Source organism: Amblyomma americanum, chromosome 1 (assembly GCF_052857255.1).
Source record: "Amblyomma americanum isolate KBUSLIRL-KWMA chromosome 1, ASM5285725v1, whole genome shotgun sequence".
Taxonomy (NCBI): Eukaryota; Metazoa; Arthropoda; class Arachnida; order Ixodida; family Ixodidae; genus Amblyomma; species Amblyomma americanum.
The window spans coordinates 250282808-250353660 of NC_135497.1; the positions used below are offsets into that span (position 1 = coordinate 250282808).

General features: G+C 50.4%; 1 protein-coding gene across 1 annotated transcript; it reads right to left on the reverse strand.

Moving 5' to 3' along the window:
* Positions 1 to 250: 250 nt before the first annotated feature.
* Col4a1 (Collagen type IV alpha 1) lies at positions 251 to 56178 on the reverse strand. The gene is made up of 38 exons (XM_077648935.1): positions 55831 to 56178; positions 55460 to 55520; positions 31219 to 31386; positions 30196 to 30330; positions 29104 to 29148; positions 28919 to 28981; positions 28309 to 28431; positions 27947 to 27982; positions 27776 to 27838; positions 27524 to 27601; positions 27306 to 27422; positions 26426 to 26479; positions 25801 to 25863; positions 25664 to 25708; positions 25088 to 25207; positions 24458 to 24548; positions 23550 to 23843; positions 21214 to 21336; positions 17292 to 17470; positions 16678 to 16768; positions 14755 to 14870; positions 14031 to 14208; positions 13463 to 13645; positions 12833 to 13054; positions 12088 to 12249; positions 11282 to 11452; positions 10416 to 10694; positions 9742 to 9917; positions 8895 to 9138; positions 8332 to 8439; positions 7047 to 7118; positions 6784 to 6906; positions 6412 to 6654; positions 6018 to 6152; positions 4803 to 4940; positions 3314 to 3622; positions 2349 to 2638; positions 251 to 1483 (listed from the first exon to the last, which is right to left on the reverse strand). The coding sequence occupies exons 1-38, from the start codon at positions 55854 to 55856 to the stop codon at positions 1214 to 1216; spliced, it is 5394 nt and encodes a 1797-aa protein (XP_077505061.1). The 5' UTR covers positions 55857 to 56178; the 3' UTR covers positions 251 to 1213.
* Positions 56179 to 70853: the final 14675 nt, after the last annotated feature.

A 70853-nucleotide genomic window follows, 5' to 3' on the forward strand; every position in this document is an offset into this window, starting at 1 on the left:
AGTGACCCCCCCCTGAATATTTTCTCAATGCCTGCAGGCGCATTGAAGGTTGCACTGCTCAGGCCGCGCAGGGAAGTGCAGAACGCGCGGTTCAGTTCGCGGCTTCATTCTTAGGTTGCCAGGTTATGAAGCTTCTTCGTGGTTTCCGTGCTCCAAATCATTGCTGAGATTTCTGCCCGAGGAGAATATGAAAGTAAATTTCTCGAGGCTGCGTGCAGCTTCGCGCCGGCAGTGAAAGAAAACAGACCGGTTAGGAACATAAAAATGCTTAGCATTGTTTTATTTTATGCAACATAATTTTTTACACAGAGCGACTAGTTTAAGTTCAATGGCAGTGTTCCCCGACCCCAGAAGCCTCAAACATGATGCTCTAAGAAAACAATTCTAGACTGCGCTGCTCAAGTAAACAACACATTTGACGTCACACAGTGAGGTTGCACAGCCAACAAAATTGGTCTGATAATATAAAAATGGCAGTGTTACAGGAGAAAATGCAGCACATTATTGAAGAGAAAAAGGGAACTGCTTGCATACTCTGCGTAAGCAAAAGTGGTGCAGATGTGTGTAGTGACGATGTATGTCTGTTTCAGCTCTTGACCAACTCGCTGGTTGCAGCAAAATAAGAAGAAATGCTGAGCCGAAAGAAAGGTTATTAAATAGAGTGACACGTTCTTTGCTGTTGCCTATGTGGCACCTTTGTTGCTGTCGAATTTGTGAGACAACACCAGCTGAATCACGCAGGCCTTTCTGGTTGGCCCATTAGAACAGTCACTCGTCAAATGCTTTCGCGAATCGGTAAATGTGTGTGCGATTTTGACTTGGCAGTTCGCTGCTAGGGCAGTTTTACATACTAGCATCGAGTCTAGACAAAACAAAACAAGAAAGCACCGTTTAAGTTCAAGAGCTTTGATGAAAACATGTACAAATGCGCCCTTTACTATCCTGCAACAAAACGGCAAGAAGACAAGCTGGGTTCCACCAGTGCTGATGAAAAGAAAACAAAAAAGGAGTAGAAAACAGTAACAACAACAACAATAAAATTTTCCTAATTAAGTGCGAAAAAAAAGAGAAGAACCCACATGCATCGTGTCGCACTTTAGGACCGGATTCCATTCTGTTATTAGAGCAGAGTGGATCCTTAGCTCTCCTGTTGGGCACTGACCGTCGTTCTGCATTTTCTTGCCATCTCTCTCTTTTTTTTTCACTTTTGCGCCTAGAAGCCGATGTTTGAGTCCTTGATGCATACAGCACAGCGACTAACACGGTTGCGAAGCTTGCCAGCTTTAAGCGTTTCGCTGACGGGCCGCTCGAACTGGAAGTCCTGCTCGATGGTGGACAGCCAGAAGCTGAGCTTGTTGGCGAAGTAGTGGCACGTGCCGCGGGCGCCATTGCACTCGATGAACGGCGTGGCCCGGAAGTCCTCGAGGCACGAGCCGGGACTGGACAGCGACTGGCCGCCTCCCTCGGCGCCGGCAGCCGTGTGCTGCGCGTGTGAAGGACAAGGACCGCTTCAGATAAGAGCCTAAGAAGGGCGCGCTGCATGGTGCCCAAGGACTAAGATTTGTTAAGTGGTTCAGCAGGCCATAGGCGCGACAAAAGCTCACTTATGCAACTCCCGTCGTAAAAGAAAGCGGCCAGGTACCGTCGCAAACGGGTCGTATGCTATGAAAGTATGCTGCTCCAATGCTGAAATAAGTTTGGCAGGCTTTTCCATGCCTATTCGGGGACGTTGCTAGAAATAAAGCAAACGAGTTCTTGCAGGTGAGAGTTAATTGTTCTCCTGGTTGTTTTACGCTTCCTGGTTTCTGTTACACGTTATGATCACGGACATTGGTTTTGCGCTTTTCGTGACAAGTATGCTCATAAGCACTGCCACCTTATGCATTCGCCATAAAAGGCTGGGCAGTCACTAATGTCGCCAAGTGTAGATTTCGTGCTTCATTTTGAGCAAGGGTGCAACTTTTCATGTTTTCTTGATTAAGATTCAGCAGGTAATGCAGTAGACGAGGGAAAAGGTTTCTCTGCAGAGGGGGAGCCTGAGGCTCACGTACAGTTTAGCCGGAATGTTTTTCCCCCTTGGTACAAAAAAAAAAGACAAGCATGAACAACCTCACGTAAACTTCAAGGGCTTTCAGGATACATTTCTCAAGGGCTTATTCGTTCCACTTAGATGTGCAAGGAAGTAAATATTGGCTACGCCTGTTAGCCTTTTATTGCTCACGTTCGTGAAAACTCAGGAAATAAAATAACTAAAAATTACGAGAAAATCACTTTTGCGAACATTTAAAACATGAAAAAAACCGCTGTGGATGTAACATTATAGCAAAACAGTGTCGCTTCACACTCACCATGGCAAAACTGTAACCGATCCACAGTTGATTCCATCCTCCAGACGGGCACTCGGGAATAGACATGGACTGGCTATGGACGGCTATGACGTTGGCCGGAGCTTCGCAGACCACACAGCGACTGATATACTGCCTGATGGTGTCCTCTCCCACAGGCATCATTGGTATTGGAGCGTTCGTCGAAAGCCAGTAAGATTTGTCGTTTCGGCTGGCGTAGTTGCACACGCTGTTGAAGTCGCAAAACAGGAACGGCATAGTGCTAAACCTCCTGAGACAGGAGCCGGCATAACCTGTGAGAAGCAGGACGAAAATAAGTGAGGGTGGGGAGTCTCCAAAGGGCTGATGGGTTCTTTAACACAACTGAAAGCTCTCTTTAGCCGGAAACAGCTTTGTGCGTGTTTTCCTCGCCATAACCAGAAAAATAAAAAAGTATGTCACCGCTTGCAAAAATTTTTAGAAAGCAACCTAATTTGCCAGCACATACGACTTACGAGCGTATTCAGTCTCCTAGCCAATCCTGGTACCCGCATACGAGTTGCTCTTCTTGAATTTCTCGAGCTGCATGCGGAAACCCCGTGTCATTCTCCCCTCACGTTTCGCCTTGTACTAAGCAGCCACTTGAACTCAGGAAGGTGTCACTTGAGTTGTGTGTTTAGCCACACGGCTGTAGAAGGCGAGTTGCTAATGATCCGTTTTTCACAAAACGGCGCAAAACACGAAGGCAGAAAATAGGCTCTCTCAGAGGTGTAGCCAGGGGGCGGGGAGTTGGGCTTCAGCCCCCCCCCCCACGAAATGTTTTCGAACTGTCACGCACCGCTGACCAAAACAACCACCGGCGCCGGAAGTCATCCTGGATTTTGCCACCTACATTTTGCCACCTAAACTCGTCTTCGTACGATAATAGTGCTATGACCGCTTTCGGTACAGCGAGGCCCACTGCATGCGGGCAGGCGCGGACTACTTACCGAGATCCTGGTTGTGGGACTTTTCGTTGCCTTCGATGTAAAGAAGCGAGTAGCCGTCCCAAAGCTTGGTCATGCCGTTGAAGCAGCGAGGCACTTCCGGCGACTGGCTGTGGCGTACCAGCAGGATTCCCATGAGGTAGTCGCCGCCGGGCAGGCCCGGGGCACCCGGGTTGCCTGGCTGGCCCTGGGAGCCCGGCAGACCAGGAAGGCCAGCGGGGCCCTGAAGGCCGCGATCGCCTTTGGGTCCCACGGGGCCCACAGGACCCGGAGGACCCTGTGGTCCAGGCCGGCCGGCGTCGCCCTTCAGACCTGCACCGGAGACACCGGCACATGCTCATCACGGCTTCATAGACGAGCTCAAAACATAATTCTAGGAATGCGACTGGATAAATAGCCTCTTAGTGAACAAAATTTAACCTTTGCTGGAATGCTTACATCGATACAACTTTGAGGTGAAGACCTTCCAGAAGAATCACAGGATTCCATAACCTGCTCGGCTATATCGCATTCCTTACTGTAGTATGACGTCGGCGTATTAGTACCAGGTTGGTGTCGCCCGTGAAGGGGCTAGACGGTAAGGGCACGTTGAAAGGAAGTGTCTCCCACTTTTCAAAGCAGTTTTCTACTTTTCAGCGCAGATGCTTTCCTTTATTCTAGAGGAACAAAAATTCTATCCCTTACTTTGCATCCTTTTTTATTTCGACAATAATCGATAATAATTAGCAGTAAAAGAGTCTAAGCTTATTAAACAGCTACACGTCTCAATATATTTGCGTGTGTACAGCTTTAACCTTTAATTTCAGCTTTAACCTTTAATGTTTCAGCTTTAACTCTAGCTTTTAGCTTTAACAGCTTTAACGTTTCAGCTTTTTTCAGTAATGAACCGTGTAAGCATGCACACAATTACTTATTTTACTCATTTTTTCATGTGCATGCTTCACAAGTCAAACGAAGTTGCCCAAATTCGAGGTAAATGCACAAAGTCAAGCGAAAGAGATAAAAGTATTCACGGCAAACTTGCACAAAACAACTTTAATCTACACAGTAACACAGATTTATTTGCGGCTAAAGAAAGGTCAGGCAAACCGATTTTCGCCGAGCTTTTTTCGACAGAACTAATTTGTACTGAAGTCACAAAAAGCGCGAGCAGCCGTATTTACGTAGGACATGTGTTCTGAAACTATATTAAGGGTTATAGTCAAATGATTGTTGGTTATATATTGAACATTCGTATTATAACATTGAAGGTCATGAACGTCGCGTTGCAGAAAGTTGACATCGTTTCTAGCGCCACCCTTACTACAATTCCTTTGTTAGTGAACTATACTGTCACTATAGAGCAGTTTGTTCTGAGATCATTTAAGCGTCCTTTAGAGCATACCAATCGGTAACCATTCTCCCCATGAATGCAAGCCCTATATCTGCAAGCGCTTATAATGGGGAATCAGCACAAACGCAAGCACAAAGAACAGTAAGCTCCTGCTCAAACCTGGGAAGCCCGGTGCGCCAGGGCTGCCCTTGGGTCCGGGCAGGCCTGAAGGTCCTGGTAATCCGCGTTCTCCCTTCTCTCCCTTCACCAAGTTGGCTGGTCCCGGTTCTCCCTTTTCTCCCGAAAGGCCGGGAAGTCCTGTACACAGCCGACAGCGTCAGAAGTCGCATATGCACAGTATGCCTGCACGATCTTCATTTTAAATAAAGCGACATTACTTAAGAGGAAGCATGTGGTGCGAGAGGAAAACACTGATGGATTTTTAGGCGCCAAAGTTGCACTCGGGCTATGGTTACACTGTAGTGAATTACTCCGTGATAATCTCGACCATATAACGTTTTTGCGTGCACCAAAATGTTGATGCCCGAGAGTTTCATAAATGTGTCCTCCATCGACATGTAATATTTGTAAGCGGGAATCTAAGGCGCGAGCTTAAAGGGACACTGGGGACAAAATGGAGTTGACCCGTATCGATAGACTACGGCATTCTCACCGCCGAGACGAATTTTACCAAAAGTTTATAAATAAAAAACCGAAAAATTATAGGGGAACCTAAGCAATTCTTATGATGTGTAAATGCGAGAACAGGCGTAACTGACTCCCTGGGTCTGTGGACACCTCAATCGCGCTTTCAGGTACGTGGCGGTGGGGCGCCGGTGGCCTATTGCTCCAGGAGGGGTATGAAATTTGACTGCCGCGTTTCGGTCGCGGGTTTCTGATGACGGTCTCAGATTAAAACGAAATGCAGGTGTCGCCAGCACTGGCCGAGTTCGCAATGAACTGTTTGCGCCGACACCGAACTTTGTCTGGGATCCCATAGACTATGCTACACAGCCATTCCCTTCAAAAAGGCCGCAACCACTCCTTCTCGGTGTGGACTTGACGAGTTTGAATGGAGTGGCGAGAAATTTTTAATTTAAATTGTTCATCCATAAATTTGTAATTTTTTTTTCTTCCGAAAATCGTTAATATATTCATAAAGAGCCAGATAATCAATTTTTACTGAGAACAATAACTAAACAGAGTTGTGTTCAGTGTCCCTAAGCTCAGCATCAAAAAGCCGAGTCACCGCGATGAATGCTGCGTGAGATGTATGCATACAAAGCCTTCGTGCGTGGTAATGGCGTTATTTAGACCACATGCAAGCAGTAAGTTCACTCCCGACTTTCTAGCTTTTTTTGGCGCTAAGTGGCAAAAGTACTCGTAGTACCGTACCAGGGAAGCCGTCCAAGCCAGCGAATCCAGGAAGGCCAGGTTCTCCCTTGAGGCCAACCAAACCAGGAAGACCAGGGAAGCCAGCGTCTCCTTTGTCACCCTTCATACCTGGTAGCCCAGGGAATCCGTCTTGACCTGCGTCACGTGAACAGTGCATCCGTCCAGGTAAGTCGATGAGGACAAGTTTTCCTAGTGTCCTGTTTTTCTGTTGTGTGTATTTGAGCCAAGGTGTTCTCAAAGTCCTCATCATAGGTAGAAATGCGAAGGTAGCGAAACTTAACGCCAGCAAATAGAATTGAAAACTTCATAGGTTTAACTGACAACGCGAAATTTTAATTAAGACAGCTGACCTATGACTGTGATCAGCCCAGCTGATTTATGTTACGAAGCGTACCGGGAAGTCCTGGCTGTCCAGGTGCTCCCGCGATTCCAGGAGGGCCTGGGTAACCGGGTTCACCCTTCTCGCCATCCAGGCCTGGGAAGCCGTCCTGCCCCTTCGGTCCTGGGTAGCCGTTCTGACCAGGTGGACCTGGCGGGCCGGGGTAACCGCGCTCGCCCTTTTGTCCTGGGATACCTTCGAGGGGAGATTCTCCAGGGGGTCCTCTTTGGCCGGGCAGGCCAGGGAAACCCGCGTCACCTGCGAGGGAAATCCGCATACGAGACGTTGGGGCAGGCTGTGTTGGTTCGGCGGCGATTGTTAGGTGGGACTGTGATCGCAAGAAATGGTTCGCATTAATGAGCGGATCGCAATTCCAAACTCTCGAACCTTTCAAACCAGGCAAGCCAGGGAAACCATCAAGGCCCGGTCGACCGACGTCACCCTTCTCTCCCTGAGGACCGATTCCACCTATTCCGGGAAGGCCAGGGAGGCCCTGGGGTCCGGGCGGGCCTGCAGGAAAAAATAGAGGCTCAGTTGTAAAATAATAAGCGAAAGGCAGTTCTGCATGGATGTTGAAAACGTACCAGAAAAAGACACACATAAATGCCAGCTCATGCGAGGTTGGTTGAAAATGTCGAGAGGAAACGTACCTGGTAAACCTCGCTCTCCGTCGAGACCAGAGAGACCTGGAACTCCTGGTATTCCCCTGTCTCCCTTGTCGCCTGTAAAGGAGCATGGAGCGGTGCGTAGAAAACAGTGAAGAGAAAGGTCGTAATTCAGAAGCGACTTCCACAACTGAGGATACCCATGCAGAATAACTTCGGACAGAAATAAAAAGCACGGGCAAACATGGAAACATTGCAGACGATTGTTTCGCGTTACAAGAATTTTCGACTTGATATGGTGGTGGTAAAACTTTATTGGATGCACTGGGGTGGGTTTTAGAGGAGAGTGGAGGGTTTCACCGCTCCCTTGCCTGGGTGGTAGTCCTCATTCCGGGACACATTTGGCGGTAGCCGCTGCCCACGCTCTCTGGAGCAGAGTCCTCTGGGACTCCAGGTTCAAGAAGCTGGACAAGGTCGCCTCCCAGCCCTTTCTCGTTGGCTGATTTACTCCCTTTATTTGCGGATTTTTCTGGCAGGCCCATACCATATGATATGCGTCTGCCCACATCTCACAAAATTTGCAGTACCCCAAAAAAGTTGGGTCTATGTGTTTTAGAATCGCAGGGCTTAGAAACGACCCCGTTTGCAGCCTTCTGAGGTGTCGTTCTTCAGTTCTATTCAGGCCCTTGGCAGGCTCTGGGAACGTCTGCCTACTGAGGCGCAGATATGCTGTAATTTCCGCATATGTGGTAAGCGAATACGGTACAGGAGTCCCGACAGAGTCTGGGAATTCAGTGGAACTCCGGGCGAGAGACGCTCGGGTGGCTTGTGAGCAGCCTCATTCCCTTCTATTCCCTGGTGTCCGGGCACCTATAACAATAGTTTTGTTCGCTGCATATGTTGCGCGTTTGCTAAAAATTTGGTGGCAAGCGGCGCTATTCTTCCCTTATATAATTTCGACAGGCGTGTTGAGGGTAATAACAGGATTATTGCTAACACGAGTGGTTCTTAAGGCTCCATCATCTGTGTTACTTGAGGCTGAATTTCTGCAACGATTTAGGGTTGGGCAGGCAAGAACGTGATGGAATGTGCAGGCTTGTGAAAATAATTCTTTGTTCTTCAATTAGCACAGTCATCACAAGTTGAGCGCATGTGCGTGCATGCTTGACAAGAACGAAACAAGACATAGTTTGCTCGGAATGTCCTCTACAATCCGGACACACATACAGGTGGCAATAATCTCCTGAAATAAAAGCAACCGCCTTCGACATGTTTTCATGTTTTGCAAAGAATTGCGAAACATAAGCAAGAATGCCTGGTGTGATCTTACCTGCCAGCCCAGGAGTTCCGTCATATCCTCGGTTTCCTTTTTCGCCAGGAATGCCCGGGAACCCAGGCGCTCCTTCGTCTCCCTTGACACCCTTTTCTCCCTTTTCACCTGCATAGAACAAGCATTTAGTTAAGCTCACACCCTGAATGGACTTTCCCTTTTCACCAGCCTTACTTCAACACTAGAGGCACACCACGAAGTAACATGTTAGGCTTGTTCTGTTGAGGACATATAGATGTGAACAATAGATGACGTTGCAGACTGGATCGGGGAAGAAAAAACAACAATACGCAGACGCTTCTATCCTGCTCAGACAGCCAGTATGGGGCTCAATTTAGGTCCATACGTGGAAAGGAGAGGATGAAGGAAGGGCTGACACTAGAAGTCTGTCCCGCTGTACGCTTTGCGCAGAGGGGCATTTGTAGCTTGCGTCAAGGGTACCGGAACAGTCCGGGTGCTTTTGTTCCTTTCCGAGATTCAGAGTGACTACTTTAGAGTGCATTGCGGAGCACCACGTGCAATCATTTCCAATTATCGTGAGGCCTGGTTTCAAGCTAGTGTACCTGGGAGTCCGGGGTAGCCACGGTCTCCCTTGAAGCCTGGCAGTCCATCTTGTCCTGGGAAGCCGGGTGAGCCAGTGGGTCCCGGGGGCCCAACGGGGCCCGGAACGCCGGGGAAGCCGTCTTGACCACGATCTCCCTTGATACCTGGCAAGCCAGGTGCACCATCTAGGCCTTTCGGTCCTGGGATGCCTGGAGCTCCGTCGCGTCCGGGCTGGCCAGGAGGTCCAGGGATGCCAGGGAAGCCCTACGTCCACCACGTGACGGCCATCACGCCGATTTTTATAGTTTGTGCGCTCGGCGTTCAAAAAGCACAATAAACAGGTTGAAGTTGTCACCGCGATGTTGCAGTTAAAAAAGGAAAACGCATTGACCCAGGTATTTTTACTCACTAGAGGGGTCTTCAATGACGTTCGTTGAAGAAGGTGCATTAATCGATAACGCTAAGTCAGGTGAGTGACTAAATCACATATCGGGAGATTGCAGCCAGAACGGACGTAGCGAAAAATGACTGAAATGCAGGGATTAATTATATGATCAAAATAAATTATGGGAGACAATTTTCGCGGCTTACACCGACCCTTGAGACATAAGCGGAACGGACAAACCACGTGCAGTGAGAGCTATGATTCCTTTAGCCGTAGCTATTAACTCAGCGCCTGTGAGGTTAGGCCTGGAGCTGTCGATTCCGGCATCAAGGCGTTATGTATAAATCAGCTCACACAGACGGACAAGCAGGCTGGCTTTTGTGCCTGGGAAAAAGAGCTGCTGCTCGTGACAGCTACCGAATGGCGCAGTCATCGCTCGCTGAATGCAGCTCGGCACGTCGAACTCCCTGGTGAGTCCTTACCCTGTCTCCCTTGACACCTGGGAATCCGGGCGCTCCCTCAGCACCCTTCTCTCCTGGAGTTCCGGGCACGCCCGGGAAACCATCAGCTCCTTTCGGTCCAGGCGCTCCCTGGAGACCGGGCAGGCCTTGGCCGGGTGCTCCAGGCTCGCCCTTTGGACCCATGACACCGTCGTAGCCTGCGAATAAAGTAGCATGTGTACACTGAGGGTACGGCCATGCTAGGGCTTCGTCTGCTTTTATGAGTTGTGGCAGTGCGTGAAAGCTTTTTTCAAGTACACTTTCCGCTGCGCGAGGTTCGAGCTTTATGCTGTTTTGGTGTCGGCCCGCTCGCTGCCACGAGTATAAGAGCTCTGAAAAATTTCCGCCTCTAGAATACACGTTTTTGCCATATTGGCCCGTATAGTTGGCCTAAATTGGCAAATATCAAGTCGCTGCGGTGGAGAGGGCGACAGCTACTAAACGAACCTCCTGTGTTAGTTTCGGACAAAACGCTAGGATAATTCAGACGAAACGGCTGCTTTCTGTCAATGAGTCGGATGACTTGGCTTAAGGGGAGCTGCTGCCATGCATCGCTACCGGAAATGGCTTTTACGAAGAAGCACGATTACATGCTTTCTATGGGTTTTGTTTTAGTTACGCGCTATTTAACTAAGATATTTGTTTTCTGGACTCACCAGGAGATCCAGGGGGACCAACAAGGCCAGGAGGTCCGGGAAGACCCGGGTAGCCTCTGTCTCCCTTCTCGGAAACGTCACCAGGCACACCCTTTTGTCCCTGTAGCCCTGGCAGACCCGGCTCGCCCTTGGCTCCGGGTGCTCCCGGAGGACCATCGAAGCCTGGAGCTCCTGGGTAACCGGCATCGCCCTTCTCACCGAGAGCGCCGGGCAATCCGTCCGTTCCACGCTGTCCCGGAATTCCAGGGAAGCCGGCGCCACCCTTGTCGCCCTTTTCGCCTGCCGAAAGAGTAGCATGCTGCCGTGAGTGGGTGTAGTTGCGATCACTCAGTCTTGAGTATACGCCCTTGCCTGGATGTTTGAGAGATTGACATCCCGTACAGACCATTTTCGTGTAAAGAGTACCTCAAGTTTGGCGAGAGCCGGCGCGGAAAAACTGATGCGTCGCAGAGTCTTATTCTCATGGCTGGAAGAAGCAGTGCACTACGTCTGCAACCTACATATGTAAAATTCTTATTTAGATGTTTGAGGGTTATGGACCTACTGATAAAGTGTTGTAGTACATACCCGTGCATATCCTGTGCAAGCGAGAAATAACACTGCTGTGGTATTTACTAGAGGTGGGCTACATTGCTGGATGGTACGAAGAGCATAGTTTGTATTCAGACGAAATATGTCGTGATATCTTACTAAAATGATGTTTGCAATGGGTTTTCGGTGTTGCGGTACACTTCGTTTGGAATATGCAAACCCAAGCTGCCCTTAGAAAAAGATTGCGAAACAGCATTGGCCCGCACGATGCCAGCATTAGTAGAGCACTACAGAGAAATATGGCATGCGTGCCAGCAGGCGAGTAAGCGCGGCACCTGGTAGTCCTGGGAATCCGACCGTTCCGTCTCGGCCGGGCTCTCCGGGCGGCCCTGGTGGTCCATCAAAACCTGGCAGACCCGGCATGCCAGGGAAGCCACTTTCTCCCTTTAGTCCTTGAAGTCCTGGTGTGCCAGGTGATCCTGACAGACCTGGGTAGCCTGGCTCGCCTGCAAAGGTTAAAACACGCTTGGCGTCAGCCTCGAGATTACGCGAGAATGCAATAGCGCTCTTTTTGAACGCTCATTAAACGTCTGAACGGAAGAATGTAACTTGTCTCAAGAAAGGCCAGAAATATTTTAAGGAGCAGTATTAGTGTAACCAATAATTGTCTTTGGCAGTGGGCGGGCAACACGTCTACGGCTTGAGTGATGTAAACGAAAGCGTCGCAGTGCCACACGGATATAAAAGTTGTAGCGCAAACCCTTACTTTCAGTTTGACGACTTACAAATGCGGCAAGTTTAAGTAGGACGCGTCAACTTGTGCTATGCTCATTTATTCCTTTAAATGATACTCAAAGGCTGTTTTTAACTACATGCTACCTCGGAGAAAACAGCAAAATATAAGCAGCAAGAGTGTGACGCCTACAGCCGCCTGCAGGTCGACGGCGAAGACACATTCGCAGTCGCGACGATTACGTAAAATTAGGAATTAAAACAACATTACAGTTTTCGACGGCATGGGAGGCAGTACCTGAAGGATCCACCCAGAGTTCAGGTGATCAAGTGAAACATATATGATGAAGAGGGTTCCAAGCGAGGTTCCCAGATGAAACCTGTAAGACCGTCCAGGGGATTTGCGTACCTTTCTCTCCGGGCAGTCCAGGCAAGCCTGGAGACCCTGGAGGTCCGGGAGTGCCTTCTCTGGCTGCTTCACCTTTGCTTCCCTTTTCACCCATGAGGCCGGGCAAGCCGGGCAAGCCAGTGTCTCCCTTCGCACCCGGTAGGCCTGGCAGTCCAAGTTCACCTGCAGCACAGTTGGCTCTTGTCATCCTTTGTGCAACGGAGTCTGTCGTCCGCGTCAGGAACTACATTAATGCTTTTGTGCAAAGAGCGTGCGACTAATAAATGCAGTGGCAGGAAATTGCGTCTGGCATATCCGACTCTCCTAGTGACACGCAATTGTGAGTATTTCCTTAGTTGAGTTCTGATGAAACCAGGATTAGTACATCTATTGCGATGTCTTCCTTGGTATTGTTTTAATAACAGATAGAAGCAGAAGCTCCATTACTGTGCTGTTAGTTTTTTGTTACCGTGTCTTAAGACCTGTGTCGACAGCCATCCAACAAAACTGGTGTGCTTTGTTTTTCTTCTCGCTTCAATTTTTTTAGCATCGGCACGCTAAAGGCAGCTCAACTGTGACAAACTCATGTGCGCAACAAGGTGAAATCCGGCTTCTGTTTACGATCGCTTAACCTGGAAGGTGCAATATGTTCGAAGTGATCAGCAAAAAGGCATTTCACACGACAACTCGCGAGGGACCATTATGTGCTTCGTTTATGTCTCTCGGCAGGCCGCAGTGAGGCGTAGCGACCGATGGGATGGCTTACCTGGAAGGCCAGGTGCTCCGGGGTACCCCCTGTCTCCCTTCAGACCCTGGAATCCGGGTAGACCGGGTGGTCCGGGCTGACCAGCACCGGGGAAGCCAGGCTCACCGATCGGGCCCGGGGGTCCTTCGAGACCCGGAGGTCCAGGGTTGCCTTTGGTTCCAGCCTCACCGGGGAAGCCCGGCGGACCCATCTCACCCTTCTCACCACGAGGTCCCGGAAGACCTGGAGATGATGCATTGATTCCGCCTTCGCATAGCTGCTCGTGCATAAATTCCCAGACTGTTCTTGTATGCAGTGTTCCTGTACTTAAGATTATGTAAGCCAACAGCTTCAGGTCAGTTCAATTTTGCCTTCTTATCCTATTCGCTAGGCCTGCTTTCTAATGTGTACTCTGCTTGTTCACTCGTCCTTAGGGAAAAAAAAACGTTTTTATGATGCAAAAACAGAAGAATTTTTTGTGCACGAATCAGTTAAACGAAAAAAAAAAATAAAACGTAGACTTGGGAACAAAAGTGATAAAAAATAAAAGCGCAACACAATTATCATCATCAGTGCCGGGATGCACCTAAATAAGCGCTCACTGTGTAGTCACGTATAGAATCTGGAACGGAACAGGAAAAAATGTCTGACCTCTTGGACCAGGCTGTCCTGGGTATCCACTGTCTCCTTTTTCTCCTTTCACTCCCGAGTATCCATCACGGCCAGGGATACCGGCATCACCCTTGGGGCCTTGCAGTCCGTCGAGTCCAGGTCGACCTTTCTCTCCCGGTGGTCCAGGGGGTCCGCGCACCGGATCCAGGAGGCTACCGGGACCTGCACCAACGGCCGGGCCGTAACATTACACAGAGGCATCGATGCCTGCCAGACAAACTAAGCCTGCATAAACACTCATACAAGTGATGACAGAAGCGGAGTAGTCTTTGTACGTGCATCGCTAAATCATGACGCGTTTGCCCACAGCATTGCAGCAGCCTACTAGAAGAAGCAAGACTTCCGTTTCTAATATCGCAGTTCTCGCTGCCTTCATATTGCATCCAACTGCGTTGAGGACTATCACAGTTTGACTTTGTTGTAAAAAATACCGTCACGTCAAAAGAATAAACAGGTACTGTCGTCGGAAAATGTTAGAAACCTCGCGTAACATTTTAACTCGTCGACATCTGGAGACGCTCCCGTGCGAGCAGGCGGAGACCCATACCTGGTGGACCGCGAATTCCCTTCTCGCCCTTGGCGCCGTCATAGCCGCGAACTCCCTTGGGGCCTCTGTCGCCTTGTTCGCCCTTGCGACCATATCCGGTGTCTCCCTTTTGTCCAGCGGGACCCGGTCGACCATCGGGGCCAGGTTTACCGGGAATTCCAGGAACACCAGACAGACCCTGCAGCGCACATATCCTTGAAAACAACTCCGAAATTTCGACATCAGTGCTGAAGTTTCTCCGCTTCCGCCACATTTTCTTGCAGCAGCATGCCTCGTATATTGTTAGCACTCATAAAAACCCAACTGTGCCATTTAACTGATCCAACGCGCATAAATACGGCAGTATATGCGAAGTGCCAAAGAAAGTTTTTATTTTTTCATACGATAGATGTATGAGGCACTTTTGTGGGACAGGTGGCTGCGCCGTAGCATGTCGTAGCATAAAGCTTCCGTCGTTGGCCAAAAAGATTGGTATCCAATTACGCCTGCGCGATAAGGTACATGTGGGTCGGGCAGCGAGGTTGTCGAGCGTGCGCCTTCACTGCTCATGTGATCCGCGCGACAATGAGAGCGGAAGAATTTTGGAGGAAAGGGAGCAGGGCCGCGATGCAGCTATCTTTGTTACTTCACTCCGGAAGAGGACAAAAACGCCTTAGTCTTTTTAATACGTAAAACAATTATCTCTTTACCTTGCGTACTAACAACAGAGTTTTAGCTGACGCACCTTCTCTCCCTTCAGTCCACGAAGTCCGTCCGGACCAGGAAGTCCTGGAGGCCCATCTCGGCCGTCGAAGCCGGGAGGTCCTGGCGGTCCTTGTAAACCTTTGTCTCCTTTCTGGCCTGATTGCCGAAGAGGGAACGAAGAAAAGGCTTGCTGCTGTAGGATCTCCTTATTGCAATCCACCGCTTTTAACACCGTTAGGTAAATATACGAGGTGTCTCATGGAAAACTAAGTCTCCAAAATAGGCTTTTGACGCAAAAATATGGCTTTTTCAGCATAGTATTACCAGTGTTGGCGGACACCAGAAAACTGGTGACTCGTCTTAAGTTTAACCAATTTTTAATAATTAACATTGAACTACTACAGTTAGGCGCATAGTTACAATTAGAGATTTGAAGCCTGTCGTTAGTAATAGCCATATCAATTTTTAGAACTTAGAAAACGTGACTACCTTTGGCGCTGTGGCTCGACAAAATTTGGCTTTTTTTTACTAGTTGCGTGCACTGGAAAGGTTGCTTTGCCTGCGTGCTTTTCAAAAGAACATGTATTTTGGCACGATGTAGCCAAATTTTGTTGAGCCCCAGCACTGAGAATAATCGTGTATTCGAAATTCTAAAACTGATAGGGCTATTACTAACGGCCGGCTACATATCTCTAATTCAACTAGGCGCCTAACTCTACTAGTTAAAAAGTTATATATTACTAAAAATGAGTTAACCGACTTACTGGACGATTCACCGGTTTTCTGGTGTTTGCTAACACTGGTAATACTATGTGGAAAAAAACACATTTTTTACCCCAAAAAGCCTATTTTTGAAATTTTTTGAGTCTTCCCTGAAACACCTGGTATATTAGCCGCCGGAGTAAGCAGAATAGAGCTTCAGAATGAAGTGTACAGATTTTGATGTTTCCATGAATGAACAGTAAGAATGAACTAAAATGCGAGTAAAAAATGCGCCCGTAAATAAGGCATGTCGCCAAAGCATTTAAAGCACAATGAAAACGTGAGGTCGAGATTCACACAGGATAGTTGAGTTTCAGATTACGGGAAGTTATGGTGCTTGTTATCATATCAATGCGATAGCATTAGAGGTCGCGTTCACGAGAATAGGTGGCATCCGTCCGTGTCATGAAAAAGGAGGTCACTCACCTGCCACGGTGGGCAGGTGGCAATCTGCCAACCATAGCAGATATCAATGAAATGAATTGAAATAAATGGAGTGGAATTGCTACCTGCCCACCTTGGCACTGCGCATCAGCTCCTTGGTCGAGACAGTCTCCCGAAGAACTATCTGTGCAAAAATGAGCCTTACAGGAGCTCGGGAAGAGCAATTGGGTCTCACAAGTCCTAGTGGTGGCTTTGTTTGAAACAGTCACTTGCCGCAGCAGTGGCGCATCTATTAAGCGCTGCATCAGTGCGCCAGTAGAGGTATAAGGCCTTCCCGCGATCTATGAATCTATGAAAGAGAAAGAGTACTTGAGCGGGTGGGATCTCTAACGATATCACATTTTACTCTTAGAGAAGGTTCAATGTCGTGCAAGTTTTACCGTGACGCCTTCTCTAACAATCTCACGGCAACCTTGTGAGCTCAGACCTCGGTGCTCATAGGCTAAGAACAGTTTTATTTCAGGCAACAGGATGTCAGAGAGCGAGCACTCTCAGAAGTGTAATAAGGTAGGTGGGTGGTTTGGAAAAAAAAGGCGTGTCGCCGTATGATTACAGTGCTCATATGTGGAACCCTGTAACATATCATCTGTACAAAGAATAACGTTATATTTTATGTACCCTAATTATATGAAAGAACATTTGGCGAGCTATCTGTCCGTTCAGTAAAAGAAATGTGAAGCAGGAGGAAAAATGTGAGGCAGCTGCCCGGACAGGGCTATGGACGCTTCTCTAACAGTGGCGAAAAACAAATACGCACCGACTCCTGGAGGGACGACGGCTATGTCGAAGAGGGCTGGTTCTCCCTTCTCCCCTCGCTCTCCGTCGCGGCCAGGTCTTCCAGGAATACCCTAAACGGACACAGAAAAGGTTGATCTTTGATAGGCGAAATCTGTAGCCTGACCACTGGCTTTTGAGTAGGGGATGAAGGACCAGGAATTGACTGGTTGAGCAACTAAAGCAAAGCTACGCCTAACTGAGACAATGGGAGCTCCGAACTGGTCTGAAATAAGTATAGTATCTCTGATGCTAAATGACGTGTTTTCCTTCAAAAAAAAAAAAATGGAACGGAACGTGGGGATGTGAAACGAATATTCTAGAGTAAAATAGTAAATTACGAGTAATTATCTGTACCTATGAAGTTGTTATTCATGAATACTAACTAATTTAATATTAATTGCGAAACACAAAACTACTTAAAGCGACTGGTTCCCCGAAGGCAAATACTATAAAAAATAATCTACCGAAGAGAAAAACAAAGCGTCACGATGTCGTAATTCTTCGAGCATCTTGTATTCCTGAGGTGCCACGTTATAGTTGCAGTCTGCAATTTTCCCCCGACGGAATGCAAGTATTCCCGCGACGTTGCCGCACCTCGGTTCCAGGCGGTCCAGGGAGTCCGGGCAAGCCGTCGTCTCCGCGTTCTCCGGGTGCTCCCTGTGGTCCCTCGAGGCCCCTTGGTCCAGCCTGGCCCGGTGAGCCGTCTCGTCCACGTTCTCCCTTCTCACCCTTGGTGCCCGGCACGCAGGACAAGCAGCTGCCACCCTTGTCACCTGCGTCCCCGCCACAAAGTGAATTTAAAGGTAATTGCATAGGTTTTAGAAATTGACGAGCTTAGAAAGGTCGAATGTGTGAAGCTTCCAGGTAAAGCGTGCGAAGTTCTTTAGGGCTAGCATTTGGCATGGTGACGTAATCGCCGATTAAAATCGCGACGGCCTTCAAGCTTCTCCGCAGCGCACTACGCCAAGTGTGTGTGTGTGTGGGCGGGGCATGATGGCGGCATCGAATCGTGACGTCACATCATCATCATGATGACGTCATTTCCAACGCATGAACGCCTGCTTCGAAAAAAAAAAGAACCAATGCCGTCGAAGGCAAAGCCCGCCAAGCGTTGTTTGGCAGCATCCAACGAGGCACGGCACGGTGTGGCTGACGGCAGCGGTAATTTTAAATCATGCCTTCCGTGACGATTTACCCGCCGCGGTGGCTCAATGGTTAGCGCACTCGGCTACTGGTCCGGAGTTCCCGGGTTGAAACCCGACCGCGGCGGCTGCGTTTTTATGGAGGAAAAACGCTAAGGCGCCCGAGTGCTGTGCGATGTCAGTGCACGTCAAAAATCTCCAGGTTATCGAAATTATTCCGGAGTCCTCCACTACGGCACCTCTTTCTTCCTTTCTTCTTTCACTTCCTCATTTATCCCTTTCCTTACGGCGTGGTTCAGGTGTCCAACGATATATGAGACAGATACTGTGCCATTTCCTTTCCCCAAAAACCAATTATTACCTTCCGTGACGTCACACTGAACTTCCCCGCACTCCGATGCTCTGAGGAGAAGCGCAACATTCAATCGTCGATTACGTCACTATTTTAAGTGCTAGTGCAAAAAAAAAAAACTTGGCATGCTTAACCTGAAACCTATATAGATTTGAATCCTTGAATGCCGCGAAATTCTCACAAAGTGGTTTTAAGCCCGCCTCCAGTAGTCGTTCCGTAGGGCATCTCATTCTATTAGAAGCTCGCTGCAGTGGTGTTCGCCAGTGGCGGTAACTGATGCTTTACGCTGTGACCCTTCCTAACATCGCGTCAGTTGACTTGCTGTAACCGATGCTGTAAGGCATTGTTTTTCTAGCATATAAATGTAAACGTTGAAGACACCATAATACCAGTGCTCATTAACAGCCGCACACAGCAGCGCGCCTTAAGTCTCCACAATGCAAGCAGGCGGTTAAACTAAGCTCCGGGGTATAGTGAACTAGAATATTGGGTAGTGTGCTCACAGGCACGGCTCGGGGTGACCCCGCCGGTGTCGACAGGGCGCGGCGGCGTGTGGTGGCGCTGCACGCGTCTTCACTGGTAAAAACGAGTGGCGCATTCGGCGGGCGTCGCAGTAGGCGTGGTAGCCAAGCCGACGAATTGAATTATTATCGCGATATTCGCGTGGGTGTCGCCGAAATGGCTAAGCGGACATTGAATTGAACTTTATTTCTGGCCTGTGCATATGCTTATTCATTCCTCAAAGGTTCACAAGGGACTTTGAATGAGAGTATTGCTGGAGATTATAATGCACTGCACACAGAGGGGTTGTGCAGCTTTTTCTATTAATACTTAACGTCAAGTAGTAGCATATGGTGTAGCGGCATTTGATTCATACCGGGGACAAACGCGGAATCAAAAGAGTGAGGGCGGGAACAATTATTTTCATTCGCAAGGAGCCTAGATGCACATATACGCAAGCCATTTAGACACAACAGTAACAGTGACTTCTTATTCATTTGGGCAGCCATGCAGCCACTGCTGTTTGAAACAAACGAGGCAGATTTGTCACCAATGCATATATTTATGCTCGCGCATTTTGCCTCTTTTTCCTTCAACTTGTTCTAGCACTTCAGAGCAGCACTATAGCAACGGCTCAGTTTAAGGCGCTTCACCCGTTCGCGTTTTTCTGCATTTTTTAATTATCTCCTTTCACATAGAGAAGTTCAGTCTAGTTACTAAATGAAACCTTATGACTTCTTGAGGGAGGTCTTCTGCGTGAACGGGGCAACCAACTTCTTGATGCAGTCTACTCCTAACCACTTCCAACACATCAAGAATGCTTTCGGAATGCAATTCATGCCAGCTAAACCATTCTGTGAAGAAGTTTTCAAGTTTCAACACAAAGCCATAAAGCTGCGCCTATGGGTACAACAGTCTTCCATGGTCGCCGTATTTTGTCAGCCTCGCAAGGAAAAAGTTTTCATCAGGAGACTACATTGTAAGCAATTTGGTAATTTGTCTTCAATATACACTTCCATGCAACATACCTTGCTAGGTAGAAAAATGTATACAGTCACTTTTAACTACGTGCTCATCGTGGTCATGCGCAGGCATAAAAGCTGAATTCTGTTCATGAGTGGAAGGCCTTGACACTGCATTTGAAGGCTGCTTATCTGGACATGCTCCAAAACATCTGTCTTCAAAGTCTAGCGGAGAATCTAAAACTATCTCAGGATGATTACCTTGGGATACTGGTCATTTTATGAGCCCACAAAATGAAAGGCAATTGCCTAGGATTAAAAATTGTGTCAGTGTATGGTGCTGGTTGCATCCTGAAGATTGCCTTATGATTCCAAACAGATTCTCAAGAGGATCTTGGCTAAGCTTTGAAGTCATCAGATATCTGTAGTTCAGCTTTTCTGTCAGGTATGCCAACAGTTGAAGTGTGCTCAAAATAGTCAAACGAAGAACAGCGGCTGTCGAGGCGCTCGGAAAACCACGGCCACTTTTTACAAGCCTCTCCCAGTTGTCAAGGGATGTTAAAAATGTCTTCATACGTGAACGTCAGCATGCGTGAACAAAAATGTGAAGTGACCCCGAGAAGCACGCAAACCAGCGCAAAACCGCACAACGGGACAACGAGACCCGCCGCGGTGGCTCAGTGGTTAGGGAGCTCGGCTACTGATTCGGAGTTCCCGGGTTCGAAGCCGACCGCGGCGGCCGCGTTTAGATGGCGGCTAAACGCTAAGGGCGCCCACTGACGTTAAAGGTCACCAGGTGGTGGAAATTATTCCGGATACCTCCACTAGGGCGCCTCTTTCTTCCTTTCTTCTTTCAGTCCCTCCTTTATCCCTTCCCTTACGACGCGGTTCAGGTGTCCCCCGAAATGTGAGACAGAAAGTGCGCCATTTCCTTTCCTCCCAAAGAACAATTTAACTTAATTTAATTTACAACAACGAGCCACCCGCCGCGGTGGCTCAGTGGTTAGGGCGCTCGACTACTGATCCGGAGTTCCCGGGTTCGAACCCGACCGCGGCGGCTGCGTTTTTATGGAGGAAAAACGCTAAGGAGCCCGTGTGCTGTGCGATGTCAGTGCCCGTTAAATATCCCCAGGTGGTCGAAATTATTCCGGAGCCCTCCACTACGGCACCTCTGTCTTCCTTTCTTCTTTCACTCCCTCCCTTATCCCTTCCCTAACGGCGCGGTTCAGGTGTCCAACGATATATGAGACAGATACTGCGCCATTTCCTTTCCCCCCAAAAAAACAATTATTATTATTAACAACGAGCCCGCAAGTCCACACGAGGCGCAACGACAGCGACAGCAAGTTCTACCGTGAAGTCTACTTTGGCGCCACCTCGTGTCGGCGCTGCGAAGCAGAAGCCTGTCGACATTCGCGGGGCCACCCCTCCCCATTGATCCGCCGCGGAGTGAGCACACTACCCAATATCTTAGTTCACTGTATCCGAGGCGTTCTTTCAGCGTGGTAGGTACTGCAGTCGCAAGAGATCAGCGCACCGCAACAACGCTTTGTACTTGCCTTTGGCGCCGGGTGTTCCGGGTGTGCCAGGTGTTCCAGGGAATCCGTCAAAGCCTTTCTCTCCCTTCGGTCCGATGGGGCCCGGTCGACCGGGAATGCCATCCCGAGAGTCACCGGGGGCACCTGGCGACAGGAAGAAATACCTCGGGGTCATGCAAGAAAAGGTCGCGCCAAGCGCTCTTTTTTTATTTAACGTGCGCCGGCAAAGTAGCGCTATGCTCTCTTATCGGCTAAAAATGGCACTTGGGGAGTGAGCCAACAAACAGGCATCTTTTCACGTTTTCCATGAGTGTAGAGGAAAGCAACGGTGGCAAAGCAAAAACGCACACGAGGTCTTCTATGCGTTTCTCCTTTCCCCATCCAGTGGTCGATCTCCTAGGGTTTATAGAGTTCAGAGCAGTAAAAAGCAAAAAAAAAAAATCCCGAAGAAACAGTCATTGTTGGCCTCGCTTCTGTGTTATGTTCTCCGTCTTCCAGGATAGGCATAAATATCAGTTTGACAACCAATTCTGAGAGCAGTGGTAAACCGATTGTTATCTATTTTGCTGTTTTCTTGCACTTTGTATTTGCATTTTGTAAAACCGTTCAGAGAAATAATGAAGGGTCATCATTAGCCTTACGACTGCCTCATGGGAGCATTAAGTTGCACGTTGCTGACAAGAGCTCCGTGTAGCCTTCCAAGGCTTTCGTATTACTGTCCGTTGGGTAGTGCTGTACGTAGTATCTGTACGCAGGCCAAGTAGCACTTTACCATTCTGCAGCCAAGCTATAGGAGGAAAGCTGGCTTTGTGGCAACTAGGAATCCGTTAAGGCTATCATTGCAACAACTCCAGCAGGCATCAGTTTCAAGGAATGCGCGCAAAAACTGAAAACGTTTCATTGAGAGTAGGTGGATGTGCGGATAAGATAACGTACATGATAGCTGCACTGTAGTGTCAGCGTTTCGCAAAATTTTTTTTCTTCTAAGAGCGGAATCTATTCTCACTGAAGTGCCGGAATTAACGGGATAGGGGTTTCCATCAATGCTCTCTTTGTATAGGAAGTTTCTCTCTATATTGAAGCCTTCCTTTGCGGTTTCACTTAGACGAAGTTTTGTCATGCTTATGTTCTTTCTTACCTGCTCTCTCCTCGTTTTTTTTTTGTTGCTTCTGCATAAAAAATTTAGCGCTGCAGTCTTACCGCCGATCACCAATCACATGGACAACTATAAAACGCACATCTTGCGCTCGAGATGAACGCCCGCAATTGTCTGCACACAGGGCAGAAAACTTCGGAAGCGAACTCATTACAGCATAGCTCACTAGAACGCCGCAGCCAGGCACGTATCCAAGGGGGTTTAGGGGGGGGGGGGGAACCCGAGGGCTTCCCCCCCCCCCCCCCCACTCCTAATTCTCCTACCAATGATCTTGTTGCGTTTCCACCCCTCCCCTATACAAGGAATGACCGCGGACCCCTCCCGAAAAAGTCCTGGCTGCGTGCTAGCTGCAATTATGCTCCCTCAGGCTAAAACTCGCGTGACTGAGAGCAGTGCATACTGTCGGGATAGTTGGTCTATTACTATTGGAGGCAGTAAAAAAATAAAAGCACGAACGAGAGAATCCGCCAGCTAGTTTTTTTTGCGTCTTTTTCTTGCGTCGCGCTCTTCTCTTTACCAACTGAGAGCGGCGTTCGGGAACGTTCCAAGCAGCCAACGTCTCTGCGTGGCTGCTGTTGTGCTGCCATTTGGATGTCGTACTACCAAGCATTCCTCTAGAACCCACTGCCTGCAATCATTCATGATGGCCCCTTACTAAAAGGAAACAGACAGAAAAAATACCACACTTGTTTCGCACATAATTGAGTGCTAGCGAAGAAGTACTGTTTAAAGCATTCGCACGGTAACTAGCTGTACTTCATCTCACAGGTTGTTTGCAGCACCGTGAAAGGTAGAACTATCTCGCTTAACCAGGGCCAAGGAAGGCAAATAGTCCCGCAAATATTCGAGCAGTGATGTTATTATTTTTGAAACAACTATTGCAGTATTTGAAAAGGTAGTCCAGGACGGTGTTTTGAAAGCATAGCGAGCGTTTCATTTACAGGTTAATTAGTAGAGAAAGTTCGCAAATACACAGCACTGCGGAGGATTGCTGCGAAGTGGTGCGTAGCCATTTGTAAACAGCTGGTCACTGGTGCTCTTTCCTTCGCAGGGATGGAGCCACCAGCCGCGGGGAGAGGGGCGCGGAGGAACACGATTTGCAGCGCCCGCCGTTCTGATTGGCTCAGATTGCCGCAGCCTTCACAGCGCTGCAAACAGCTTGTGAGATGGAGTATAAAGTTTGGCTGCAGAACCGCCATACCGCGCTCTCCCTTTGGTCCCATTTCTCCTTTGGCGCCAGGAAAGCCGTCGAGACCATTGCTGCCGTCCATGCCTTTGATACCGGGGTAGGAGATGCCGGGTACACCCTTGGGCCCGGGTTCACCCTTAGGACCTGAGGCGCCCGGGAAGCCCGGCGGGCCCTCGAGCCCGGGCAGGCCCGGAAGTCCATTGTCGCCCTTGTCGCCTTTGGCGCCCGGTGGACCTTCGCGGCCGGGGATGCCAGGCTGGCCGGGGCCACCGGGAAGACCCGGCAGACCACGTGGACCGAGGTCACCTGCGTGCCACCACACAGCATCCCCATTCAGTGCGCGAATCTCCGCCTTGAACGCTTACGACCAGCGAGATGCTTGCTGCCTCCTCCATGCTATAGTGCGGTCAGAAACCATCACTTCAGAACATGCCACCTTCACGGCAGAAAACTGACGTGAACAAACAATTGATTTTTTTTATTTTCAATTTCAAACAAGGCGAGGAAGAAGTACCAGAGTCAAAGCTTCTCAAATGTATATGGCAAATACTATTTTGCCTTGCGGCCCCTTTAACACCACAAAAGCTAGATGAAAACAGTGCACCGATGCACGCCGGCAAATTGCATCATCAGAGCGGAAAAAAATTCTTAGGCGAAACTGCTAATACTGTACGTTGAATAAAATTTTCACTGCAGCGTGATGCACCTGCGAGTTTTATTTGGAATAGCACTTAGTCGCATTGCTTGGTGACAGCTGCGTTAGCAACACAAAAAATTGAGGGAAACGAGCTTTGGAGAAAAGATCTGTTCTCTGTACCGGTCCAATAAAAAGAAAGACCACACATTTAGACCAAAAACGGTGTTGCCGTTTCCCAGTGCTCACCCATGCAGCTAAAGACAAAAAAATTAACAGAGCTTACCAGGGAATCCGTCTTTTCCGGGCGGGCCAGGAGGACCTGCATTACCCTTTGGACCAGGGGGACCAGCGGGGCCGGCCCTGCCTAGAGAACCCTGCGTGACAAAAATTTATTTATTATGACACTGCGAGTGCCTGTTTAGGCACGGAAGCGTGCAATTGGGCACATTTCCGTTTCGTCAACTGCTGTGAACAAATCAATGAGCCCATGTTAGCGAAATTTGCTGTAAGGTGACAAATATTTGCTTTTTCTTCCATTTATAAAATCCCGTTAAAGAGTATCCGCCCCGCATAAGCTTTTTTTTTTTCGTTCGAGTTCAAAGCTAGAATGGTTAGCGCTGCGTCGTAATATAAATGATTTATGTAGCTTCAATAGCACCTACGCACAAATTTTACAGTCTGGCAATACTTTCAGCTGGGACCTACTCAAGCACGAGTCGTCTTGCATTTTGCTGATATCTTTCCGTCCCTGGCCAACTCCTCTCATCACCACAATTCTTTCAGGAATTTCAAGCAGGCATGCAACATTATGTTCGGAGTATACATATAACATGTGCCTGCAGTGTTCAGCCAGAGCGCATGGCAAAGCGCAAGGCCAGTACTGTGCTCTTGATATGATGGCAGGCGGACTTACTCCTGGAAGACCCGGTGGTCCTGGGAGACCACGAGGGCCCGGCGGACCGGGAACACCAGGATCTCCGCGCAGGCCGCTCACACCTTTCAATCCAGCCAGACCTTCGTCACCTCTGTCGCCCTGCGGTTCACATAAATGGTGAGTGGTGGATAAATTAGTCACCTATTCCGGTGTGACCGTTGCAGCGAAGCGGAAGTGTTATGAAAGAAAGGGTATGACAGCGACTAATATGAGCCCACCCGACGCTTTCTTTCGTTGAGAAAACGTTAGCGTTTTCGTTTTTTTTTTTCCACGGCCTTCTGGAGGTTATGTTGACGTGCTAAAATGAACCGGCATAATGTAGGCTTCTAGCAGGCATAAATAAGTCTGCCCACGTTGTATCCTCGCCTTCGTGCTCGTTATTATTCGCTTCATGAGGCAGCACTTATAGGCACCTGCAAACTGACCGGATTGACACTAATTCAAAAGCACGGAATATCTCGCGTAGGGCAGGAAATACGGTGCTTCCAGTGCAGTTGTTCATATGGCGATATGTGTACTTCCTATCCTTCGAGTTATTGTGTAAGAAAGTATCACCTTGAATCCTGGTGGTCCAACTGGTCCTGGATAGCCATCTTTGCCCTAGATGACAGAACAAAAAAAAAAAAACAAGGTGTATTCAATACGAATGGCAGCGTGAAAAAAGAATAAAAAATGTGCATGAGATTGCTTACCCTGGGGCCTGGATGTCCCGGCAAGCCCTTCTCTCCCTTCATTCCGATATCACCGTGCTTTCCCTGTTCAATAACAAAGGCATGTTAGGATATGCATTCACAGAAGCGAACATGTTTTGATGCACCACGCACGCAACTTTGTCCTGTCTGTTAAATGGCGCGATGAAGATTATAGCATTATTTTACATTGAGAGCAAGTTGAGCATAGCTGCGCAAACGCGCCCCCTATCGCACATGCATGGTACTAGGGCTCGCGCGTTGCTTTCTAACTCAAACTTAATGAAAAACTTGAGGACCATGCCATTTGACGAAAATTGCTTTCCGTGCTGGTATTACGTTGGAGTAGCATTTCCCCGTATGTTACATGAGCTTTCTCTTCAGTTGCCTTCTCAAAGCAATGTTTAAAAAGAGATTAGCCAAAGTTTTTCCACGCAAAAACTGCATTTCTTGAGGGAAATTTTAACGAGTCTGTGTTTTGGTCTACAAACCAGACCGACGTGATTAGCACAAAAAGCAAAATGTTTTTTTTTTTTTTACATATTAGCGTCCTCACGGTGCGATAAAAAAGTAACCGTTCACAGTTTTTCGCGAGAACACTACAGAGGTAGAATTGCTATAGACTTACGCTTGGTCCTGGATTTCCTGGCTGTCCCGGCTCTCCTTTCATGCCTGGTTCTCCCTAAAAAGCAAATAATCGTGCAAAACCATTGAGCTTGAATGTGTTCTGTATAGTATTTTCCACACTATAGAATTCAAATAAAAACTAACGGACGATACTTCAATAGATACATTTTTTACCCCTAAAATAGTTGGACCAGGTTAACTAACAGGTTTGGTGACAGCCAGAAGAAGTAGCTCAGAAAATTCTTGCTTATATCGCGCTTTAGAAACTTTAGGTGTTCGCGTACGTTGCAGAATTTCTTGCTTTCGTCAGAATGTAGTGCGGCGCTTCAAGTTGAAAAGCGACAACAAAAAATGTCTAGGCTTGCGTTTTCTTTAATAAAAGATTACAAAGTGTAAACAGACAGATTTAAACTCGTGGCATGTGCAGAGGCTTTCAAAGGGGCAAGACTTGGCTGAGGGCTAAAAGAAAGCAAGAAAAGGAAAGAGAAGAGGTAAAAAAAGTGCCAAGAAAAAACTCGAAGAAGCAGAACAATGAGTAAACGGCGTTTTTTTTTTCCTGCTCCTTTTTATCATGCCACGAGAAGTTAGTTCACTACGCGCATCACGTGTACATGTTCGTTCTAGAGATATCCACCTACACGATTCTCTGTGATGAATCGCACTGGTTTTCTGCTACAATTACTGGACGACAGAACAGACAACGGCTGACAAACAGGAAGAAGGTCGCCAAGCGTTTTGGAGGTTTTGATGAGCGTTTGGACATGATGAAGACGAGCATTTCATTTTTTTCCTCCCGCTCAGTAAGTTGCTCGTTACCAACAGACGCGTTTTTCGCCAACAGCACGACACTGCTGCGGAATATGCAGGTGACCTGCGCATACCTTGCCACCCTTTGGTCCTCTTTCTCCCGGGGGACCAACAACGCTTTCGGGAGGTCCGACATGCGGCTCGCTGCAGTTCCCTGGAGGTCCCCGCGGCCCTTGACCGCCTTTTTCACCCTTGAAGACAAGAAGGAAAAAAAGATCCCTGTTGTAGTGCTGAGGAACGCGCTGATACGACCGAACGCAATGCCCTTGCTATAAAAAAAGGAAATACGCACCGGCTCTCCCTTACTTCCGGTGAAGCCAATGCCCATGTTTCCCTTCGGTCCAATCGGGCCGTCGTTTCCTCGAAAACCCTGCGTAATTCCAGGCAGGCGCGTTGTTAGTGAACAAGGAAGAGAAAGAGGAAGTGTTCTAAATACTGTTGAAAGAGCCATGAGGTGCCAGAGGAAAACTTTTTTTGAAGCAATGTATACCTTTCATTGCACGAGATACACAGAGGATTAAAGGGCAGTAGTAACGTAACTAACCGGGGGTCCTTCAGCACCAATGTCGCCTTTTGGTCCAGGGCGACCGTCAGCTCCAGGTGGCCCCTGCAGGGTAGAACATTACATGTACTAGGCACCATGTCCGCTACTTGAAAAAAAAAAGAAAAAATAGAGAACAAATTAATGCAAGGACGCAGAAGTTGTTTGACTTACAGGAGGTCCAACTTGACCGTCGCGCCCTGGTTCTCCCTGTTGGAAGAGGAACAATGGCTGACGGTTATTGCGCGTTAAGAGGAAGCAATCGCTCTATTAACAGTGCGTAGTGGGTGACCTTACCGTTTAAAGTTTCCGCCTTATCAAGCAGCAGAAAAAAAAGCAAAATCACTTTCACTTAGTGCGCCCGCGTATCAAAGTTTATTTCTTGACCACTCGAAACTTCTCGCATGTGCATTCGCATGGAAAATGGTTCCGATGGCAGTTTACATGCAGGAATCGGGAGAAGTGGGAATAAGCGACGCTTAGCGAGCAGCCACAAGTGAGGGAGCATTGTTGTGTTGCTGAGAGTTCCGGCGCACCTTCTCTCCTTTGCTTCCTGGGGGTCCGTAGGCGGGCTCTCCCCTGGGTCCGGGAGGACCTGGAGGACCAGGGTCACCAGGTGGTCCGAAAGGTCCCAGCGGGCCGACAGGTCCAGGGTCTCCCTGCGGCCATAGCAATTGGCTTAGGATTGAAATAGGAAGCTCGAGCCGCACAGCACTAGCGAATAAACCTCAGGCAAATACTCCTTCGTTGACCGTATGTAGCTCGCCAAAATCGGTGGCCACAAGTAGAAGGGTATGAAATTTCGGTAGAAAAAAATTGACTATCTGGTTTCATGCACGATTAGTACAAATATTCGCTCCATATTCGTTTTGTGCTTAGTTAAGCTGTGGCGATGTGGCCATCACAAGGGATGGAAACAAAGTGGTTGTTGTTTGCTTCAGGACCGTGGTGGTTCATAACCACTATGGGGGCTTTGATTTTCTGTGCTAGCGCTTTGTCGTTGTCGTGGGCGCAGTGGCGGCGCCACACAGCGGCTGAAGAAAAAAGCTCCTGCGCTGATACTCTCAAGTTTTGTGAACTGACTGGAGGTAACGAAGGCGCCAACTACTGGTGGACCAATAAACATAATCACACATTCTTGCTTACCTTTGTTCCATTGCAGCCATCGAGGCCGGGCACTCCCCTGGAGCCTGGAGATCCCGGTATGCCCTAGGGAAGTGAGTGGGACCGATAATGACAAAGCGGTCGCAGACCACATCTACAGCTGAGTGGCGCTAATACAGGAGGCCTCTTTAATGATAGTCGTTAATAAAGTAGTGCCTTTAACTTACCGGTATTCCGTTTATTCCGGGAAAGCCAGGCATGCCCATTTTTCCCTGAGTGCGAGAAATCAATAATGTCTGTTAGTTGAATGGCTGTGGTGAGACGAAGACGATGAAAACTATCGCAACCCCCGTCATTTTTCAGACTTAAGAATGAGCTTCACAAACGATTAAATGATGCTAATTATTTCTCTCTGCCTTGTTCGGCAGCCTTTCACGCTGCCCGCAGCACAACCGCGCTTTACAGTCTCGCACTTCACGCTACTATCTAAAGTGGCTCTTTCCAAGTTCCATTCCATAACTCTTCTAATTATCTACTTCTTGTAGCATTGGGATAATAAAAAAAATTGCTTATTATACATATTTTTGCTGCTGTCGGCTGTGATGCTATATGCACCACTGTAACGCTGTAGTCTTTAAGAGCACACATCTGAAGTCGTCACTAAGTCATGAAGGCGCAAATACAGCCCGTACTACAACGACGTTCACGAGACAGATGGCAAATGGCGCCGTTTGAAAAGCCCACCATTCCATGATGCGCGTAAAAAAAAAAAGAAAAAAACACTGTTACTAGCTGGTCACAAGATGTTGTGGTTTTACAATGCTGCCTTTAGGTAGTTTTTTTTTCAACGCGAACTCCTCATGGGCTCAGCACTGTATGCACAAACCGCGCATCTACCGCAGTATCTGCAGAGGCAGCTACGGCGCCGATACGTAAGTCACGCATGCTTTTACATCACACGGGCACGCGCATCAGAGTGCGCTGGGCTTTAACCCTTACGAAAATTTCTTTAGACAGTCTATAGACTGTCCATAGACTTCTGTATATAAAGTCTATAGACTGTAGACAAACCCTAGAGAACGGTCTATAGGCAATGCAAATCCTATAGGCAGCCTTGCAAATCCTATAGGCAGCCTATAGACAATCTATAGATTTATGGTCCTACACTTTTAGTGAACTTTTGTCTATAGACAGTCTACAGACTATGAATAGACAAAAAGAAATATCTACAGGAAAGCAATAGAGTCTATAAGAAGTCTATAGACAATCTATAGACCATTTTATGAGGGATTACGCCGGATACGAGATGGTGAACTCGCCCGTTCTCCCTTTGGGCCCCGGGGTCCGTCGCGGCCAGCTTCTCCCTTCTCTCCTTTGTCTCCGGGAAGGCCTTCAGGCCCAGGGTGGCCCTGGATGCCGGTAGGACCCGGTGGACCGGGCTGGCCGGCCGCGCCCTGCATTGCAACCGAAGCGCACACTTGCACACAACTGCCGCAGGTGTCAGCGTTTGCGCACAGCGGTATTGCACAAAGCAGCTCGAGAAGAAGAAGGTTCGGAGAAGCTGTGAACAACGTGCCAGGCGTGTCGTGCTCGGCACGGGAAAACAGTGCGTGGAGTTGTATGGGGCGTGTAGTCGCCAACCGGAGAGCGTTTTTCTGAGCCGAATGCGTGAGTGCAAGGCCCTTCTCAGTGACGTCATGCCCGGCAGGCTTGCCTCGGGACCGCCCACTTATTCACTATAGACGCCGGCGTTTCCTGATGCGGGTCAGAAGAATGGTACGCTAGCCACTCTTATTACCAGCGAATATGGTAGCCGCGTCAGTAGATAGGCTGCATTTGACGTTGTTAGAGCTCTTCCAACTGGCAATTTATTTTTTCAGTGGCTAAAGTTGGTGCATTGTTATTTAAGCTTAAAGAGAAGAATAACGACCTGGCTACGCCTTCATTTACGCCCTTTTAAGCACACGTCCTTCTTCACTTTCACTTCTGACTGCTTCCATTACAGGCCATCGGTACTGCTTCCGCCTCTATTTCTACTTTTCCGCTCACTCACACTCTCTTCCTATCTCACTCTTTTGTTGTTTTTGTTTTGCGCGACGATCCCCGCTTTAAAATGCGCTCCTTGTTTGTCATTGCCCCGAAGCACGTGGTTCCCCGAGAGCTGATTTCTGTTGGGACACTGATCGGACGTATAGTTGCGTCTCTCGCACCGCACTCTCACAAAGGGGCGCTACTATAGAGCAGCCAAAGAAGCCACCGAACGGCCATGGAGAGCCAAGTGGAAGCGCTGAGAAAAAGACAGCGGCAAGGGTAAGCAAACGGGAGCCTTGGCGTGCACTGACCCGCGATCCTTTCTCTCCCACGCATCGGCAGCCCGAGCAGGAGCTGCAGTTCCTCTGCTGTTCAGCGTAGTTGTTGTAGCCTCGGCGGCCGCCGCTCTGGTCCCAACCGTTGCCCCATCGGGACTGGTTATACCGCGATGGGTCACGGTAGTACTCGCGGTACTCCGCCTGTAAACAAGCGAGAAAGTGTAGCGGTTACACACCAAAGCACTGCGCTACCGACGATGCGTATGAACTCGGCGTCAAAAGTTCACGGGGCACGCGATTTGCGAAAAACGCAAATTTTGTGAAAGCCACTAGATTGTAACCTTAAAAGTAAACCCGCAACCCACGCTACAGGGCGGGAGCTTTGCAGAGTCCCTCTTATTATCAGGCTATCTGCCCAGGCTAGTCGGAAACCGCGCTTTTTCACCGACACGTGTGCCCCGCAAACTTGCGAACGATATTGACGCGCACTCGAGCAATTCGCGCCATTTTGTGCGTACTGTAAACAAGGTTTCAATGCAAGTATTGTCCGGCATGACTTGAACACTTCGGCGAAATAAGAAAAAGAAATGTAAGTACGTACGTAGTATAGTAACAAGGCCCAAGTAATTGTTTAACTTCGGGCTTTGCAATCTCATCATTTTCGTGAAAGGAATCCTGGTGTCCATCTTGGACATAATAATTTAACAATTCCACCTCAATTCTGCTCTATTATCACTCTGTTCGCGCTCGCTATTGGCCCGGGAGACGCCAGGATTTTCGCTACTGCCGCGATCTACTGGCCAGCGCGGCGCACGAGAAAAATAGAGTAGTACCTAAGAGAAATTAGTGTTTTGTTATACCTGCCCTAATATTGTTATCAAAGCGCATTAACAGAAAAAAATGTGGCCGCCTAATCGATCGAAAGTAACTGCGGGATCAGCATGCTGTGATAAACGTCCCAAAGTGTTACGGGATAGCAATCGTAGTCATTTTTACAAAAGCGCGCACATCTCCACGTGCAGCGAATCCCACTAGCTACGAGGGGAAATTTGAACCAACCACACAGCATGCCCTAAACCAGGACTAAAGCATGAAAACTATATTCGCACCATTTGAATTAGTGTGCGTGCCTTAGAGCGACGCCTTTCTCGAAGTCGGCTCGCGTTAGATACAAAATAAAAACAAAACACGTCCGAGTTTCATTTTGATGCTAGGAATTTCATCCCCAAGACATAGCGTCCACTGTGGTGCCGCTCCTCCCATCCCACACGCCCTTCCCTTTCCCTCCCCCATCCATCAGCATAAGCTGCTCTTTGAGTTGGCTCCTCTAAGGAACAGGTGGACAAATAAAAAAAAAGTCATTTCTTTCTTTAATTCACTTTCATCCACTCCTGTAGAGAAGAGGTGGTTCACTGAATTCCCGTTTTGTCAGGAATTCTATTCCGCATTCCGCTCTCGATGGAATATGAACTTGCTGAAAGCTCCAAATCCGCGCCCTAAACGCTTAATTGCTTTAAACTCGCATCGAAGCTCCCGGTGGGGCGTCGCTCCTCGATGAAAAAGGCGGAAGAGAGTCCGATGACTCAATGACGGAGATTTTTTAAGATCACACAAGTAGGCGTGGAAAAAAAAGTCAGAAAGAAAGCAAGGACGATGACGACGACAAGAACAACAACAGCAGCACTTGCCGGCGTAATAAAGGATTCGCCATCTATGTCGTGAAGCGAATGGCGCCGCCAGAAGAATACGTGGGCAGAGAATTTACGATGGGGGCGGCGGCGGCGGCGGCTCTTGGGAAGCTCGCGCCTCGTAATAGTATGCAGCGCTTCCAAGAGATCGCGCACCATCGCCCCATCACCTGCACGACAGCCGTAAAAAATTCCGATGCGACGAGAGCTCTAGACAGGCAAAAAACGAACAGGGAAGCGGCGAGGGCGCCGCGTCTCGCAAAGACTGCCTTTGGAGTCGGCGTTCATCCCTCGTTGGCGGTGTCAAGCGAAAAGCCCTGTGGGTCGCGGGTAATATTTTGCAAAGTAGGCAGAAAAAAAGGAAGAAGAAAAATGGGTAGTCAGTGACAGAGCTGGGCAGGCAGTCGAATACAGAAACGGCGAATCTTTAGCGCGAATGCATTCGCTGCGTTGCAGGTACGCCCCTGTTTTCCTCCAGCGCTGCCTTGTAGTGTTCCGGACATAATTAAGTGGTGACGTTCATTTCCCTTCCTTTAGGGCGTGACAGTGGGATGAGCAGCGGACGTAACTTCGGCGTGCTTCACAAATAGGACGAGCAGTCTTCCGTAATAAAGCAGATCAAGCATTGCTTAACGAGATATACGTAGATTTTTCAACACTTTTCTACGAGTAGGCAGGTTGAAAGATGATTTCTGTATAGCCCCGGAACGAGAAAGTTGCCTCTGTGCTGCCATGGTTCCGGAGCTTCCGAGGAAACCCGGGGCACAATGCAGGTAATCGAGGAAAGGGGCGGTCCCATTTGAACCGTGTAATTATTGGACCTTCGTCGTCGAAAAAAGTGAGGTTCATTATGGTTTCCATCTCTCGCTTGGTCGCCCCCCGCACGCGGTATCACCTTACTACAGACTGCGAATGCACTCGTCTGTACGTGGGGGCAGTAGAATCCCTAATTAAATAGCGCTTACGTTATTCAGTAAAATATTTAACGGGCTAGTAGTGAATGCAACGCACGATGAAAGTAGATGCAGTACTTACAGGCTATATAGGTGAATGGCGCGGTAAACTTAGTCGCACGTCTGTTGAAAACAAGATTCACGGCTTTATGTCTCAGTTGACCTTGGCTCTGTATGCTCCCCTCGGCAGCGTTGTTTATGCGGCGCTATTTCAGTCTTTTACTGTTTGTTTCTCGGACGTGCATGAGCTTACGCAAAGCCAATCAAAACGGGGCATTGTTGTCCCGGTCTTAACGTGGCTCGCTCGATTCGCGCCAGCTACTGGTAGAAGCAACAGCCGTGCCGGTCTGCCGGCACAGCGGAAGATATTATGTGGCTTGGGAGGGATGACCAGAAAATAGAAGCGCCCCTACACATGCAAGGGTGGGCGGCGGAAGGAGAGGACCACGAACACCTCGCATACCAGCGAGCGCCCTTTTCTGCGAACCGAAGCCCAAATAAACTGGCAGGCGCAGAAGAAAACAAGGGTTCCCATTCGGAGCCAGCGGCGAAACGGGAAAGGCGGGCAGGGAATCGCGTAAACATGCGCCCGATGGAAGCCAGTCGCCACGTCATGAGCAGAGCGCAGTCATGCGGCCGGCCCAGGGAAGGATGAGCGGGGCACCCCTTTATGGGCCGCGCCAGCTTCCGTCTGTGCGGCACATGTTTGAAACAATGCCCGGACCGCCGATTCGCGCAACCCGCCCGGTTGAGACCACTGTCCTTTGCGGGGTACCGGAGCGCGCTGTCTGCCGCATTGCCCGGGGAGGGAAGCGAACGGCGCTTCCACGAACTGAGAGAATGCGCTCTTCTGGGGGGTATTCCTTACGCCTTGCCCCAAAACTAATCGCAGGCCTTCACAGAGCAGTGTAGTTTCACATGGCAGCCAGGATGGTTGGTCTCAGTGGGTCGGCCAAGACTGCACCAGCAAGACAACTTTTCAAGCAAAAACTGCAATCGATTAGTGTAATAGCGACAGTGCAATACACGTAGGCAGCTTCCACGAGCGCATCCTGAGGGTGTCGCGTTGCGTGAACTGACACAGGTATCTGCGCCTGCGCATTAATCAGCGAAAACGCGTGGCGCAACACGTTCATTCGTAAACACCGGAGTTCTGCAGGATCGAGTCACGGGGACCAAAAAAAAAAAGCCTGCATCACTCGTGCGCATGCCTCAAAACGCTGCTGCCGTGGCTTGTGCGCGAGCTGCGCTGTATTTCAGCGAAGTTTGTTGGTTCCACGGTTTCACTGCACCGGCATGGAAAGCAAGGCCACGACATTCTCAGCTTGAGCCGCGTACTAACCATATGTACAGGCGCTCATGAGGACACGCCATCAGTCAAGGGTGACTACACTGGTCCATCGAGTGCACGCATTGGTCTCATTATTGCTACACTACACTGTGATGAGCACAGCAGGCAACCAATAAGAGGCGTTGACTATTGGCACGAGCGACAGCAAGCTGCACAGTTTTCCGTTCTGCGGATGTTTTAGACGAAACACAGCGCTGGCCTAATGAAGGCGGCTGCAAAGAGCTGCGCGCAAAGAGAACGTAGTGCTGTCATTCGTCGAGCGCCTTGAGCGTCCGCATGGCATTCTGCATGAAATAGGTCTTGGTGTTGCCTTCGCCGACCTCCAAATCGATGGCCTCCTCGCTGTCCCGAGGTAGCAGGGGGACAGGCCTCGGCACACGGTCGCCCCCAGCGCCAGATATTAGGTAGCAGGCGAGCAGCATCACTAGCGCGACCGCGATGGCTAGCAGTACTGACCACAGGATCACGATTTCCAAAGGCACCGCGTCCAGAACGTCCTGGACGAAGCCCTTATCGCCGATCTCCTTGGCATACAGCACGATGCGACGCATGCTGGTCAGCCTGTTGGGTGTCGGCTGCTCTGCAGACTCGTCGTGCAGCAGGTGCGCGATGTCCTTTTGCCACAGAGGGCCGTCGTCGACCATCGCCGGGCTATACTGGGCGCCGTGCCCCCGAACGCAGACCGGGCTGCCACTTATCGGCCAGCGATGATGGTGCACCGGACGAAGAAGAAGCTAACATCTTTGGCGCTAGTGTGGGCCTCTGGAGGGCTCTGGTAATAAGGGCGTCGCCTGCCTTTTAATTGCCGTCCTCATGCAAACGCTAGCTTTTTTTCGTCATGTTATTTATTCAAAGATCATTACCTTTTTTGTTAAACTTGGTTGGCTTTATAGTTTGTTAAATTGTGCACATTGTGTAGGGAAAAACCTGAAGTACATTTGTGGGGCGGATCCACCTGGACCGCCAAAAACAGCAGCTCGCCCACGATATGCCATTCGTTTGCACTGCTCTTAAGCTGAGTCGTCTGCTGCGGTGCTCTAAAACGCAAACCCTTTCACTCATACCGGTCTAGAAGACTAGGTTTAAAACCACTGAAAAAACGGTGTGTGTTCGTGTCGGCTAGTTTCCGGCAGTAAGAGCCACACGAGGAATAACAAGCGTGTGCATTCTGGTACAATCCTTTCGGTCTGCAAGCGGACCCCAGGGAGTCAGCGAATAATCACAGCCCTGTCGGGTCAAACGCCATAGGCACATTATGTTCCGTCGTCGGGACCTGCATTCAACCACACAAGTGCCGCTGTGGGAGTGCAGCGAACGTATGCTTCCGCGCAAATCCTCCAGACGGAGGCATAGGCTCTTGAGGTAACCGACAGGGTTGCGCAAAAATCTCCAGGCCACAGGATCTGCTTTTCAGCCTTGTAACGGAGTCTCATTCTCACCCCTGAGGACCTTGGTAGCTAGAGTCGCAGTGAGTACCCGACTACACTCCTCAAAACCATGGCCTGAGGACTTTCGTCAAAACTTGTACCTACACAAATTGATTAGAATCAGCACAAAATGTTTTCGCTGAATAAGCCAGCAACCCCCCCCCCCCCCCCCCCGCCCGCCCTTCCCATAAGCTTCTTGTCAGCCTCACTATAATTCATTGCCGGTGATGGCGAATGACACAGAACCAAGACATGGATCCTGTGTATAAAATGTTTGCGGTGAGTCGATTGCTCAGTCAAGTTCTCAGCTTGTTGACACGACACGCCGAGGTGTGACGGCACATCATCCGCTTCGTTGTCTTAGTATGCGCTCTATCACGCGTTCCTTGGATTCCAGTTCGAGAGGATAGCTGCGACTGAGGCCATGTTCAAGGCTACAGCTTCGCGCAGTCTAAACCACGACCGGGTTGAGGGTGACACAGGAGCGCAACTTTCGCCTGCACGTAGGTTAGCGTCGCTCGAGCCGTGGACTAATCTCCGCCGTTTGAGTACGCGCGTGCGTCCTTAACTATCTTCCGTACGTGGGACGCGCGCGGCTATAACCGGCGCGTGCAGAGACGTACACAGGTAGAGAGCCGTCGTCGGCGTGTTCTCCGTTTGGTCTGGCGAGCCTAACCGGCGCGGCACAAGGAAGCCCCGTCGACGCCCACCGTGTGGGAGTCTGTTTAAGGTCGCCGCGTCGCCCACGCGGCCTCCGGGGGCTCGATCGAGACGGCGCGGCCGCCAGACGCAGCAGCCACTATTCAAATTCCGCCGCGGCGTTGCGTCACACCAGCGCGCGCGGCCGTTTTGGCGCTCGTCGATGGCGTACAGCGGTGTGGCTGTCGCCATCACCTGCGCCACGGGGTTTTGCGTCTGTTTTGAGCATCTTTTGCGTCCAGACGCGACAGCGTCGTCGCCGGGTGACCGGGGCCGCGCGGCGGTGTCGGCGGAGGAGCCGTACATGGCGCGGCTTCCGCGTTGTCACCGGCGCTGTCGACGAGACCTTTGTTTGTGGCGCGTAATAAAGACGCCCCCTACCGAGCACACACGGTCCCGCTGTTTTCGCGGTGGTTTATAGCACCGGTTCCGTCACTGCACCTGCAAACGAGCAGTCGCGCCAAAGCCGCCTCTGATACAGCTCGAGGGAGGGGAGTACGTGAACAGCGGTTCATCTACGGGACAAACACTATGTGTGCACCGGGCTGCCAAATTGCGCTTCCTTAAGGTTGAAACTTCCCCCGCCGTCATTCGTGTGCGCGCCAGAGCAAGTGTCTCGATGGCGCAACGACGCTCATTTCCGTGATTCGTTTTTTTTTTTGCTTCTTCACTGGGGAAGCAGTAGACGAGGATCAGTTCCATTCAATTTTTTTTGAACCACAAAAGTAAATATATGGCGAAGATTTATCGATTTACTGCCACTTACGTATAGTGAGCTTCGAGGCAATGTAGCAATTATCTGTGAAACGATTTAACTCGGGCAGAAATGAAGAAATGAGTCGAGTCTGTTGCGATATAGTTTAATCCCGGGTGTCATACCCAACAATTTTGGACAAAAGCGTTTTTGATCGGGAAAGAGTTAATGAGCGCATTTCTTTCATATGTTCTAAGCCTTGACTATAACAATCAATATATCCACAGATCACCCGAGGGCAGTCTCTTTTTTTTTCTTTTCTATGAACTTTTTTGCTGTCGTCAAAAGCTTTCCACAATATTTTTCTATGGCAGTTTTAACTGCTCGATGCGAGCGATGGAAACGCAATAGAAGAAAGATTTTGCTATATATCGGAAGAATAGACCATTAACTTCAATATTTCTATACTAGAACCTTACAGTTTTCCAATATTCAAAATTTTGTCCAATAATGTTGGACATGTATTAGCTTGCGGGCCCTTCCAAGGAGGTAAGTTTAGAACACAGACGCAGAGAAGGCGATATGACTTAACGTGGATTTATCAATGCGCCTAAAGGAAGCAAAGAAATACAAAAATTTCTTTTCACCTCGTAAATCCGCCAGTGGGCGCTTTTACGCCGAACGTGAGCAGGGAACGAGTGAGGGACTTTTAGGCGCAGCTCTTTTCACGCGGCACCGCGGCAGTCTACTTAAAACGTGCCCACGTTACGGGTTTATTTCGTACCATTACTAGTGGCTCTAATAATTCCTGGAGTTGATTCGAAAATAAATGAAACGAAAATCTTCAAATGACGAAAAAGAAGAAAAACAGACACTTTTGCAGCGAGACAACGAGAACGCCAGAGGAAATGCGCGGCGTGAAGAAAAAGAGGTTCCTGTGGACTCGTCGCCCACTCATGAGGCGATGAAGAGGAGTCAGTATCTGCGAAGCAAGTGTCCTCATCCCTCCACGGCTTCTCTATAAATGGGTCCACTCCCATGTCGACCTGTATGACAAGTTCAGTGCCAAGCAGGCGAACACGAGATTTCTCGATTACGGCATACGGCGGCGACACCGAGCTGTTTGCATCGGAGGAAGTGCATTGTAGTACGGCTACCGCTGGAAGAAGAGCTCTGGTACAAGATGGAGAACTATGCCTGCAGTTGGTTACCCGCCGCGGTGGCTCATTGGTTAGGGCGCTCGACTACTGATCCGGAGTTCCCGGGTTCGAACCCGACCGCGGCGGCTGCGTTTTTATGGAGGCAAAACGCTAAGGCGCCCGTGTGCTGTGCGATGTCAGTGCACGTTTAAGATCCCCAGGTGGTCGAAATTATCCCGGAGCCCTCCACTACGGCACCTCTTTCTTCCTTTCTTCTTTCACTCCCTCCTTTCCCCCATCCCTTACGGCGCGGTTCAGGTGTCCAACGATATATGAGACAGATACTGCGCCATTTCCTTTCCCCCAAAACCAATTATTATTATGCCTGCAGTTGGACGGAAAATAATGCGTCGGCTGCCGCGTTGGCTCTTAGCAGTGTCCAGGTATAGCCCTTTCAAAAAATATACAGCCCAAAGGGTCTGCTTCCAAGCCGTTTCCAAGAGCATAGTGGGCAGCCGTAAGCTAGGCAGCCTTGAGTTCTTCCCGCCTGCGAGAAGTTAAGGTGTAAAGCAAGCTGCGCTGTAGGGCTCAGAGAGAAACCCCTTGGGCTGTATATTTTTGACAAAGGCTGTGCCAGATGGTCGGCTGCTAGACTTGGCAAGGAAGCACACGAAAGCACTTCGCGAGCGACGAGTCGCCTAAAGCTGGAAGAAAACAGGCCCTGCGACCTACGCGAGTGGAAGTTGAGTGAGGGCGCCGAACAAGGAAAGGCCTCTCTGTCAGCGTGAACGAGAACCCGCAGAGCCACGGAAGACATGCGAACGAGGATGGCGGCGGGTGGGAGTATACATCCTCTAGGCAGGCAGATTCCCGATAAACTTGGGGAAGTTCTCGGTACGAGTACTTTTCTCATTTTCTTTTGTCTCCAATGCACACGTCGAATGACGAGCACAGCTTCTCAGTGAATGAATAACCCTGGTTTCTTCACCTTCTTTGTTTCCTTGGCAACGGCATCTTGCATACATAGGTCTACTCGGAGCGGTACATAGCACTTTGTCTTTGAATTTGGTCGACATCCTATAGCTTTCTGCATCACAGACAAATGCGCACTCTTTCTGCGTTTTTAGAGTTGCGAGTTTTTTCGGAAACTTTCTCGGCTAGCATGGACCGAAGGGTTGAAGATATTCGTGGCGATGTAACGCAGCGCTTTCGACAAGCGTAAAAAGAAAGTGCAAAAAAAAAGCGTGGGTCCTTGCTATAGCCTTCTGGAACGCAGCGTCTTCACTTTCGCCTCGCACAGACGTAATTCCTGTTTTCTTCGACTTTATCACATTAGATACCAAACAAAATCACGGCTAAACAGAGAATAAATATTTAACAGCATAGTGATTGTCAGGTTGAGCGGGTGCATAGCCTGTTTGCTTGTTGTTTTAACCTGCAAATGGCTGGCAGCTGAGGAAAGATCAGAGCGGGCCTTGCACCGTTTCATGGCCTCGTCAGCTGTGCACAAGAGAATTCCTTAATGCAAAAAAGAAAGCAGCGAACGAGAGATAGACACGTTTTCCTCCCGAAGAAAGGCTAGCAAATGCTAACAGACCACCTGCACCCATAGAGGGCACAAAAAGGGTTGTATGCAGAAGCCTTGCACTTTAGTTCGCTCTCTGAAAAGTTTTGCATTTGCTCTCGTCATCTATTCATAACCCGACGTAAAAAAAATCCGGCAAAAGGGAAGTGTAAAGCGCGCCGGCGTTCGACATCGACCTCCGTTAGCGAAGCGCCTGAACGATAACTAAATAGCCTAACATGAATGGCAAGTGAGTTCTGTTCCGAAACTGCGTTACAGTTCGTACGAGTAGTCAACACGGTCAACGAAGCGGTTCAAGGTAGCCGCCGTCAGAGTTCTTCCGTTTCATTAAGTAGCAATTTGAGGTGTTTTTTTTTTTTTGCGGTGTTGTACAAGCAACTGAGCAAGGCATGATTCCGCGCTAAGATGCTTAGTGAATGATCCGCACATGCAGCGGCGCCAAAAATACCGACGACAAAATAGCTCTGGTGAAGCAGCAGGTAGTGTAACTCATACTATAAGCGCTGTTCAGTGATGTGCGATCATGTTATCAGTATGGGCTGGTCAAGATCTGTAACCTTTAATTCGTTCCCGCTCAACAGACACATATAGTCAGCGAACTGAACTGGAGCCGTTGGTTCGCCGTGTATGAACTGAAAACAGCGCAGGATACAGAGAGGGTGACCACACAACACGAGCGCTGAGGTGTCTGGCTTTTCAGCGTTCTTGTGCTGTCACTGTCTCCAGTCTAGAGGTGACGGAAATAATCATCCAGTTTCTTCTCGCATAGCAAATGATATCGCTGTTGTCCAGCGTGGTTGCAGAGTATATAACTTTTGGTCAAGCCGGGCTGCTGGAAAATTGAACTGCATGGTGGCATTCGTTGCTCAGCACTTGGCTGCGTTCTCTTGGCAAAATGGCGGACTCGTATTAGCTCATTCCCGCTGCCCAACAGCCATGGCAAATACGAAGCGAAGAAAAAAGACGAATTTCAAAGGCTGCTTTCTTGCCGTGGCGGTTGACTCGTCCATATAAAATTTTCGCATCGTGTTTCACTTTTTTTTGCGCGCGTCGCCAACTAGAAATGCCCTGTCGCAAGTTCATAGCACCGCTTCGAGAATCGATGGGCAACTTTGTTTACAGCTCAGCGGGAAGCTGACAGAAAACAGAGCACTGTAAGTCGGCAGGCTGTCCGTAATGAGCTCAGAGAAGAATGCTCGACAACAGTCGCCCTCATCTACCCTCGTCCCCCTGGGTCCCAGAGTTCCGTGGGTTATGAACCAGCGCACGCTGTCTCTCCCCCCCCCCCTCCCCCTCCCCCTCTCTCTCTCTCCTCAGAGCTGCGAGTTCAACTCCTTCCGATTCGTATCTGTCTTCCGCGGAGGCAGATGACAGGGCTTCTCCGCCTTCCTAGACCCGATAGCGTCGGGGCCAAAGCCCGCTTCCTGTCGCTTCTCCCTCTTGCGGGGAAAGAACTCGGCGCGAGTGGCGGTGACGGAGCATCGCCACCGCAATTACCCAGCGCAGTCGCCCCGCTGACGGGTTTGCATTGCCCGTGGCGTGCTGTAAATCGCGCATTCTGTTCGCGGTCAACTTGCGGAGGGAGGATTACTCGTGGGGGGCAGCCGCGAAAACAAAACCGTCGCTGCCGAATTAAGCTCAGCATTGCCCCCGCAGAACTGCATGTGGATCAGTCAAGTGCAAGTATGCACAGGAAGAGGAAGGCGCGTCGCTTGGAAACACACGAATAGAGGGAGGAGAAAAAAAAAAAGAACGGAGAAGGAGCGGGACACCGGATTGCCAGCATCCATTTGTGCCCTCCGACGAGTGCATGGGTCGCGGGTTCAGCTGCTTCCCAGATGGATCTTTATTTTCTCTTTTTCGACGTTGCATCCACGGCAAGGCGGCTAGGTCGCGGACTTGTTTCCGCTCCGAGTCGTTGCGGCACCCTCCCAAACCAGGCGCAGCGCATAACGAACGGTGAAGGGTGCACGCTCGCGTTTCGGACCAGCCGCGCTAAAGCACACTCCGGTTAGCAAGTGCCTCGGCGCGTTGGTGTGACTATAGCGAGCAACGCTGCAGCTAAAATGTGACTGGCGGTGGCGCCGTGGCTCCTGTCGGGGGGCCGCTCGTTGCACCATCCGGGCCACCACTGAAGGGGTACAGTGCGCCCCCCCCTCCCTCCCTCATGCCAAACGCCCTGCAGTCTGTCCTGGCGCCCCTCGCGGAGCGTTGCCGACGACGAAGACGTCGCCCGGCGACGAAATTGACAAACGACTCCTTAAAGCCGGTTCCCTGAGCCATCGCCGAGACAAAGCCCGCTCATCCCGGGCCGGCGACAGCGTTGGCTCCTCCCCATAAATTTTTCCACTGCGTCGCTATATAACGCCGGTGCCCGGGGTGGACGTAGTAATGTAAACGCGGAGCTGATAATTGCTACCTGCGGCTCGTCTGCTCTTGTCTGCACGCTGACATTGAAAGAGCAGCTCCCGTCGACCAGGGGCGACCGTGCCTACGGGCCATTTTTTGCTGAATATACATGGCCGAAACAGCTTATTTTTTTCCCCCTGAGCTGTCCGAGGGGCAGTGTAAACACACAATTATGCACTTTTAATGTGTCATGCTGACGTGGTACATTAACATGCAGGCGCTCGTGTTTGCTTTTTATCTCTTGTGGCACGCGTATGTTACGTAGCGATCAGTGTTGAGCAACGCGTGGTGTGCATGGAATCGCTCGTCTCTTGTCTTGCTATTTGTTTTTGTGTGTTTTTGCGCATGCATATCAATACCGTCTTTTTCGCCTCGTGGAAGACGAGAATTCGCGAGCCATATACCAGAACTGCGCAGGTGCCGCTGCAATCAAGAGCTCGTTACTACCCCGTAGGGTGGGTGCAACGTACCCAGCATCCTTGCCGCAGAGCACTTGTGCCCGTGCGAACAGTCTTTCGTCACTTGTCCTCGGCCTATTGACAGTGCCGAGGCGAGGCGGCCTCATCCGCGCAACGGGAACTCGGGCGAGTACAAGTGTGGCTGGAGCGTGGCATGGCATGACAGCGTCGCTCTTTCCGGTGTGCCACCCGTGCGCGGCGCGTTTTAATTCCGCACGCAACGCAACCGAGGGCCGCGGGCTAATTGGTCTCATTGAAGTTGCCGGCCCACGGACGTGCGAGCACACCAGAGTAGAACGACCTTGCCACGGACCTCCTCAAAGTTCCGGGCGACGCTGGGCGTCTGTTCGCACGATCGCTTTCCTCATCTCGTCCGTGAAGTGGGAATGCGGAAAGCTGTACCGTGCGTAACAGGCGCCCGATAGTTCTCCGCAGTGTTAAAACAGAAAATCCAAAGGACGACGAGAGTAAGGCAAAATTGCCGATACCGTTAGCTGTTCGCACGTTTGTCAAACGTAGGTGCCCAAGGTACGCACGCGCTGTCACAGACGCGCAGTCACAGGGACTGTCCAGAGTCTACTCGACTCGAGGAGGCCGTTAATATTGTCGCTGTAATTGCAGTAACGACCCATGAACAATACCGTGTAGAATGATACGCAAACTGCACTCGCTGTAACACTGACTGAGCCAGGTGCTTCGGTTGAAACGTTAAGGCGGCCATGATTTTGAAGCGGGTTGCGTGTTTGCGCTCACTGGACATTCTCCGGCCTTTCTGTGCCCTGGCGGAGCGCAACGCAAGCGAGCAGCTTCGGGCGCACATCCGAAGGCATAAGCAGATACCGCGGAGGGGTCCTGAATAGCGACAGTGCTTCAATAAGCGGAGGACGGGGACAGGCCGCGACGGAGGAGCCAGACCTCCCGCGGCGGCCCCTATGGGACGCGAACCGCTCTCGTGCCTCGGCGGGGAGACCGCCGCCGGAGGAGGACATCTCCCCGCGGCAGACAGTTGCGTGATGCAACGAGACGTGCGGCCGTGGACTTCGTCAAAAACTATTCCGGTTTCTGCTCCTCCGCTGCTCAGCGCCAGCCGCACCCTGCCTTCTCTTCCACTTCCCAGCGGAGTCCACCCGCGGGCCCCAAGGAGGGAGAGTGGGAGAGAGCGGGCAAGGAAGCGACGGATAGGATGACAGTGCCTGCTTAATGCAGGGCTGCAAGTGTCAGCCGCGCGCGGTTTCGCGTCGTGCGCTATCCGCCACTAATTATACGCGAAAGCCCACCCAGTGCATCGCCCTTCCCGTTCGGCGAGAGGCGGCAACGCTCTTTGGTCGATTCGAGATCGTTATTATGCGCGGCATCCAACGCTGGATCCTGCGCGGTTTGTCTTTTTTCTCTTTTTTTTTTTTCGCGCACAGAAATCGCGGTGTTGGCGGGTGAGGGGCAGCGGCTAGACGCGCGTGTAACCGAGCTAGGCTGTGTAAACCGCCCTCGGTGTCACTTGCAGGCTGTTAACGCGCGCATGGCTCCCACCCGATTTGTCTCCCGCGTTGCGACGCCACCAGTTCCTTGATGGAGCCGCCAGACGCGCGGAGGCTGGCGCCGGATTAATTACAGACCGGGGGCGCGCCGACACCCGAAACCCTCTGTTCCGCGCGGTTGCACTGAGCAGGGGCGCAACTTGACCCACTTTAGACTACGGGCTAACTGACTACGGCGGGAATGCCTTCGTGAATGTAACTGTTTATGTCGCGTCGCAACGTACGAGATGTTAGGGGGTGACCTTTATGCGCAACAGTGCCGTACCAAATGTAGCCGAAAATAATGCAACAACGGATGAGCGGCGCAAAACAAACAATGCGTTCCTTATATTCGTGACCACTCCACCAAAGAATCCGCACATGAGCAACTTTAGCGGCTCTCTATGTACTATATCCGACTTTTTTTTCCCTCCGAAAACTGTGACTCCTTCCGAAGTTGAGGACGTTTGACGTTCTGCACATATGAACTGTTTAATTATGCAGCTTGACAGCATCATGTCACATGCGCAGTGCGCGAAGTCGTGTCTGGCTCCAAGCATGCTGTTGAACATTCCTCTGTGTCCGCGATGTTTGTCCATTTTTTTTTCTCTCTAAAAATTCGAGTCGCTAATTTTGGCACTGTTGATGCAAAGCTGAAACTGGGTATCCAGGCCCTCTTCACTACCGCAGTTGCAACCCTCGATCCCGTGCTCCATTGTTCATCCTCTTCATTTCAGTCTCGTCTTATTGCGACCGCGGCTAGCAATACTAAAACCTAAAACCTCAATACTAAAACTAGCACACACACGATTTGAAACGCGCAGGAACGGCAGCAAGACGCAGCCGCCACCGACCGAGTCACGGCAGCGGAGCCGGCAGTATTGGTGCCGAGGAGCAGGGGGGGGGGGGGGGGGGGGGGGTAATATTCTGCGTTTATTCCCTACTTGAGGCTCGCGCCCAAACGGCTCATTCCGGCCAAACATAGGCGGCATGCCTCTGCGAGGGCAGGAATCATCCGGCCAAGAGCGCGCACGTTGGTGGCAGCATAGGCTAAACAGAGAGGGAGTGGGCCCCGCGGAAGGAAGATGCATAAACACGGGCGCGCAGTTTCGACCTGCGCGAACCGCCGTCACAGATATGCAAAGGGCCCCCCAACGTGAGACGAGGAGCCGCCGGCCGGCGGAGCAAGTCCAGAAGCCTCCTCGCGGCCCGGCGACGACGGCTCGAATGGCGGCAGCAGCCTTTGGGCCGTGCCAACGACCTCTGCCCAAGCGAGGGGGTTTTATTTAGTGGGTGGCCCCCCCCCTCGAGTCGCGGGCTCCCATCGGAGCCGACGGCGCGCTCCCCGTTCCCGCGGCCGTGCGGGGAAGCACGCGCGGGCGCTGCTGACTCGGGACGATACAAAGTTTATCCGCCGGGAATCCTGCGCGAACTGCGCGAAGCCCGATTCCATCTGGATGAGGAACAGTGCGGTTCGGGAGTGCAACGCACGCGGCAATGACCGCCGCCGGCGCTGCTGTCGCTGTGTTCGCGCTAATGGGCACCGCCGCGAATAGGACCGGTGCAACCGAGAGCAGTTAGCGCTAGCCTTGCAGATGGGCGACCGCAGATTTTCGCAGCGGCGAAGGGGCTGTGCGGCCCTTTTGCTGTGGCTTGAAGTGAGGGAACCCGCAACCCCATCTGCCGCGCAGCAGGATGGTGCACTTCACACACACAAAAAAAAAAACACGCAAAAGATAAAACCAGCAGCGGCGAAGATACCCTGACGCACAAAAGAAAGCTGCGCTCCTGGTTCGGCGCTTAAGAGGACTGCCAGACGTTCTTCGGATCGCAGTCTGACGAAAGGAAGCGCTATAGGTGGTTTAGCGGCCCTGACACGCACAAGTGGCGAGTGAGAGTACAAACTAAAGAACTTGGCAAATTGGGATTCTGCTCAACGTCTATGCTATTTTTTGCACATGTGCGCCGGTATTCGTAGATTTTGCCTCCAAACATTTTTTTTTTAATTTGTGGCGTGCGAAAGCGTGTCGATCGCGGACGTCTCGACGGTTGTCCACGGCGAGGCAAAACTAACAACGGCAGACAGTTCGAAGTGTCACTTACGCGACAAACCATACCTGGGCTAGCTGTTTCCTGCGGAATACACTGAATTTTCTTTGCTTCGCAATTTGTGGTCGCGAAAATCAGTAAATCAGAGTGGGCATAGAAGAGCTCTCGAGAAACCACGCATACATGTCGACGACACCGGGAACCGGTCGCATAGCCGCCACGCATTCAACTAGAAGAAACTTCGCTCGGCATCCGTAGCGTGAGCGCCGCTGCTTTTCTTGTTCGGAAATAAGACACAGCGGGAGACGGGGGCCGGAAATCGGGGATGTGAGGAGGGGTTCCGAGCATCGCGCTGATGGACTTGGGGTGCGCGTGCAGTGTACCGCCAAACAGCCCTGAACTCAGCTAGCATGTCTTGTCGCATACATGGCTCCTTGTTTGCCTGCGGTTTTACGTACTGCCTTTGTCAAAAGTAGCCAAGCAACGGGGTTTTCCCCTTCGCCTTGTAGCAGACGACTAGTAATACACCCTTAATCTCTAAATCTATGTAATGTAACGAGAACCCTGGTCCTCACTTTCCGAAAAGTACGTTTATGCTATTATGGGTGCCGTTAGGGAACCACGTATACGGCCGAGAAGCAAGCCCCGTCGCCCGCTTACCTCCAACACGTGTTTTAGCCCGTACGCTGCAGGCTAGCTTACAGAGCGAAGTGTTTTAAAAAACCCCGTTAAACCAACGGTAGCCCACACCATGCCGTTTTTGAGACGCCTGTCGTTCGTCGTTTCTTCATTGCGTTCAGCTGCCGGTTTTTTTTTTACTTCGTTTCCTGGAACTCAAGGTGAAGCTACTGCGAACGCCGTGCACCAATCAAATTAGGGACCGAATTCTGAAAGCTGTTCACGCGTCAGGATGGTGCGTGATTGAGCGGCACCTTTTGCTATCATGCGCCAGGCTGCCCCGGTGGCTGAGGACGTGGGAAGCGTCAGCCAGCTAGGAATCATTTTTATACGTGCATTTCATCGAATTGCGAGACTGAACATACTTTCCCACACAGCTTGACCAGTCGCAACTCCGCAACCAAGCAGCGGAAGCGGTTGCATTCAAGAGGGCCGAACGGGCCATCCTTAAGGCTCACGAATATTGCAGGCCACCAGCTTTGTGACGGCCGCGGTGCTGTTGTCGACTACAGGAACCTATTTCGTGCGGTGGTACTCTCTCGATGACTAGCACTGTACCTGACTTTGGACGGGACTAATATCAGGCGCACGCGGCCCTGCGTGTTCCTAGCAATAGTTCCGCCGGAATCCCGCCTTGCTGCCCATACACGCCTATCACGGCCACGCAATGACTCAACCATACATAATGGCTCGCATCAAGGATTATCTAGTTCAGTATTCGGTGACCACGACTGTATACAATCATATCGCCTTTATGTAAAACATGTCAAAGCATTGAGTATTCGGCGAACTGTCGCCGAAAGAGGCGGAGTCTCTCGTCTATCCTACGTGCCGGCTTAGCTGCGACCCGTTTTAAAGCGATGAAAGTGGCCGTGTCAACAGCGCTTTTAAAAGTGCGCACTCGAGGATTAAGAAACGTGAGGCGACATTACATTGGCTTCGCCTTTGATATCACGAACCCTTCTTACTGCAGCCTTTTCTCCTCGCCTCTTCACATATAGAGACATGAAAGATGAAGCAGAAACAATGAAAAGAATAAAAGTGAGACACACGCACGAGAGCGCCCTCATGAAGACCGTAGAAGGAAAAAGAATGAAATCAGTACTTTGGTGGCTGCGAAATGCATGCTATTTACCAATCACGTAACATACGCATTGGGGCTCCGACGGCTCGTTGTTCGCATCTTCCGTGCTTTGCCCCAGCAAGAACTGCGTTGCATGCTTGTCTTCCCGTGGTTGCGCACAAGCAAAAGGAAGTTGGGAGGTGACCCCGTAGAAAAGACAATCAAAACAACAGATGCCGGCGATGAGGCGAGCATCGTCGAGAGAGCCAGGCACGCCAGCAAGCGGACGCTTCGGATGCGGACCGAGACAGCCGACGCACAACAAAGGAGCCCCCGAAACTGGAAATGCCATCGTAATTGCCCCAGCCGAGTCACGCGAAGAACTACATGTTGGCTTATCAAACTCACGACAGCGAGTCTCATCTCGTGAAAGTGTTCGGCACAAAAAGAACTATAGCCCAGATGTGCCGCTCATGCAAAACGGAAAATAAAAAGGACAGGAAAGACGAAAATGACTGGCTACAAATCACTCGAGTACAACAGGCGAGGCAAATGAAGAGCTACAACGAAGAGCCGAAAAAGAAGCGCCAAACGGGAGGCGGCCCCAAAGTGCATGTTTTCAAGAAAAAAAAAGGCAAAAAAGAGGGCCATGCCCACATGGAACCGGATACGTCATTATATGTTCCGGAGGTAGGCAGGCCGAAGGCGAGAATTCTGCCGACAAAGGTAGTTCCGAGAATGGCCACAAGGTGCCCCCAGGCGCCGCCGCTCCTGTCGTTCGCTATCCACAATTGAGCTCCCAGGACGGCAAAAAACATTAAAAAAAGAACGCAATAAGACCATCGGGAGGCGTCTCGGGGCAAGGTCTGCGGGCAGCGACTGCCAGACACCCTTTTGCTTTTTGGTGTCTACCTCCGCGGCGCGCACAGGTTTCGGCCGCCGGCGGAGGACCTTTAAGGGCAGAAAAGGGAAGGCGGCGGCTGAGTCCAGAAGAGCGACTGAGCAAACACGAGTCGGCATGCGTGGAGGACGAACAACGAAGGCGACAGAGGGCGCTTTAAACGGGGCCGGTCAGGCGAGTGTCGCGGCGGTGGCGCGTTAAGAGCACGTCAGGTTGGGCGAGACCTGCCCGAGGCTTTTGTGCGGGACCACGGTCGCGCGAGCACGGAACCGAAGGAGCTCGCGCACCGGCCACTCCGGAATGTCGGCGCTGGCCGCATTGCGAGAGTGCGAAGAATGACCCTCGCAGCCTTCTGCAGAGCGACAAAGGGATACCGCGGGCGCGTGACCTCAGAGGGCAAGGGCAACAAACGGGAGCGACGGGCTCGAAGGGAAAACTCCGTCCCCTCTGATGGCGGTGCGCCCGAAGAGAGAGTGTTCATTCCTCGAGAGGTCACCAACGCGAAGCGCACAGGGTGTCGATTAAGGTCTGAAAAACTCCAGTGTTTTTACGAGTTGGCAAGAGACTACTCTAAGAGGAGGCCGGCCATACTTTTTTTTTTCTGCGCTCCAAAAGCAGTTGTTCCCATTTAGGTAGGAGTTAATCGCTCATTGGGAGAACATTGTTCGATCACACAGTGTAGGGTAAGCTGCTCTCTGGCCAACGAAGACTCAAGAAGTGTAAAACGGTAGCCCGCTGGACGTGTTGGTGTATCACAATGGACAGATGAAACCAGCGCAAAAAAGACACGAGCACATGCGAAGGTTTCACCTAGCACCTTACTGTCTACATCTTACCTTGTGCTCGTGTCCTCTGAGGCTGGTTTGATCTGTCGACGCAAGAAATGTGTTCGAATGTTCCACATCGTCGGTCGAGCCTGGAGCTGCACGCAGCACGTGCCCAAGTTGCCTTTGTGCGCACATCTCGCCCAAGTTGTCCGGCGGGCATGCGCTTCCCTATTTAGGTGCGATACACTCGGAGGCTGCGGGGCAAAAATAGCCATACCCTCTGATAATCGTTGCGCCGCCCGCATGGGCTCGCAGTCCCGAATGGAAGCCGCAACTCGAGGGCGGGCGCCGCGAATGCTGGCCGGGGATCACTGCAACGAATGCTCGGCCCTTCGACCCAGCGTCTCAAGCTGAGCCTGCGTCTAGATTCGCGCATCGGCGGCCTTTCGGGGGTCGGAGCGTGTCGCCAGCGGCATACTCCAAACAAAGGCGCACGCTGAGGCCTCGTCCCGCTCCAAATAAAACAGCAAGCCCAAGAGACGGGGGCCCGAGGATGCCCCGCTGAAAGAAGTTCAATTTTAGCGCCGCCTCGTCAGGCTGCTTCCGGGGTGGGGGAGGCTAGCGGGCGCCATCACCACTGCGCCGACGACGTGGGCCACACGACTCCGCTCGCCGACAGCGCACCAGTTCAGCCGAGCACCTGGGTTCGCAGGGACTCGGGACGCGACTATTTCCAGCTGAACAAGCCTAAAGCGAGTTAGACCCAGTGGTCATGGGCCACGCGTTTTCAGGAGACCTTAAGTGCGAATTTCGATCACGACTGTACACGCTGGAGTGCAACCTGCATCAGATGCCACTAGAAACAATAGCCCTGCTGCAGACCTTTGCGTTTACGAAATGCGAAAAATAGGGAGAACGCGCGTCGATAGCAACGGCGGTCGCGAGAGCTGGTTGCAACTAGAGATCGCATGCAATTACCGCTACCGTCGGCACGAGTGTGTTGGCCTAACCTCCGGCGCATGCCGTTAGGTACTAAGTCAGCCCGGTCAAGCCGAGCAAGACAGACGACTCCCATCACAATGAATAACCTCAGAACTAACAGATTAGCGTTTCTACAAAGATTATCCGGATGACGTCACCACTTGCGCTGAGAGATGATAGTACACGCCTTACTCCTCCGCACCCCATCCCCCTTCAGTTCCTTCAACCTCGAAATCGCGCCACAGAGTAAACGAGTTTTTATGTTGTCTCTCGATGTATCGACACGGTATGAGGAGCTTGGGAAAAAAAAAGAAAAGGGAGAAGAAACGGGATAAGAGCGGCCAATGTAGAAACAATCCCTCGCACTGCTGCCCAGGAGACAAGTCTGACCACCATTTGTTCTTTAGCTTTCCTTATGAGATGCTGGGTGCGGGGCGCTACACGATGCTGGGTGCGGGGCGCTACACGTTTTTCGACACGTCTGGCCTTCAAGTATACGATGCGCTTCCCAATGGAAGGAACCAAGGACTAGAGGGGATCTAAGCACGTTGGAATCTGAACGTAGCGCAAAAAGAAAGAAAGGGAGAAATAAATAAATAAATAAAGAAAGAAAGAAAGAAAGAAAGAAAGAAAGAAAGAAAGAAAGAAAGAAAGAAAGAAACAAAGAAAGAAAGAAAGAAGCGACAAATAGTCCCACAAACGGGCCCGTTCCGGCAAGCCTCTCTCGAGCACCTTCCGGCCGTTTCGAAGGAGGCCTGCCGGAGCAGCACGGTTCCCTCCCTGAACCCTATGTCCAGATGCGCAGGAATACCGGCCGGCGACACAAGGCTGGTCCAGTGTGAACTTCGTTTGCACCACTTCCGCGCCCTGGAGTGGGATCACACGGGTCGACCACGACGGACGCAGCTGGGATGGCGAAGTGCGCCTGCTCTGGAAGCCCATCGCCAGGGCCACCCCAGCCCGTAGTGTGCGGCAATTGCGGGAAATCGCACCTGTGCTTTTTTAAATGCAAACGGTAATCGGTAGGAAAATTCGTTCTCTAAAGCAGAAAATTAGCCCGCAACACCGACAACCAACTCGAGTGCTTTTCAAGTCGAAAGACAGATTCGAGCCAATAAGCAATTCTTTAAGGGCTTTCGAGTTGGCCTTAAGCGGAAGTACAGGTTTTAACTTTCTAATTGCTTGTTGGGCGAAGTTACTGCCGCTGTTTCATCCTCGCGGATATGACGACTGCCTTATGTCGCTGTTACATTAGAACACACGCCTCGCGACGACTCGAAGAACATTTGCCATTACAAAACCACCTGAACGCCGAGGTGGTTGCCGCTCGCGCTATGATAGTATAGGCGTGAAGAGGTCAAACTAGACATGAAAGCACGCAACAAACGAACAAGCATTCCAGCCCGAAAGTGTGTTAACTTGTGTTTGCGTTGAGTGGTGCTCTTGTGGTGACGGTGATGATGATATTGTGGCCTGACCCTTTGCAGCAGGCGTTCAAGCACTTGTGCCCAAGCCGGCCAAGAAACTAGTCATGCCACCTGGTGTCGAAAAATTAAACGAGTGTGTTTGGCATCTGCTTACGAGCGTGGTGTGTATTTTTATACGTAACTAATCATTGTAAGAAATTAAAATTCAGTGTATCTCTTTGTGTAGCAAGCCTACGATTCGGAGAATTCTCGGAATACAACTTTACCCTGCAATGGCGAGGATGCTTCCCTACCATGTGAAAACGTCCTAAAAAAAGTGTTTCGGAAGTCTGCAGTTTGCATTGTGTGGTGCACTCTTTCTGTATGGTGTTCATGCTTAGCTTATAGTACCAGCAATACCACATACCGCGAGAAGTTAACACAGTTAAAGACAAAAAAAAAAGAACGCTTAAATCGAGATCTAGCCCCTTCCCTGGAAATAACTGCCCTCAGTTGGAGGCTGTGAAGAACGTGGAATAAGACATCAGTAAAAACTGGCTTTTTAGAGACACTTCAACGGAAATTTAGCATTGTTCCGCTTACCAAGGGGTCGGTGGCTTGCAAGAGAAATGTGGCTGTCGCTCCTCCAGATTTGATAAACAGAATTAAGGCACGTTTCGGCTGCCTTATATGAACTGAAAATAATAGCCTCATTGCAACAATGACTGTAGTCTTCATGTTCCCATAACATGCAGTGCCAGCAGTTTCGTGGCATTACGAAAGCTGAGCGTCGTTCATTACTGACATTATTATTATTATTATTTTTTTGGGGGGGGACGGAAGGGGGGGGGTGTGCTTGTAGTCAAATGTCATTTGGTGTTCTTGGTTAAAAATAATACGGTAATACGAGAAAATTCGCGGCTCTAGATAGATTATTCATATTTTCTCGGCAGTGAAATGCTCGGGAAATGAAGTTATCTTAATGAGTCAAACAAGCCATGCTATAGTTACCGTTTTCTTACATGAGTCCATCTCCCTAAGATGCGCCGTCTGCTGGCTTGGAGATTCACACAAATTATAGGTACAAATGTTTTACGTGATTTTTCTTATGAGTGTATGTTTAGTTAATAAATATAGCACATGACCATTATTAGTAGGATCGAACAACTGAAGTCATTACTACTATTAACAGTCACGTGTTAACTCCGTAACTTGAAGTGAAGCGCTCACGGAGCGACACCATTTTGACGTGGTAGCGGATTGTGAATAGCGAATTTGTTCCCCCTGTCATAATCAAGCAAGGCAATTCATATTTATTTGCACGAAATGCCAGTGTTACTCACGACAAAAATAACAAGGAATTTTGGAATTGCTTGCATTCGAATTTACGAGCAGTGATAGCTGTGAAGTACATCAAATTCATGTGTTATTCTTGCAATTGTTACGACGATGCCACTAAAACGTCTGTATGTGCCCTCATATACCATTAGCAGTATTCCTTATGGTAGTGCTATTTCGTTTGTGTTCCGTGATTCACGACGAGATCACCCCCTCAGCCCCAGCTGTTGCAAGTTGCAACTAAATTCTCGCAGATCCCTCAAACACATATCTCGTGTTTAGGCAGTGTAATGGACGGATAATGTTTTACGTAAGCTCGATAACTTTCTAAATGCGGCAGCTTTGTAAGCAGTGTGCCTTTCAAAGCTGAAGTAGAACGCATCTATACTCATGTATTCTTCTTAGAGAAAAATGGTAGAAGCCTGAGTAAGCGGCGAGTCATATTTATGTGTGCAAAAAGAAAACAATTTCTACATGAGCGGTAAAAGAAATGAAAAATGATACATGACGCACCTGTGCTGTGTTATACGGACACACCTCCAGCCATTGCGCCGATGATCACTGAGTGAGCTATGATCATCAGTAGATAGGTCATAAACTCGTAAACCTGATTCGCCAGCACCAGAATACGGAGCAGTAATGCTGAACAGTAGAGTACCTGCAGGACAAGTAAAGCCCAGCCGACAAAGATCGGGAAGGTCCCAGGAAGCGCAATAGTTTGCGGTGTGCTTCGTCAGCTATTCGGAAGCCATTCGGAAGGCCAGCAGTGTCAACATTTCGGTCCGAAGTCTTAATGCAAACGGTACGGGAAGAGAACGAGGTACCACGGACGGAAGCGAGTGCGAAGCCCGAGGCGCGGTGGGAGAGGGCAAAACATGGCTGAGGAGGCGTCTTGCCCTTTCCTTCGCGCCTAGGCCCACAGCCTCCTGGAGCAAGCGCGCGATCAGCAGCGACCGGAAGCGGCTGGCCTACCCGGCGTGTAGCAGACAGCACACGTGCGCTCGACGGCAGAGTTTACATGAGAAGAAAGCGATTCGCTTTCCTAGGTCCCTGCTTCTTGCGGTTTGCGTCCTGCGATATTAACGCACTGCGAATCGCAAATAATAATAAATTGATTTCAATGGCCGAGGCTTGAACGCGAAACGAATACTGAATTGCGTCAAAGGCAACTTACCGGATAATTAGAAGACGCTGCGCTATAGAAGCACAGGGCGAAGGATGCTAGCAGCAGCAATCTGGCAGAGAGGAAACAAAGAAGAGGAATATTTTAAATAAATATCCTGTGCGAAGAGAAGCCGTTCTTGCTCAGACACTTTAAGTGCTGCTTTTACGCTACCCTTCCCAAGTCTATCATTTATCCAGTTCCCGAAGTACTACATTTATGAATAAAATAGAACATGTAAGGGTTGTAATAGTTGCAGTCGAGCGCGATAGCCTAAGCAACATGGGCCTCTGATGGGCGTCCGACAACTTTCAGCTGGCTTAAGCGAAACCAGCCGCCGCAAATCACGGCGCGGAGCATCGCGCAGGAGAAGCCGGACTCACCTTCGGGCCAGACCCAGGGCCTCCATCTCTGCTGCCCTTGGCGACGCGTCTTCTGAGGCTCCTCAGCACCGCGGGGCCGGCATGGTCAGTCGCTGTGACACTCCTCTGGCCTGTCTCGAGCCGCTCAGTGAGGATCACTGCACGGCGTCCCCCTCTCGGGCTTCTCCCGCTCACTGCCCGGTGGCCTTTGTGTTCTTTTGTGTGCTTGTGAGAGCGTGGCCGAAGTAGCGCCGCTGCCGTCCGCCCAAGCGCGCCGAGTGCGTGTGTGGCGTGAGCGAACCGCAAAGTGTGGCTGCTGCTGCGTGCGGCGCGCCCGGCCCTTCGCTGGCGGTCGGCGAAGCCTCACTAGTCCTGTTGGGGGCCCCGAGCCAAGAACTCGCCTTGGCCTCTGAGGAGGAGGAGCGAGCATCATCTTCCGGGGCGGGATGGGGGCGCCCCACGTGACCCGCGCAAGGCGGAGGAATAAAGTAGTCCGGCAGGGAGACCCCCCTCTCTGCTCTCGCCCAGGGGTGGGGGGTCCCTTGCCTGTGCGCGCGTTCTGGTGTCCCCCTCTCCTGAAGAGCTGCCGCCGTGTCACATGGCTTCGACTTTAACACCAATAACCCATCGTACGCGTTGATACTCGAGTGGTGGCTCTTTCCCAATTGTTAAGTATAAGCACGAATCCTGCGAAATCGTGGTGTACGCAAAAGCATTAGAGGAAACGATACATAATAACGTACAGAAAACGAATAATGTGAGGTGCTGCGCTTAAGGCATACCCCAGTTCATGTTATCATTCAGTTAAATAAAATTCCTACTGATGCCGATCATAAGCCCGCAGGCCGACAGAAAATTTTGATGCGGGCAGTTTTTCGTTAATGAAGGCGCAGCTCAAAATACGGCAGCTATGCGCTCGCACGGGGAGAGAATTCGAATAAAGTGCTGATTTGCACCATCAGCATCAGCACCATCCACTTGCGCCATCAGCTTTCGTGGGATTCCTAAATAGCACAACAACATCGCGTTTTAGGGATCAGGAGATGACTTGGTAGTCCAGTCGCTTGTAGGATAAATACAAGCCTTGCTTCCTATAGATGAAATAGTGCCCGCGGAAAACTCGTGCCAAGAACTTGCACGATTCCCTTCTGCAAATGCAGTTGGCTTTCTGTACGCAGCGTGAGAACCGGTTAATTGAGAATCGTTAAAGCTGGCCCATATTTTTCGGGTGAGAGGTAGTAAGCGGAGAGACTGAGAAACAAAATTTGAAGGGGTGGAATCATATCACGACACGGCCATGGGAAGCTTTGCCGCAAGTACTCAGTGCGTAATTAGGCACGGTACCATGGGCATAACAAAGAAGACCATGAAGCCACACATTAAATAAATTGTTAAAGAAACTCAATAAAAGTGTCACATCCACATACGAACGCAGTAAATTTATGTGAAATTCGTTCTACACTATGACAAGCAGCAGGTACTTGTTAGAAAAAAAAAACGACTGGCTCAAAACCTCCCATCAAGTTCGCTATGACTACGCAGGGTGTTTCACCTAAGAGTTTACACAATTTTTAAAAATAGGCATAGCATTGTCAGCGGTGAAGTACATCAGATTACAGCTATATCAGGCTGGTTAACTAATATTTAATAGATAACTTTTTAACTATTACCGTTGGGCTCCTTATTTATTGAGAGGCCCACCGTAACATCCATATCAGTTTTTAGAATTTCGAAAGCGCGGTTACCCTCGGTGCTGTGGGCCAACAAATTTTGCCTGCATCGCGCCAAAATACATGCGCCTTGAGAAGCTTGCAGGCAAAGCAACCTCTCCAGTGCACCAACTCATCGAAATAGCCAAAATTTGTTGGGCCACAGCGCCGAGGGTAATTGTGTTTTCAAAATTCTAAAAACTGATATAGACATTACTTACGGTGGGCAACACGTCTCTTAACAATTAAGCAGCCTAAAGAAAATTGTTAAAAAGTTAACTAATCGATATTATTTAAACAGCCTGCTAGTTAGCACGCCTTAGCTGTATTCTGATGCAATTCACCGCTGACAATGCTGTGCCGAAAAAAATTGCTCTTATAATTTAAAAGCCTATTTTAAAAAAATTGCGTAAAATCTTAGGTGAAACACCCTGTATGTAGCATTGCTCTGCAGGTGTCAGCGGCTGACGGCCAGTTACCTAAAAACATAGCCATCATTTTAGATACGAGATTACCAACCAACCACCATTATCAGGTCGTCGTCTCTGAAGAGAGCTTGTGCTTTCTGAGCAGCTAAACGCTTTGCGGATGAACCTGGACACAAATCTGCAGTGCGATACGTGCTCATTGAAGCGTTGGACAGTGGCTAGTCTTCGCCTAAAAAGCGATTAGTAAATGGCTCACAAAAGGTTGCCACAATGTGGACAACAGCAAAAGCCACGGCATTCCGAGCCGTACGCAAGGCACTGATGGCTGTGTTTATTTCGTAAAATCGTTAGTTGCGGTTTGGTGACAATGTGGGCAGAAATCGTAAGTGTACAGGAGCCAGGATGCCCCAGCATACGACGTTTTCAAACACTTGCGAATCAAAACAGGAGCAATACAAAGGGTAGCTTCCGTTACACGCTGCTTTGTTAGATACGCCAGGCTGCGCAAATAAACAGTCGTCGGGCAGGAACTCTTCTTGCAGACCTCTTTTTCTGAATCGGCGCTGTCTGCCCATTTCCTTCTCCTGCAGTATTTCGGGCCTTGTTTAACTCCAACCATACAACTCGGCAATCGGCTAAGGCAAGCTTGTAGTAACAAGTTTCCTAAAAGCTTAACCTTTTGCACTCTCCTTCTTTGTCTGCTTTAAAAATACTGCATTGGGCGCCAGGTTTGTGGATGATAGAGGAGAAGAAAAGACTGTCTATTTGTCTTCGGCATTGTTGTAACTCTGGCCGTCCTTTCATCGCCGTGATCTACGAGCGGGCGAACGCGGGCCTGGATGCACTGCAGACCACTGCGCGCCGGCATCCTGCCGCGGCCGCTGTTGCCAAAATGGGCGACCGCCCCGCGCAACCGAGGTGAGGCGCCTGAGCAATGTTTAGAGCACGAGAAACGGCGGACTGCTGCTGCGTGCAGTATTCTATAGACTAGACTAAACAGTTTGGATGCGAGCGACAACGTAGGCGCAGCCATGATATGGGCATTTTGCGGCGCATTTTTATAATGGCATGGCGCTCGACGATGCGACTGAGCTGCTCTTTTTTCTCGCCGCTGACGAGTTATCTTATTGGCATGCGGTTATAATCGGCAAGAAAAAAGTTCTCCCCATTGCGACCACGGGGTTTAACTACAAAGGAAAGAATGACGGTCACAGACTCTGAAGAAACACAACCAACCAACCAACCAACCAACCAACCAACCAACCAACCAACCAACCAACCAACCAACCAACCAACCAACCAACCAACCAACCAACCAACCAACCAACCAACCAACCAACCAACCAGCCAACCGACCGACCGACCGACCAATCAATCAATCAATCAATCAATCAATCAATCAATCAATCAATCAATCAATCAATCAATCAATCAATCAATCAATGAATCAATCAATCAATCAATCAATCAATCAACCTGTTTATTTTTCTTGCTCTCAACTGGCACTCAGGCTCCTTTCCACCTCCGAAGTTGTTGCAAGTAGGTGTAAAATAAGTGGAGTCTTAAATTTCATATGAAACACTCTCGCGTAAAAAAAAAGCGACAATAAACAGCAGCAGGAAATGCCTGAAGACCGAAGATGAGCTTTTCGTGAAATTTAGAAGATGACTTTTATTTCTATAGTTGGAGTGAAACTATTCGATATGCGTCTTTCTACACATCGCCAGTGATTTAGTAACAGCAAATAAACCATTGCTAGCTAGGCCAATCGTTATAGGCACAAGATATTAGAGCGGCCCTATTTTAAGCGTTGGTGCAAAACATGTGGATACCTCTCGCGACTGGGACGCATGCTTTGTGTGAAATACCGCTCTTTCATTCCCAGGACATCGGTGCACAAATCATACAAACAATTTGTTTTCCAAAGAATGTGAAGATTCAGTGGACTGAACCTCCACGACTGCTGTTTGGCCATGCTGGCAGCCTTGAAGATTGAAGACTTTGTGGCATGGAAAAAAAAAAAAGGCTGGACAAGGTTGTAGCTGGGAGAGAAAGGTGGGTAGCGCAGGTTAAACGCTTAAAGGTTAAAAGCTTGGAAATAAGCTGCCAAGCAACGGCAGGTTCAAGGTTTTTCTGACGGCGGCTAAAACTTCGCGGTAACTACGGCCTCGATCTTGCATTACAAGGCCGAAAAGCGTTGCGACCTCAATGGCTTTCGGGGCAAGCGGTGACAACTTGCATGATGAAACTGCTTGTGCAGATGCCCTCGCAATAGTGCACGCGATTCAGCGCTGTGACTCCTTTGTCGCTGCCTCGCGCTCCTCCTTGAGGGGCCAAGGTTTGCATGCAGTAGCTAATCGACCGTCAGCTCTCCATGGCCACACAAGCCGAGATGTAACGCGCCCTGAATCGGGTCGAATGACTCTGGGCGCAACGCCTTGCAGTCAGAAACTAAACCTGGCCACTATCGTGCCTTGCTGGGCAATTTGAGAGCTCTCCGAGTGTTAGTGTGTCGCTTATCGTGCGTCGTCGAATTTGATAAGTGCGAAGCGCAACGAGCGGAGTGCTTTTGCCCAGCTCAGCTGATGATAGCGTCCCTGGCATAATCAACGGCCGCGATGTGGGCGTCTGTCGAGGTCGCCCAGCCACGGAGACGCGTGCCAGAATAAGCTCGGGCTCTGCGCTGCGGCAAAACCCATCGCCAAAGAGAAACGAAGCGGAGACGCGCTGCTCGGGGCTTTTCGCTCCGCGAGTAGCGCGGGCTCAACTACTGATTGTAGCCGCCGTTGTACAGCCTCCGATACGCACGCCAAATTAATTGTGATTCTGACTGGGAGAGTGACAAGTGCGGCGCCAGTGAATATCGATTGCACACGGACAAGAGCTGAATTAAGCTGCTATCGCCTCTTACTGCTTAAATAAACCTTGGTGAATAATTTTCGAGTAGCTGTAGCCATTTTCACACGAAACTTCAACGGGCCCTTCTGCAGATTTTTCACGCTAAAAGAAGGCCCACGCAAGTAGCGCTACTAATGCAAGTAATGAAAGCGTGTTGCAGCATAGTAAAGGCAGCTAATTAATATACATTAGGTTAGCCTAGAGTTTTGAGAAACAGTTGTGTTCTTCACATCGTATTCAGCGTGAACTTATGCTGAATCTGCAGTATGAACGTTGAGAAATGAAGTCTGTCGCTTTCTCCCCGTTTTACTTCGTAACACCGGGTTCTATTATTCACGGTGACACGCCATTGCATGCGTCCCCGCAAGAGACGTTCAGGCTGAAAGATTGCTGGCCTATACTTGCAGGCTAAACCCGCCTATAGCTAGCACTAGTGCCGGCACACGTTCACCACACTAGCACAAAACGAACAAGGGATGGGGGCGCCTCAGGGTGCTTAGTCGACGTTTCGACAAGAGGATATGTCGAAGGCGAACACAAGTCCTACATCGTGTTGTCAAGTAACCCATCTACCAGTACTCTTTCTAAGAATAACACGGCAAACCGAATGTGACGAGCAACTCGCAGTGCCTTGTCTCAGCCGACCGTTTTGTGGGAGAGTGCAGACGCTTGGGAAAAAAGAAGGTATTTTTACGCATTTCTTCAAAGCGTGACATTAGCGCTTTGAGACACGGCCTAGTGGACCGCTCCAGGTCGATGACGACCACCTGGGGCAATTCGCCCGCACATCTCAAGAGACCTACATCCAAATGCTGCCACAGTAGCTGGAAAACGAACCTGCGAACTCGTTCGCAGCAGCGGAACGCCATAGCCGTTGAACCACACCACCGGTGTGGTTCAGTGGTGTGGCAAAGCAAGTTGCGCCGAGAGGTCAGCTTTTTCCCTCCAACGCGTGGAGCCTTATGTTGATTGCCATATGTCGACACCATATGAGCGACGACAGGGCTAAAAACTGAAAGCAAATGCACCACGCGCGCGAACACGCGGGCATGCCCAAATTATTTCATCGACCATTGACATCGCGCCCTGGGAATATTTATGAGGCAAGCATGGAGAAGCATGCAAACATGAAGGGACATGCATTCTTGATCTACCGTACCGAAAACAAGCTGGTTGGGTAGCGAAGCAACGCAGAGATAATTTTTTTCTTCCCACGCAACCGTGTCCTGCAAACTTCTTTTCGTGGCTGTACATCTACGTGTGTGCTTTTCTGCGTCAGTCTGCAGCAGCGCTAATTTGCTATGTGAATTAAGAACTTATAAATGACGAAAATGCACCTCAAGAGGCCCCTGATTATCACTTGTGCACAGTCGTGTTAGCGACCTCGTTCCTGTTAAATGGTTCTCTCAACCGCGCCAGGTGGTATCCATGCATTCTCAGCCCCCTTTTCTTTCATGATTCCTGCTGTTCGCGTAAGCCTTTTCAATAAGAATGCACAGGTCAGTACATTCGAGTTTCTTGCTTTCTCTCGGCACCTGGGAGTATTTTCTCCCCTACATATAACGCGATAGCGTTAATGCTCCCGTTCTTCAGTACATCTGGCGTCGGCGTTGTGAGTGTAAAAGCAGATGGCCCACCTGCTATCTAGATCGCGTGGCCTTGTGACGTCATCGCAACCTGCCAACTGGATTGTGAGCAAACTGCCCACCGTGGCAGGTGGCAGCTAAATCAATGATTGGTCGCGAAATGTTGCTCGGGAAGATTAACCTGGGTCTCACAAACCCCACCGGTGGCTGTAAGTTGGAACAGCCACCCGTCGGGGCAGCAGCGCATCACCTAACCGCTGCTCCCCAGTGCCAGGAGTGGTATGAGGACTTCCCGCGATATGTGAATTTAAAGTAGGCAATGACCGTGTCTGCGAAGCGGTATGCAAAGAGGACCCCAGGCCGCTGAAGGGACCCAATAGCGCTATCACGTAACACCCTTAAGGCGGAGCCGTGTCTCAAATTGTCCCCTCAGGTTCTTCGCAGTACTTTTATGCGCGTCTCTTCTTTAAATGTCGCTACACCGTGAACAGAAGGGAGTAAAAAGGGAGTAAGCTGCCCTCAGGTGCACTCCCTTTTATAGAACGGAGTGCGCTACTGAGAGCTCACTTCCTTTTTATTCCCATATAGGCGTATTCTTGCTTCGAGCGTACATTCCACCCAGTTTCTACGCTCGATAGGAAGCATTTCGCTTACCTTTGTAGGATGCGATGGATGCCTTAATCGAATTCAACGTTCATGGGCTGGTCACAGAAGTGGCTATAGTGACTGCAAAATGCGATAACCATACGTTTCAGTTTGAATTCGCCGCAGGATATGCTGGCGATGCGTAGTTCGGCGCTAGTTGTGTCATGGACCACGCTTCACAGCTTCGAGTGCGTGCGTGAAACTACCCTGTGTTGAGGTACTTTCAGTACCTAGCATAATTTTTTTTCTATTGTTAATTGCCCAGCTGAGAGTAGCTGGTCAGTGATTGTATACGGTGGAAAGCAATAATTCAACAAAACACGGGAGGAAGTGGTGTTCACGTATGAGATGTACAGCAATTGTGACTTCCAAAAATACTATAGGTGGCAAAAAGGACAGTAGAGAGAGAGAGGGGCATGAGCGTGCGCGCACAGGTAATGCCCCTACCAAAGCAGGCGGGGGGTGTAAATGCGTTTATAATCTATCGTCCCATGTCCACCACAAAAACGCTTTCAGCAAAAGCGAACGTGGTCATTGCTATAACGTCAATTAATCATCAGGCACACCGGATTACCTATATTTAAGGCCAGGGAGTGAGTATGCATAGGCACGTTTTTGCCCCGTTTACGTATTAAAGTGGCCTGATCCAGAGACGGGGTGAACGGCACTTCATCGCCCTGTCATGAATATATATTTTGATGCCCTCCTACACTGTGGCCCTCGCTCTGTACCACACGGGAGATTAATCAGTAAACATCACATGAAAAACCTAGCCAGGGACAAAACGTTACGTGGATATATTTACAAAAGCGGAAATAAAAAAATTGAAGGGGACACTTAGGCTCTGCCTCAAGGGTTGGTGCCCATATATGCGGAATTGGTCTTTCTCTACATAACGTTCATAGATCCCTGGGAGCCCTCATACCACTCCCGGCGCAGTGGTGCAGTGGTGGCAGTTAAATTAGTGATTGGTCTGGAGAGGCTGCTCGGGAACAGCAACCTTGTTCGCACAAACCCCACCGCTGGCAGCACCTGCTATCGCAGGGCAGTGGTGCGTCGCTTAACCGCTGCACCACTGCGCCAGGGGTGGTATGAGGACTACCAGGGATCTATGAATGTTAAGTAGAGAAAGATCTATTCCGCATAATGGGCATCGACCCATTAACGCGTCATACCCTTAAGGCGGAGCGCAAGTATCCCCTGTAATTTTTTACTTTTTTTGCTCACGACCAACGACACCGACGCTGGATTTTTTTGCGACACGGGCTCCTTTACACTACCACATTAATACTGCGAAAGGGAGAGGCACAGGTGCGGCCGAACAGCTAGTGCTAAGCGGAGCCTATAGCACGGGAACCGCTCTTTATTTTCCGCTTTGTCTGGACCTATGTTCGTGACACGACACTCCGGGCGGAAAAAGCACCTTTCCGGTGCTAAGCTGGAAGCGGATGAGCTACCTGGCACGACTTGACGGAATAATATGAGCAGCATCAGCTTTGGGGAGGGTGGATGATGCCGAAAAATTTAACGGCGGTATTCCGTAGGTCACGTCGGTCTCCTGGCAGAACACGAGGTAAGGGACAGTGTAAGGGGAGGGATGTTTTTCAGGGCACCCAACGCAGCGAGGTGTACACACCGCGATGACGAGCGAGCCTGGGGCGAAGTGGACGTCTCGATACAGGCGGTCGTAAAGCGACTTTTGACACGCTTGTCACGTGGAGAGGCGGGCGAGGGCAAGAACTGGAGCCCAACAGACAGACAGAAAAACTTTATTGAGCAAGTGAGTTTTAGACCTAGCTGGGTCCCTGGGCCACTGCGCGGTCCCGCACTGCATCAAGTAGGTCATGCCGGGACATGACGTCGGCAGCCCGAGTCACCGCAGCAAGCTGCGATGTCGGGTCTGCAGACATAAGCAGGACCTCCCAGTCCTCCCAGCTGGAGATGGCGTGCTGTCCCCGCGGGGGAGGGTCAGCAGGGCAGCCGAAAAGGATATGGGAGAGCGTGGCGTGGGGGTCACCGCATACGGAGCATGCAGGGGATGTGCCGCAATAGTGGGATAAAAGCTGAGGGGATGACCAAGAGCGGGTCTGGAGGCGTCTGAAGAGGATCTGTTGGGAGTGCGTAAGAGAGGGGTGGGGAGGAGGGTAAGTCCGACGGTCCAAACGGGGTATTTGCGTGAGCTCCGCAAAGGTGTGCGCCCGCTCCCTCGAGAATCCTGAATCGAGACTGTCCTGAGCCCGGCAAATCAGACCTCGGGCCAATTTATCGGCAGCCTCGTTTCCAGGGTTCCCAGAGTGAGCCGCCATCCACTGAAGCTCTACCCTGCGCGGTAAATTTTGGGTAGGAGTGTTCAACAATTGCCAGGCAGGGGCGTGAATCCTTCCCCTGGCAAAGTTGGACAGAGCCGTTTTGGAGTCGCTGAAGATGTATTGGGGCGTCCGAATGTGCAAGGGCTAGGGCGATGGCGGTCTCCTCTGCCTCCTCAGGCGTAGAGCCCGAGGGAAGACGGTGAGTTAGGGGGTGAGGTAGGGTTGGATTGTAGGCAACTGCTACAGCTTCATGCGCTGCACATGCGGCGTCTACCCAAACGGCATCTTGGGCTTGCCCATAATACTTATGGAGGGCATTAGCGCGAGCTACGCGGCGAGAGATGTGATATTGGGGATGGACGTTTCGAGGAAGGGGTTTCACAACGAGAGGTGTATGGATGTGTCGAGGGATGGCTATAAGGGTTGACTGGTTAGCGGGTATGTTGATGCGAAGGGAGGAGAGTATATGGCGGCCAGTGGCGCTCGTGGCAAATCTAAGGTACTGTGTCTGAAGGTGCGCGTCAACTAGTTCCTGAATGGTGTTATGCATGCCTAGTGCAAGAAGTTTGGCTGTGCTAATGCTACGAGGTAGGTTTAGGGCTGCCTTAGTCGCAAGGCGGATCATTGCGTTCACGCGTTCGTTTCCCGTGCGGATCAATTTGAGATATGGGGTTGCGTATAGAATGCGGCTAAGCGTAAATGAGTGCACTACTTTCATGTTGTCCGCTTCGTCTAAACTCTTGTTAAGGGAGGACACTTGGCGTAGAAGGTGCAACACGGATTGCGTGGAGGCCTTGAGCCTTTTAAGGGTATGTTCATTTCGTCCAGAATCCTGCAAGTGGAGGCCAAGGATACGGAGGGCGTGTGTGATGGGGATAGGGGATCCTTTTAAATTGATTTGGATGGGCGAGTTAGCGCTAGATTTTGGCCTAATTAGGAAGAGCGCGGACTTAGATGGGGAACATTCGAGCCCGATGGATGACGCGTGAGAGGAGATGGTGTCTGCTGCTAACTGAAGAGTTTCCTCAATTTCCCCATCAGAGCCATGAGTGGTCCATGTGATATCATCAGCGTACAGGGTATGCTTTAGGTGTGGGATGAGAGCCAGTTTGTGAGCTAGGGGGATGAGAGCAACGTTAAAGAAAAGGAAAGAAAGGACCGCCCCTTGAGGGGTTCCGAGCTCTCCGAGTGTATAAGGGGATGTGGTAATCTGATCTATGTGCAGGGAGGCAGTGCGGCCCGAGAGAAACGCACGAGCGTAATTGTAGGTTTTAGGGCCTACCTGTAGAGCCTGCAGTTCCCGTAAGATGGCATCGTGTCGAATTCTGTCAAATGCCTTGGTGAGGTCAACTGCCAGGATAGCTTTAGTGTGGTGGAGGATGGTATCATCAAGCACGTCATGCGTAATTTGAAGTAGGGTGTCCTGCGCAGATAGATGCGAACGAAAGCCGAGCATACTGTGGGGGAAAAGGTGGCTGTCTTCTATGTACGTTGTTAGCCGAGCAAGAATTATGTGCTCGAAGACCTTGCCTAGACAGGATGTAAGAGAAATGGGGCGGATGTTGTCTAGGGTGATAGGCTTGTGGGGTTTTGGAATAAAAATAATTTTTCCATGCTTCCACGAGGCAGGGAGAGTACCTGCCTCCCAACATTCGTTAAAGTAGTTGACTAAGTCAGAGATGGAAGCATCGTCAAGATTTCTGATAGCTGCATTGGTAATTTGATCATCTCCGGGAGCGGTATTCCGTAATTTCAATAAGGCGGCGCGAAATTCTGATTCTGTAATAAGGGCGTCAAGCTCGGTCTGGGGTGGGCCTGCATAATCAGGATACTTGCAAGGGAGACCGGGGTTGTATAGGTGCATTTCACCTGGGCGAGGAAGGCGTCGGTGTCCTGTCGATGGTTGTGAGCGAGGCGGCGAATGCTGAGGCGCGTCTGAGATTTGGATTGCGTGGGGTCTAGCATGTGCCGTAACAGATCCCAAACGCGGGTTGTGGAGAGATTGCCGCGGAGATCGTCACAAACCTGAGCCCAGTTAGCTTTGCAAAGAGTGGCACTACATTGTATTATTTGGGATTGAATCTGGGCAAGTTTGAGTTTTAGTCTCCTATTGTGCTTCTGAGTCTTCCACCTTTGCGTTATGTTGTCCTGTGCTTGGACGAGGTGGGCGAGCTTGCTGTCAATAACAGGGGTGTCTGGCGTAGAGTCGAGCGTTTGAGTGTGTTGGCGAATGTTTTTTTGCAATTGAATAATCCAGGTGTCTAGGTCGAATGGGGCCTGTGCTGGCTGTGCTTGTCTAAATTTGCGGAGCGCGTCCCAATTAGTGTGCTTAACGGTAAATTTGCGCTGAGATCGGCGATAGTTTAGCGTTATTCGAATTAGGTGATGATCGCTGCCTAGTGTGGAAAGCATTCTTTCCCACTGCAGGTGGTCCAAGTTTCTACCAAGCGTGAGGTCTGGGCTAATATCGGCAGTAACACTGTTACCAATCCGCGTAGGTAAGCTGAAATCATTAAAGATGGTCAGGTGGAGCGCCAGCGTCTCATTGTATAAAACTGTGCCTCTGTGGTTGGTGCGCCGATAGCCCCAGTCCACGTGAGCGCAATTAAAATCTCCGGCAATAAGTAGGGGGTTTGATCCGGCCAACTGGGTTGCGGATTTGAGAAGTGAGGGGAGTAAGCTAATTGGCTGACGTGGGAGAAGGTAGCAGTTAAGAAAGAACAGGCTTGATTTTGCAGGGGTAGGCGGTAAGACTTCAATAAGGCTGTTAGCGATAGGGGAGGTAATTACGTGCTCCACGTAATGCAAGGATTTACTGACATATGTGACCACCCGAGGAAGATCAGTGGGGTCTGAGGGGATAAAAGCGTATCCTGGCAGCTGCCTGCAAACATTGGCGTCCTGAATGGCGATAATGTCTGGTGGGGATGACGAACTTGCGATAATTTGCTCCAGAGGATCGCGCTTTCGCCGAAAGCCCCTGCAATTCCACTGAATAATCTGTAAAGAATTAAGGCCCGTCGGAGGAACCATGTTGTTGGGTAGTGAGGGGAAGGAGAGGTGTGGAGAGTGGGACTGTGGGAGGATAGTCCATTGAGAGTCCAGGAGTGAGGCGAGTTAAGCGCTCCTCTACCTTGGTCATGATGCTACATATGACACTATCCATTAGACGGCTAATGGTAGATTCAATCATAAGCTGGCACTGCGCAGTAATGCGCTCTGTGAGCGTGGCTTCCAAGTTTTGGGCGAAAGCCTGAAATTTTGCGTCTAGGTCTATTGGTTCGACTGGGCTCTCATCAGGCCTTCTTTTTTTAGGGGGAGGTTAGACGGGTTGGGCGGGTTGGGTGGGTGAAGGGGAGGGGGGTGGTGGATGGGGAGATACAGCAGAGGTGGCGGTAGAGAGGGCTGCCCTGAGCTGCTTTACCTCCTCTCGCAGAGCCTTCACGTCCAGGTCATGGGAGGTCCTGGTGTTCGTCCCGGCAGCCTTGGAGGCCCATGTTGCAGTAGACGGGAGGGTCGTTTTCAGCGGAGGAAAGTCGTTCTTGTTCGTTTGCAGTGGAGGAAAGTCATCCTTGTTAAGGGGGCATTGCCTTCTGGGGCGATGGGCTGCGTGGTTGGGCGGTGCGATTTCTAGCCATGCACGAGCCGGTGCCCGTGAGGTGCTGGTCTCCACAGAGAATGCAGGTCGGGATGCAGGAGGGCACATCTTGCGGTTCATGCTTGTCTCCGCACTGCGGGCAGAGACCAGTCTTGGGGTGCGGGCACACGTCATACCTATGGCCCGGCCGACGACGACAGTTCGTGCACGCGTGTGGACTTCCCTTGCACGGCGTGCGTCTGTACACTACACTCATGTAGCGTATGGTATGCGGGACTGGTCTGTGCGCAAAGGTGATCAGAACGGAATGAGTCCTACCCATTCTGTGAGCTGCAATGATATCAGCGTACGGGTTACTGGTCTGGAGGTCCCGTAGCATCTGCTCTGCGTCTCCTCCCTGTAGGCTTGCGAGATGACTCCACGCACAGCAGCCGCCGGCGGTGCAATGTAGGCTGCGACAGGGTAAGCGGTCTATTGGAGGACCACTTCCCTGAGCTGGACGAGGTGAAGGGCGGTTGTCTCGTGCGGGGTAGCGACCGTGAAGGTGTTATTCGTAGGGTGGATCCTCAGGTGAATATCCCCGAGGTCACGGCCAGCAGCGCTGACTTGCAGGGCTTGCAGGAGTGGCTGCGCCATGGTGCCTTTCAAAGCGAGGCCTCCTCTTGGTCGGAAAACGACCCGTATAGTGCCGGGAGGGAGTGAAGCAAGTTGTTTGCTTCGGTGTGCGACTGCGTGCGTCGCGCGCAGCCGTTCTTGTTGAGGCCTGTATGTAGGCTTGAAAGTCGCAGGGGTAGCGGACGCGGACGCCGTAGGCTTAGATGGAACAGACGCTGCTTGATGGGATATGGCCAGCGTTTCCGCGCTTGAGATTTCACCCTTGTACGCGCGGAGTATCGGGGTCCACTCACTGGGGACGAAGGTCTTCCCTCTGCGCTTGTACCTCCATGGATGGTGGGGGTAGGTGCGCTGCCGGTGAGTGAGGAACGCAGCGCGCCGCCGAGGCTCGCCTCGGTGAGGTGAGGCTTAGCGCAGCGGCACAGCAGGCGGAGACGTTTTCACTTGCCAGTTCTTGTGAATCGTCGGGCACATCCAAAAGATGATAACGGTTAGGGCCCAAGATCGGCATGGGCGACGACGACCCGTGCGTTTGTGGTTGACGTGGTAGCTGGCGGTAGCAATCGGCTGTAATAGAAATGGTTCCAAGGGCAATGCAGTGTGTCTGCCGAGCAAAAGATGAAACGGCGCAAAGTCAGGGGTGTCAAGGCGAAAACCACAGGCGAACGTAACACAAGGCACAATAACGTCCTAATAATCACTATGGTTGGTTGAGATGTGCAGCAGTTGTCAAAAGTAAAGATCCCAAGGGGTTCACTTCTAAGCCGGATAGCGGAGCTTGTTTGGCATTCGTAGGAGTCCCAACTTTCTGAAGGGTGAGGACGAAAGTCCCCCTCACCTTCAAAAAGACTTATAACCAGTGCTCGAAGTCAGGAGGTCTCGAAGGGTTCGGATCCTTCACCAGTACTGACAAGGGATCTAGACCCCCCGTGCTAGAATGTAGAGACTGCATGAATCCGAAGCAGGGAACCATTTTTTTATTCTCCTTGCCAGTGGGGTTAAGAACATTTCTTCTCTCGTTTCGAAAATGTCACCGTGATTTTTAGAAACAATCATTGCCATGTTTTCTAAAACCTGAGATGGAGAAAAATAAAAGGTCGGCAGCACTACACGAAGGCTGGCAGAAAAAGGGAAACACGTGACATCACACCACGAGTCAGTCCAGAGCTGACCACTCAGCTCCAAGGCTACCCAACAGCAATAAGAAACAGTGCAAAGTCTCCTCCTGGCGACCCTCACGAGCAAGGAAAGCTTCC

Bases quoted from the DNA above. Each gene is read 5' to 3' on its own strand.
- Col4a1 (XM_077648935.1), bottom strand. From the start codon at position 55,856: ATGGAGGCCCTGGGTCTGGCCCGAAG. The intron at 6,153-6,411 runs GTACGCTTCGTA...CACGTGACGCAG, and splicing joins TGGACAGCCAGGACTTCCCG to GTCAAGACGGATTCCCTGGG. The intron at 4,941-6,017 runs GTACGGTACTAC...GGCTGTGTACAG, and splicing joins TGGCTTGGACGGCTTCCCTG to GACTTCCCGGCCTTTCGGGA.